The sequence below is a fragment of the Crotalus tigris genome, unplaced genomic scaffold (assembly GCF_016545835.1).
Source record: "Crotalus tigris isolate CLP2741 ecotype Arizona unplaced genomic scaffold, ASM1654583v1 scf7180000018043.2394770, whole genome shotgun sequence".
Taxonomy (NCBI): Eukaryota; Metazoa; Chordata; class Lepidosauria; order Squamata; family Viperidae; genus Crotalus; species Crotalus tigris.
This window is the reverse complement of record NW_024096792.1, coordinates 1,748,588-1,820,676: the sequence shown is the minus strand read 5'-3', so window position 1 is coordinate 1,820,676 and position 72,089 is coordinate 1,748,588. Positions and strand designations below refer to the sequence as shown.

Genomic DNA, 72,089 nt, shown 5'->3' with positions numbered 1-72,089 from the left:
CCTGAGGGGGAGCTGTGGCAGGCAAGCGGTTGGCAGGAAGAGAAATTGGAATAAGTAATGAGGACTGCTCCCCTGACCACCTGGCCAGATAATAAGTCTCTCTGAGGCTTAGGTCATGGTTGTTAAGGTAAGACCGAAGGCACAGTTGGGACCCACTATGGACTCCGCCCGGAGGCCTTAGGTGGTCAGTCAAGGTGCACCAGATGGCCCACTGAAGGGCGCAGAGGGCCTGAGAGGAAGGCCTGGCAAAGGAAATGTGAGAGGAGGTTCAAAATGGCGGCTCCGAATTGAGATGGTGGCCTGAGCAATTTCAGCCTAGTCTGTGGATACTGGAACTGTAACTGTAATGGACGCAGGCTTATGAGGCCTAGAAGGCAGTCACTGGCTTGTATGGGGCCTAAAAGGAGGGCCGCGTGGCATGTCCAAAATGGCAGCCACAGTAGGCCCATGAAGCCATTTGCAGTGGGGCCAAGAACCCTAAGCTCAAAGCGACGAGGGATTTAGTCTGAGTATCAATGGGGATTCAGACCCTTGGAAGCAAGTAGATGGTGGCAAAGAGCTCCATTTGTCTTCTCATTGCCTTCGGCAGCAACCAAAATGGGGCCGCTGCTTTGGCCATCAAGGACAGCCTCCAGAGGCTTCAAGGGCAAGTTTTTCAAAATTGAGAGGTAAGCTAGCAGCAGCGCTGGACGCTGCACGAGAGAAATAATCAGCGAACAAGTTTTGATTGAGAGAAGAAGAGGGCCCCAGTATTGCTTTTTTAAAAAAGGTTCGTTGCCTTCAACGGCAACTAAAATGGCGCACGCGGCTGTTCTGAGCTGCCAGAGACGGTCCCGGAGGTCTGGGGAGTCAGTTTATCATTCATTGTGGCAGCGCTGTAAGCTGCTCAGGGAGAACCAACGTTGGAAGGATCGTGAAATGGAGTTGGGAAGTTTCCCTCAAAGCCGTGGGGAAGGGAAAATGAGAAGGCTGCAGCTGCCCCCCCATCCCACCTCTGAAGCCTCAAATCAGCCGATTTGAGGCAGCGCTGAGCCCAGCACTGCGGGGGAACAGCAGGGAGAAATTCCCAGGCTGTGAATGCTGCTCTAAATTGCTGGGGGAAACTATTAAGAGGGGAGAATTCACAAATGGGTCTCTGACCTGCTAATATCTCTGAGAGCCAAACCTGACACGTCTTCAAGAGCTTGAGACTAAGTCAAGACTGGATCTCCTAGCACAGGGGGCATGTCAAGTTTGGCTACTTGGTCTCAAGAGCAGGCAGACAGAGAAAACCCATTGGTGGATTCTCCATCTCCTGTACTGGAGAAAGTTCACTTCATTCCATCTGTGGTGATTGCCATTAATTATTAATTTTATGGCAATTTCTCTGATTGTTACTGAGAGTCAGATGGCATATTCAATATTTTTATCATTATTAACATTATTTTCAAAATATAGATTAGGTACATGGACTGTAACAAAATTTTATATTTTCCTTCTAATACGGACATTTGTAATACACAATTGATTTTGTACTGAATCACATAAGCAAGAGTTATTATGGAAAAAATGTGATTTGGTTTCAAATTAGCTATTGAATGAACTGAACTGAATCAGTATGTTTTGCAAATCACAGGTAATGGATTAACATAGTATATGAACCAAGCCCATAAATGCTTCATAAATAAATTAGAGTCCACTAAACCATAGTTTGATTTTATAAATGAATCCAGCCAGTTATTCAGAGTGAATGTAATTAAAAACGATAATATGCAGCTAGCATAATTCGAATCCAACAAGAAATGCATTTAGATATTGATGCAGCAGTATGGAAAGTTCTTGTGCATCATTTCCTGAGTCACACTGAACACAATATTATTGCTTGTACTATATGAACTGTAGTTTATAGTTATAGTTTATAAACTGTATACTTTAGCTATAGCAGTGGTTTTCAACCTGTGGGTCGGGACCCCATTTGGGGTCGAATGACCATTTCATGGGGGTCGCCAAACAACGCAGTCCACCATTTTTTCCCCTTTTCTTTAGCTGTGCTACTCCCTTTTATTCTATTGGCTTTTGAAAGCCAATAGAATAGACTCTCTTGAATAGGAATTGTCAATTGCCAATAGGAATTGTCCAGGCTGTCTCTGCCCTGCTGAGCCTGCCAAAAGTCCCATTCTGCAAACGGTGCTGCAAGTTGTCTGCAGCGAAGGCAAGGTGTCTGGAAGTTTCCACCCCTACCTGTTGAGTAAAAGAGTGCCAGGGATGGGAGGTGGGAGGCCGGCGGGCGCAGGGAGGGTTGCTGGCACGCGTGGGGCCCAGCGGGTGCCTTACCTCCCTTGGGCTGGGCCAGCTGGTGGCCCAGCCGGTGGTCAGCCTGCACCATCTCTGCCGCTTGCCAGCTATGCCTTGGCCGGTGCAGGGGGCGGCACCACGCATCACGGCACTCCCGGGCAGGGAAAGTCCTCGACTTACGACCGGTTGGGTAGTCCTCGACTTACGACCAGTTGGGTAGTCCTCGACTTACAACCGGTTGGGGGTCATGGCATTAAAAAGGTTGAGAACCACTGAACTATAGATCAAATTCTTATATTACTAATTACTTTATGAAAATTGAGAAATTGTGGCAATCCAATTAATAAATGTTAATCCTATTATTGCCATCATTTCATTGGCCTAAAATGTTCCTATTAAGTGCTTGCAAAGGAATAAAAATGACCCCCAAATAGGATAGAATCCAGATCAGCAGTAATCTGCTGGAGTAAGAAAGGTGGACTCATTTTCCCTTTTGTTTTTCAAAAAGAAATTATCTTTGTAGCAAAATTTATAGATTACACCTCTGTATATACAATGTATTCCCCCCTTCCATTACAGCAGATATATCAAACTCGCGAAGTCATGTGATGTCGCGCAACGTATCGGCACAGTTTTGCCATTGCTGGCAAGGGGGTGGGCATGGCTTCCGGATGATGCGTCTGGCCCGCGGACCTGCAGTTGGACATCCCTGCATTACAGCATTCTTTTTTCCTTGCTACTTCCCCTGACCCCTTCTAGCTACAGAGCTCTCAATAGATATTGTAGGGCAATAATGTACTGAAAGCTTGCTTAGCCTTCTGTAATTGCTGGATTTCATGTATTTCACTCTGCAAAAAAACAGTCTTCAAAGAAAAGTCCTTCCTTTCCATTAGATTGTTACACTGATAATCCAAATTAACAAATATTCTTTCAGTGGAGCATGATGTGATCACATAGACAGTGTGCCTGTCTTGGCAGGTGGACATCAGAAAAAAAAAAGATCCTGCTATAGCTAGATTGGCATAGATACTGCAAATGTAGCGTGACTTTTACTGGACTTAGTTCTATTTATTTCTAGTGCTTGTGGAAATTGTTGATTATTAGACTAAATCAAGTATCGTATAGGCTCTTGTAACAAAAGCAGTTTCCATTAGCTCGTTTTGGGTGGTGTTCAAATTATATTTTATGGTCTCTTACCATCAAAGCATTTAGATCAGAAAATTATGTTTTGCTGCTTGGCTTAATTTCATCTATCAAGTTTCACAAATGCCTTTCACCACTCATCTGAAAATGTTAAGAATACACACCTACTAAATTGTATTTTTTTTTAAAAAAAAAAGACTCTTAATATGTGTCCAATACTGCCCAGATTTATATTCATTTTTCAAAAGTGCAACTTAGGGTCAAGTAGATAGAATAATAAATGACTTACAAGGGACTTTAAGTTTCACACTTGCTCTGTCAACTGAAATTCAATCACTCCACAAAGTGATACAATTCCATCTTCTTGATGGTTGTTAAAAATGACAGGTGAAATATCTTCAAGCAGCTTCATTTGGCTCTCCAGAGAACCTAAGTCAAATTCAAGGTACTTGTAGCAAAAAATATTGTATGTATGCAAAACTGGAATTGACAGGTTGAAACGAAGTCTCCATAGACTCAGGGAGAATCAACTGAAATCAGTCAAATCCCATTAAACCACAGTGGTTACTTTACACTCATGATATAAATGACAGAACATTAACTGTTTTTCCCTACTCATATCAATAATTCAGCTAATTTGATGAAAGCAATCACTTTGATTCAGTATTTGTTCCTCAGTGATAATTACTGCTTGGGACATGCTTAAAAGTCCTAAGGTCTAATTATAAAATGCAAAGGCAACTTGTGAAGATGGTTTTAGGCAATTAAGCAAGTAGAATATAAAAAAAAGAAAAATAGATTTCCTTATCTATGATTAATTGTATTTGCTATTAAGCATGTATGCTCTTGTGCAAGTCTACACAGAAAATGAAATCTGGAAAATAATTGTTGAGCTATGTTATTAGCAGCTGTATCTATTATTTAGGCTGTTATCCATCTGCACAATGATGGGTATAATATTCATTGAACTCAGATTTATTTCCTAATATAATTGTGAATGATGCAAAGCAGTAAAGCCGACATTTTGTACTAAAGCAAAAGCTAAAACACAATACATGACTGAATAGTTAATTCTTAATTATAGAAACCAAGTTATTGATGAAAGTAAATTGTTCAGTAATCCTTTAAATAGGACAGAAATTGTGCCTTTTCTTGGTTGATTACACTCATAGATTATAGATCTTATGGCTGTTAATGCTGGGGTCTCATACTAGATGTCTCAAAACTTTCCCCCAGTGGGGAGAGGGGGGACTAAAACCTTTCTTGTAAGTTGTTATATTTGTTATTAACTATATTTATTGTTTGTTATTGAGTACTTAACCTGCGGCACTGGTTTCATCCTTGTATTGGGACTTACCAGGCATAGATAGTCTTCGTATATGAGATTATCTATTTGTATCTCTAGACCCTGTCCTCATTTAACAACCATGTTCTGTTTCAATGACTTGATCATTATATGATATTCACTAAGTGAATACATGACAGACAGACAGAGATGCTTGAAAGATCACTGGTTACTGCTGTCCCATTCAGATAATATTATTTCATACAATGTCCTGTAAATGCCTTGTTTTATCCCTTATTTCACCCTTTGCAAGATGTAACTATTGCTTAAACTAGCTGTTTCTTCCTGAACTGCCTTTCTCTGAAATGCAGTGCTTCTCTAAATTACAAGTTAATGTACTCAGCTCTATGACCTCAATTTGTTGAGATGGCTGGCTCAGCTGCTGCCTGAAACTGACGAGTTTCACAATGAAGCCCTCTTTTAACAGGCATATGAAATTTGATCATAAATGCATATTGGTCAGAAAATGAATGTTTAAATTATTACTGGTTTGTCGCACAGTCAGCCAGATTTTTAGACTAGATTTGGCATTTTTATCAATCTGTATTATTATTATGATCAAAGTATTTTGAATAGTCACTAAAAGAAATAGCCAACAAATGAGGAGTGGCTGTATCCGTGTGAATGTGTTTGTGTATGTGCGTGTTCAGTTCTTTATTAAATTCTGTAAATAACCCTATGTTAAATTATAGTTTGACTTACATTGTAAATAATATTACCTAACACGGCAACAATTTCATATTTTTCTGTCCATATCTGCATTAATAGATCTTTGCTTGAGGCCCCATTGAAATTCGAGAGAATTTTTAAGCTTTTGGAAGAGACAATTGTAACCTAAACAAATCTTACCTGATTTCACTACATAGGTAATACTGAAAACATGAGAGAGTTATTACCAGTATGCATTGGTAAAACAACTATGACTTTGGTAAATTATATGTTCCATAACACATACAGACAGTCCTTGACTTACAACAGACATGTCAAACTTACGACGTCACGTGGCATCACGCAATGTCGGGACGGTTTTGCCATTGCTGGCAATGAGGTGGGTGTGGCTTCTGGATGATGTGTCTGGCCCGCGGGCCGGCAGTTTGACACCCCTGACTTACAACAATTTGTTTAGTGACTCTTCGAAGTTACAACAGTAGAAAAAAGTGACTTATGACCGTTTTCCACGCTTATGACCACTGCAACATCCCCACAGACATATAATCAAAATTTAGATGCTTGGCAACTGACTCATATTTATGACTGTTCTTGTGTCCTGAGGTCATCTGATCATCTTTTGTGACCTTCTGAAGAGCAAAGTCAATGGGAAAGCCAGATTCACTTAATAACCATGTTATTAACAATTGCACTGATTCACTTAATAACTAGGGGGCAAAGCTCCCTTAACAAATGTCTCACTTATCAATAGAAATTTTGGGCTTAATTGTGGTTGTAAGTCAAGGACTACCTGTAATTGTACATTATGTGTTCCATGTTTCCAAACAACTGTTCTGTGGCAATGTTTTCAAGATTATGAAAGTACTTGTTTTCTTCCAGCTACTGTATGACATCGCTTGGAAAATACATCATGCACAACACTAAGGGTCATAAATGAGTTGTAGAATATGAGGCTTCTATTATGGCAACACATTTAAAGGTAAAAAAATTCCTGTCCAACTCTTCAAAGAGCCACTGCTGCTTCCAGTAGAAAATCTTTCTGGCTAAATAGACAAAGGCTGTCATGCCCAAGAATATTATTTAGGAAGGTTTTGGATCAAAGTTCACATGAGCCATCATTCATGAACTTAGTGCTGCTCATTTAGACTTCCTATTCACTGTTTGAGAACATATATATCCAGCAGGTTTATTTCTTTGGTGAATAACATGACCCCCTTTTCTTTCCAGTATTTGAGGGGCTGCCACAAAGAAGAGGGGGTCATGTTATTCACCAAAGCACCAGAGGGAAGGACAAGAAACAATGTTGGAAACTGACCAAAGAGAGAAGCAACCTGGAATTAAGAAGAAACTTCCTGACAGTGAGGACAATTAACCAGTGGAACAGCTTGCCTCCAGAAACCGTGGGCGCTCCATCACTGGAGATTTTTAAGGAGAGACTAGACAGTCACTTGTGTGAGATAGTATAGGTTCTCCTGCTTGAGCAGGGGGCTGGACTAGAAGAGCTCCAGGGTTCTATTCTATTCTATTCTATTCTATTCTATTCTATTCTATTCTATTCTATTCTATTCTATTCTATTCTATTCTATTCTATTCCGAAAACCTAATATTTGGAATATAATTTTAGTGTTTTCCCCAAAAGGGCTGTTGGCAATTAGGTGCTTCTATTCCCTTCCTCAATGACCAGTCCGACTCCAACTTGGCTCAGGCACAACAACACACCTTGGAGGGAGTTATAGGTTTCAATTAAAATAATGGCTAAGATAAAAATCAGATTAAACACAATAATATAAAAACATTAAATCTTATGGTGAGCAGGTTGCTCAAGCTAAAAATGTTCCAAGGACTGTTCTTTTTGGCCAATGAGAAGCCTATTGAGTCCACCTCTCATAACAGCTAGGATACAGTCTCTCTATATATAATAGTCCTCTTTTCTTTGGGGTGGCAATCTCTCTCTCTCTTTTCGGAAGGAGTGCAGCCTCATTTTCCTCATAGCAGCTTCCTTCTTTTCACTCCCTCTTAGTCCTTTTTCCCCTTAATTTCTTGAATCTATTGTTCTGCTCCCAGCACTCTGACTTGACTCCCCCTGCTAGGAGTTTATGGCAACTCACTGTAGCCAATTTGCTGCAGCCAACTCGCCACGGCCAAAACGCCTTGGGACAATTCGCCATGGCCAACTCACTGCAGGATAATTCACCATGGTACAAGAGTTACATTAATATGGAAGTAATAATCTGATAGAATCATTAAAGAAAGGACACCAAAATAAGGGGACAAAATAAAATGTGAATGACAAAAATTAAAATAATTTTTAATTATTTTAAATGATTAAATTGAATTGTCCCGCAGTGAGTTGGCATGGCATGAGGTGTCCAGTTTTGCCCTGCTAGAGACTACATGTCCCAGCAAATCCCCTCCAGGGCCCCTTCCTGCTCCCAATTCCAGGGCCAAGGCCCCAAACAACCAGTCAACCAGACAATGTTGCTAATGGAGCAGGCTACACAATATATAGAAATTATTTCACAAAAAACATGTATGTATGTATGTATTAAACAAATTTATGTGGTCACCCAACTGACACTCCTGGGACTTATATTTAAAATCACAACATAAAAAACCATAAAAACTCCCAACTCTTCCCCTCCCCAGGCAGCAGCAATACAGTCAAATTAACTACTCAGTTGGCTCCATCTCCATTCAGGGTCCCCCAGCTGGCTGATAAAAACCATGTCGTTAGGGCCTTTTGGAAAAGCAATAGGGTGGAGGCCAACTATATCTCGGGGGGAATGATGTTCTACAGAGAGGCCACATAGATTTGTTTATTTGTTATATTTTTGTCCTGCCTGTATTACTTTATATGTAACTCAAGGTGGCGAACATAAACCATATTCCTTTCTCCTCTTATTTTGTCCACAAGAACAACCCTGTGAAGTGAATTGTGCTGAGAAAGAAAGATTGGCCCAAAGTCACCCAAACAGCTCTCATGCCTAAGGCAGGATTAGAACTCACAGTCTGGGGGTGTTTATGGAAGCACCTTAGCCAGTGGTGAGATTCAGCCGGTTCGCACCAGTTCAGCAGAACCGGTAGCTAAATTTTGCTGCATTCGGAGAACCGGCTGGCTTCCAGAAGTCCAGTCTAGGCTTTGGAGGCCTGGAGGAGGTCTTCCAGGCCTAGAACAGCCCGCTGGAAGTGCTTGGATGCCACTTCCGGAAGTCTGTTCTAGGACTCGGAGGCCCAGACCTGCATAGAATAAGACAGTGTTTCCCAAACTTGACAATTTTAAGGCATGTGGACTTCAACTCCCAGAATTCCAAGCCAGTGTTGCTGGCTGTGGAATTCTGGGAGTTGAAGTCCTCATGCCTTAAAATTGTCAAGTTTGGGAAACACTGGAATAAGAGAACCAATTGTTCAGGTATTTGAATTCCACCACTGACCTTAGCCACTACAGCAAGTGACTCTCTGCATGTAGAAGTTACAAAGAAAACATGTAGAGTGGGGGGCTGTTATGGAGCTATACGATCCCCCCCCAAAAAATGAATAAAAGCAGCTTCCTATGGGTAACATTCAGCAGAAAGATGACTTTCCCCGTCACTGTAAAAATTTTCCCCAGGTGGATCCACATGTTTTTCAGAGGATACAAAAGAATATAATAAAAACAACTGATGAAAAGCAGTCAGTTGTAAGTGGAGAGTCACAGTGTTCTTTAGAAAAGATTTTAAAAGGAACTGCTTTATTTCTCTTTAAACTGCTTTAAAAATAGATTACAGAATGGCAGGCACAACCATTTTCTGAGAAAGGATTATTTTGTAGGGAAGGTTACAATGCCCCCCTCCCATGGATATACACATCTTTCTTTTCAGACCATCTATGAAGCAGTTACAGTGCATCATTTATTTACTTTCCATTCCGGCAGGTACTCTGTAAAGCTTCTTATTTTAAAAGTATCTGAGGCACATCATTTTGATGTTACCATCTCCTTGAGTGACAAATTCCACTTAAACAGCTTTATTGAGTCTATACAAAACCTTTTTGGAAATCTTAGCAAAGAACTTTCAGAAGGTATCTGAAGGGCTATTAGGCCAAAGCACAGTCAAGATTATAGATTAGTGAGAAGTTATGGTAAAATATATCATGATGACCCCTTATGGTGACATTTATTTATTTTAAGAACAAGCAAAAATGTCATCTATATTTTAGCCTCATGACAATGAACCATAGGAGGGAAAATATTAAAAAAGGGAGGGAGAAAACTGTTCAGATCCAGAAAAGCAAAAGGTCTTTTACTGCCCTCACCTGGAGTAAATGAAACCAGCAAAATAAAGTTACATTTTTAAAAATGCCAACTCTCAGAACTGAATTTGGAAAAAGATTTGGCTCAGGTTTGGAAAAGATGTGAAATAAGAATATATGCCATCTGCATATCTATTTAGCTTTACATATATGTAACCTATCATAAGAATGGTAGATTGGAAGAGATCATAGTTGTAATCAAATTTGAAGGTGAAAATGCTAACAGTCTGAGATACGCAGATGCCACTTTTGTTGACTAAAAGTAAAGAACAAGGTGCTCATTATGAAAGTACAAAGTGAACATGGCAAATATTAATAGTGAACATTGTAGTGAATCTACTGTTAAAGAAATAAATGTGCTCAGGAATAGACAAAATATAAAAAGAGAAATAAAGATAACTAACCTGGAATTATGACTCCAGACTTGATTATCAGGAATGTCATGGATCACAATTGTCATGAATCAGTATCAATAAAGATTAACTGCCTCCTTTAGACAATGATCAGCAAGTAGAAATTGCCATAATTTAGCCATGTAGTATTAATTGTTGATAGATTAGGGGGAAAAAACTCCCATTCCTGGCAGTTACAAAAAAAGAAGACAATGAATAAATCAATGGATAGGATCAAAGAGATTACAAGACTGCCTTGGGAGAGTTAAACATTGTTCCTAGAGATCAGCTGAGATAGCAAGCATTTGTCCATTGTGTCATCAAGTTTCTATCTAATTTGTCAGGATATATCAGTTCACAATATATGTTAGTGTAAACTACGAAGAATTGTTAAGGACAAAATATGCATTTGCCCACACACAAGCTACTGAGTTCAATCCCAAGTAAGATGGGGGGAGGGGCGGGGGGCAATCTCCAACTCCTGACAATCATTTAGTGAAAACTCACTAGGCAGGGATGACTAGTGCTATGTTCAACACATCTAGAAGGCACTGGGCTAGCGTAGACTGGCATAAGCAATATGATAATAGAAGAAAATCAAGAGAAAAAGATTACAAATTGAAAGAAGTTCAAGATGCGGCCTTTCATTAAGCAAACAATATTAATACTGTGTTGGAAACTGACTTTAATATGGACAAAGATCTAGACATTATCTTTACATAATATGATAAAAAAAGTATTTCTACTATCCTTAATAAATTGAATTCTCAATGCATAAAGCCCAAAAGTTGCTCATCCCTGTGTTATATAGAATTATAAAAATGCAGTTCATGATAAATATACATATACTCTTTCCCATATGAGAGGATTAATTTTTAAAACTTAATGCCAAAGCTCAAAGATTCTTGACTGGTCTGTAAACCCTGGCTTTTAATTCAAGGTTTATGTAGCAATGACAACACATTTCTCAAATATCCATGAAAAGCTTTTCATTAAGATGCAGGCCAGTAGTTTTGTCTCATATTAACAGGCTGGCCATGCAAATGTTATTAGTAAACCAGATGGAATTTCATCTTATCTATCAAATGTGTCTTTAGCTACAATCTAATCCACTTCTTTGAGTAAAAGCCCCACTGCTTAAAGCCATGTTTTTCTAACTTGGCAACTTTTAAGAAGTTTGGACTTCAACACCCAGAATTCCCATCTTAAAGTTGTCAAGTTTGAAAAACAGTGGCTTAAAGAGTATTACCCATGAAAATAGATTTTCAGTTAGATTTTGTCCATCTAACCTGAGAAATTACTCTTATGAACTTTGCTTTCATTCTTAAGATTACAAAATTACATTGTGCATGTCATTTGACTTGCTCATACTATACATCCCCTTCCAACATTACTGCCCTCTCCTGTTCTGTGTTTCCTAAATTCACCAGAATGTTGTATGAGGATAAAGAATTTTTCAGCCTTGCTTCTTGTTTACTCACGGTATCACTTCTTAGACATGCACTCTCTCCTAGTTTCAAATTATTGTACACCCTCTGAAAATCATCTTGTTGAAGGTGAACATTCACTCTTTCGGAAGTTTATACAGTATAAGGCAAATGACTTTCCCAAGCTGTTGAAAGTGGGCAGGTACTCCAATTTATTTTCAGATCACGCATGTGAAAAAAAGTTAGATTGAAAGTTCTGGGCTATGGGAAGATTTGAGTTTTGACTTCTCCAAAGTTCAAGACTTCCAGTTCTTTCACTCAACTTAGGATGTCAGTCATTTTAAGAGTGAATGGAAGTTTTGGAAGAGGGGATCTGTCGGAGGGCTCGTTGTGGAATGCCCATTAATACAGAAGGGCTTCCATTGGATACCTGAAGAACTGTAAAGCTGGGCAAATTGATAACTGCATAACCGCAGACAGTTATAAGTCAGGAAGCAGAATCGTCGAAAACACATAAGCTAAAGCTGTGTATTCAAAAGCCACTTCATTCTGAGGCGCTGATGAGTTCTCTCCCCATCATAAAAACATGAGGGTGCAGCGGCGAGTGTTTTTGGTCCCCCGCTTTTTCGAATTAGATTCAGTTTGCAGGAGTCTAGCCATATAAACAGGCCCAGCAACTGCCTTTCGGGAAGAGAGCCTGTGCTTTGTGGCCGAGGCAACTGATCCGCACCAATGCATGGCTGAAGAGTGCCCGGCTGGCTTCTCCAAAGACCGCTGCTTCCTGCTCACAGACGATGGCCCGAAACCCCAAGAACCTGCGACGGGGCCCATAGAAGAAGCCTGGGTCAGCTCCTCCTAGGGAAGGTTTGTGGAAAAGGCCCTCCTGTGGCTGCTATCACCCACAACAGAAATCCTCTCCCTGCCTTTTTGCCGTTGGATGATTACTGTTTTTTGGCACGGAACTGCGGAGATGGCTGCTGCTTGTCTGACAGATGAGAAGTTGAAATCAGACACTGAAAGTGTTGCCTAGAACAGGGCTTTTCAACCAGTGGTACAGGTACCACCTGTGGTACATTGGCACCTAGCAGGTGGTACATGACCATCCTAGAAAAGTGGTAGTGGGGGAGGGGAATGAGCTGAACCGGTGGCAGCACCGCACAAGCCTGAGCCAGAGATAGCTGGAGCTGCAGGGCTGTCAGGGCTCAGCAGAAGCACCAGGATCAGTGCCGCTTTCCAGCTGATCGATGCTTCTTTGGAGCTGTCAGGGCTCAGTGGAAGCACCAGGATCAGCACCAGGCTCCAGCTGAGCCCAGAAAAAGCGCCGATCAGCTGGAATATTGCAGCATTTCCAGGGTCTTGAGATTTACATTCAGATGCTTGGCAACTGATTCATATTTATGACAGTCACAGTGTCCCAGGGTCATGTGAAGTGACCAAAACCTGCTGCAACCACCCAGCAGACAGGGGGAATAAAAACCAAACACTCTCCCACCCCACCTCCGCTGCCAATCCCCAACAGAAATGCTCACAACAATGAAAACCTCGAACAGGAGGAAGAGTATCGCTGGGTGGGCAGGCAGGTGTTTTGCTTGGCTGTGGCTTGGGGGGCACTTTTTTCAGTGCCATTGTAACTTTGAACAGTCATTAAGTAAACTGTTGTAAGTTGAGGACTACCTGTACTTTATCACTTTTTTCCTTTTTTTTTCATCAAGTTTTTGACACCTTGCTAGGCGACTGGTGGTACTCGGATATTGCCATATCCTAAAAGTGGTACAATGGGTGAAAAGTTTGAAAAGCCCTGGCCTAGAAACTCAGGCACCTAGTCTGCGTTGAGCCGGAGGAATCCTATCCCCTGAATTTGGAAGAGAAAATATTATCCTGGAAGGGTCCTTGATGCTTTCTGGTTGTGTTCCTGCAGACGTTTCATTACCCAAACTAGATAACATCATCAGTGCTGGTGACTAGCAAGCAAGCTCAGAGAAGCACCAAGGACCCTCCATTTCAACTCTGAGCTACACATATTGTCTTTTATTGGTAACAATCTTTGAAAATGGCTTTTTCTGCTTTCCCTCCACATTAAAGGGACTCATCTTTCTACAGAACACAGAAACAAATGACACGTATGTTTTATAGGTGATGGCTCAGGAAGCAACAATAACAAATATTGATTAAAGCAATGATAAAAAATACTGATTACACATGAGAAAAAAACATATGTTTCATCTTTATAGTTTTTGCATGTTAAAAATTGGCTAAAAAGAAAGCATGGTCTCTTGAACTTCAGAAGGAAGCATGGCTGCCATGCCAAAGTACTAATATCAGCTTTGTTAAAAAAGTTAGCAATGAAGCCTAAAATTCTAAGTAGCAGAAGCAGGCTGCCACATTTTCTCAGAATTCTTCCTGCTGTTGAATATTCCCATAAATGGCATCCATGTAGAATCCTTGGAGATAGTTTTCTTAGCATGGAAACATAAAGGGAACTCCTGCCTCTTAGCAATGCTTTGCTTACCTGCAGCTGCTAAAGACAAACCAAACCTTGTCTCTTGGAGCTGAGCTTCATTTTATTTTTCCCTCTATTCCCTTTGAGGACAAGAGGAAATGAGCAAAGTTGTCAAGTAGGGTTGGGCTTCAGCATTAGTGACTGATCTAGACAACAGAATTGACATTTCACTGGTTGACATCTTCAGAGGCAAGATAGCCTCCTATGCAGACCACAAACAACTTAGCAGGATTGTCTAGGTCAGTGTTTCCCAAACTTGACAATTTTAAGGCATGTGGACTTCAACTCCCAGAATTCCACAGCCAGCATTGCTGGCTGTGGAATTCTGGGAGTTGAAGTCCTCATGCCTTAAAATTGTCAAGTTTGGGAAACACTGGTCTAGGTTCCTGTCTTTATGGCCAGGAACAGAACAGAAACCTAATCAATCTCTATCAATGACAGTTGTCAGAAGGTCTGTTGTTTAGACTATTGTCTTTTAACTCAGATGTCCAACACTCCCCAACAGATACTGGCCATGAAAGCCTACAGTAGAATATTGACCAAAGCTGTAATTGCAAAAGGAACTGCAATTTATTTGGCACTATAAGAAGCTAATCTTCATATCTTGGAGCTGTACTTAGCAGCAATTATCAAGAATCTTTAAAAATAGATACTTCTGAGACAATGAAGATTGAACTTAGGCTTTCTATATATAAATCATGTGTTCCAATTTGTCCCTAACATACCTTTCATAGGAGCTGGTGGGAGATCTTTAAAGAAACCAGGAGCTGTGAGCTAGACTGGAATGCTGAAGAAAAAACAAAGCAAAGTCAACTGTTTATTTGAGGCAAAATAAAAACAAAATTGGATGTCTTACAAAGTTGTGAAAATTGAGCTCAACTGGAAGATTGTTACTTTTAGTCATATAGACAAGAAAGGATATATGAATAATAATACATTTTTTGTGGGGGGAATCCAGTATCAGGACAGGGTTGGATACAGCTTATTTTGCTATTGGGTTTTTTAAAGAAAACATGTATGGAAACTATCTAGACTAGCAATTGGACAGAAATGGAAAGAACCATTCTTGGCTATCAGCATCAGTTGGTTAAATAAATTCAGTTTGTCCAGTGGCCTATGTCATTGCTCAGTCCATGTCACTCCTCCATGGTCACCATTCTCTTTCTTGAAGTAGTTACCAATATTGCTTGCCTAAAGCACAGCAAAGCAAAAGGTAAATGCAAATTTAAATTACTGCCTTTTCCCCTTAATTGATTATATGTCATTAAGTCAGTATTGATGACCACATAGATAGATTTTCTCCAGGATGATTTGCCCCCAACATGGTTGTCCAGATCTTCCAATGTGTGCCCATCTCCTGCTAATTAAGTCCATCTGTGTGTTACCATCAGTAGTAAAGAAAATTAAAGTTACATATTTTATAAATAAAATAAAATTGCAACTTTCTCTTTTTCAAAGAGAAAGTTGCAATTTTATTTTATTTATAAAATATGTAACTTTAATTTTCTTTACCATTATTAGGCCATTATTAGTACAAAAGTTTCCTTGATTGAGATGCTATATACATGATGAATATTAAGAGAGAAATGAAAAACAAAGTTCAAGCCCCTTGTCCAAAGCAGTAGTTTTATTTTATTTTTACTTGTATACTATTTTAAAAGGTTCATTTTCAAGAGAGTCCCCAATTACTATCAAAGAATTGGTAACATGGGAAATGACAAGCAGACCCAAATACTATGTACCTGCTTGCAGGAACATGTCACTGAACATTCAGATCAGTTGTGCTTATAAGAACATTCTGGCTGTATCAAGTAATTATATCCAGCTGCTCCATTGCACCTGCACTTAAAATAAGATGATTACCAAATTGCTTTGTTTGCCAAACACTTTATAAATAGACTTGTATTTACTGTACTCCATTTCTCCATTTCTCAGAAGTCATCTGGCCAGCAGGGGACTCTATTGTATTTGTAATACACATGCATAGCCCTCATGCTTTTCTCTTTCAAGATAAACATTGCGAAAAGCACAGAAAAGAAGCAAGAAACAAGTTAAAGGTACACAATAAAGGAAGGGTTAAAATAACTTTATTCCAACACCATTCATTATACATCTTCCTACTTTTCTGTCCTAACAAACAATCACTGCTTCCACCATGTCCGTACAGCATCCATATTTTTGTTGCTTTCACTTCTCATCTTTCTGAATTTCTCTCCTCCTGTCCTGTCACTTGATCTTCCTCTTTTTCTCCGTTCATCCACTCTTCCTCATATATGTATTTTGTAATTTGATCCTCATTTATTTTCTCTATTAGCAAATTAACTCTGTACATCTTTGCTACTAGTCACTGAATCCATATTCATTTATTCATTCATTCTTAATCCTGTATCTTATCTTACCATAGACATTAAGCAACACATTACCTCTGCATTGATTTGGAAATGATCCATTTTGGCAATTATTTTCCTCTCTATTTTTGATTCCTAATGTCTTTGTTTACTAGAGTGTTTTTAATTAGCCCCATTTCATATCCCAGAAATATTGTATTATTCATTTATGTGGGCTGTCCCCGTTTGCCTCTACTGCATCAATAATTACCCACAAAAAAATTCAATTTGTTCTAATTCCTATCTTCAGATAATTGCAATATATTCTACAAATATTTGAGCTGATCATTTACTTTCCTCTTGCATCTTTGTTAACAAATAGAGTTCACTGTTCTGCTCAAGGTAAAGCATACACTGCAATCTGTTTGAAATAAAGAACTTTTTTTTAAAAAAATAACCTTTTATAAATATACCAAAGTCCCTTCAATAACTGCACAACTGCACTGTAATACAAATTCACCAAGAAATAAATCTCATTGGTCTCAAGTTAATTTTAAAGTATAAAATTATAGGAACTGAAAAAATGGCCCGCAGATTTACCCATCTCAAGTAGATGTGGTTCTAGCTCACCCACTAAAGATAAACTGCTCATCTCTGTCCTTCAGATATTTGTCATGTCTTCTGCCTCTGCACCCTCATATTTTCATTATAACTGAAATAGATTGTTTTATTCATAATGTCCAGCCTGATCTATAAAATAGCAACAACTGAACAAATACAACAAAATGAAGCAAAGCCATTAAAACAACATGGTGGGAGAACAGCTAAAATAATATAATGCTGAATCAAAGATGTTTTTAAAATTGAGAAAAACTTTTGTCTCAAACAGTTGGATTTATATATCATACCTGTCTTGCTTTAGTATGTTGTGATGTACAGATTCAGCCACGGTAATTAGTAAATTGCAACCTGTTTAGTACAGTATGAAAAGCCAGCAATTATTTGTTCACTAAAACCATAGTTAAATCAACCATGATTTAGTGATATGCAAAGCATATTATTGAAAGGCTACAAGAATATATGGGGAAAGTAGGAAGATGGAGTATTTAATTATTTAAAAAAATAATAAAGACAGGATAAACATAAATAATTTAAAAAAATGATTCTCCCTTAAAAAAAACTTTTTCCTAACACCATTTTCCATTTGATGCATTTTCTACTTGGCACTGATTTCAGCAGAAAAAAAAAGAGCTATCAAAGAGGATCTTACAGCAGTGCATATTTAGGCAAAGAGATAGGGTTTATATCTGAAATTTTAAAAAATACCCTGGAAAAAAAATGTACCAGTTTGCAAAAATATTTTTCCTTATCTTTGCGCAGGGAGAGAATTCAAGGTTCTCCCTCTCAAATTTCTATCCTATTATATCATGCTTGGAAAATATAATAATTTAAATGTAATATCTCATGACTTTGTGAGTGCTGCAACAGTCATAAATCTGCAAAGCAGTCATAAATCACTTTTTTCAATGAGATGTGTAACTTTGAACAATCACTAAATGTAAGTCAAGGACTACCTATACCATATTGATGCATTACAACATCCTAGATCAGGGTTAGGCAGCCTTGGCTCCTTTATGACTCGTGGAGGTCATGCTGGCTCAGGAATTCTGGGAGTTGACGTCCACAAGTCATAAAAGAGCCAAGGTTGCCTACCCCTAGGTTCTTGGAAAGAACTGGATGTTTATGGAGGCTTTTGCCAGCTAAGGAACTGGCCTCTGTGAGTTTACATTTTTGCATATATAAGAATATATTAAACTTGCAGTTCTTTGCATGTGGTCATATCCTCAGAACAATCTGCCTTGGTTACCAAAATCAGCCTTGGATTCCATTCTAAATCTAAATCCAATAATGGACTCTAAAATTAGTAGTAATGCATTTAAATGTTCTACCAATATCCTGAACTATTTCCCAGGTTTATTTGAAAATATGTTACAGACTGCTAACATCTCATTGTTTTTGATAACCTAAAATGTTCACCTCACTGAGAACATTTTGTATCACAGGAATTGAATTAAAGTAGAATTTGCATAACAAATATAATTTAGAAAGTTTGAACAAACCTAATACCAATTTCACCTTTCTTATCAGCTTGAAAGAGACACAGTAATCTAGACCTAATCTTCTTTGTCTCTCCACATATATAATCATTTAGAAGTTCTTGAGAAATTGGTAAGCAAACTGCAAGAAAGGTCAAAATTGCTCAATTGGGATATACTAGGATTCATTTTATCCTCTAAAAATGCATTGCACGTTATTTTATTATTGTTTTGTTTCTGGAAAAACATTTCTAAGGACACATTTGAAAGAGCAAAAAAGCAAATGGGGAAGAATATCTTATCTCTTTTATCTTTCTGATATATTGTGAGGTATTCTTTTCTTGGGCTAATTATTATTGAAAAGTAATGATTTTATTGTGTTTTTATTCTTCTAGTTAGTAATCTGTCAGACAATATTTTTTGTTCATTTATTTATATAATGAATATATTGTACTGTCAGTTACAAAAGTCCTGTGATAATTTTCTGTTCACATTATAAATAATGTAAATAAATACATAGTCGTTGTCTGGGATGAGTTTAACAATCCTTATATTACAATAATGAAAAAGTATGTTTGTTTTGTACTCCAATACGATTCGATACACGTTTATCCAAAATTTCTGTTGCTAAGTGAAACAGTTATTAGGTGAATTTTGCCTCATTTTATGACCTTTTTGCCACAGTTGTTAAGTTAATCACTGCAGTTGTTAAGTTAGTTACACATTTGTAAAGTCAATCTGACTTTCGCATTGACTTACTTTGTCAGTAGGTCGCAAAAAGTGATCACATGATCCCGGGACACTGCACATTTATAAATCTGAGTCAGTTGCCAAGTGTCTGAAGTTTGATCATGTAACCATGGAGACGTCATATGTGTAAAAAATGGTCATAAGCCACTTTTTTAATGCCACTGTGACTTTGAATGGTCACTGAATGAACTGTTGTAAGTCAAGGACTACTTGTATTGAAGCAGCAGGGCCTGGAGAAAAGCATCACTCATGAGATATTGGAGAACAGAATTGTCTGTGCCAACCCTTTGAACTGCTACATCAAATGTGATTTACAAAATTCCTGAAATAAGATTAATATTCTAGTGCATATATAATTTCTGCATATAGATTAATTGATAGCCACTATAACCTTCGTGAACTGCTTGATTTACCACAGATTAGAAGTCATTCAAGGAAGGTTTCAGGGGAAAATATTAACATATTTCTGTTGGGAGATTATACAATTATAGAAAATTGGTTAATAAATATCCATGGTTTATAAGAAGATGAGAAATTGGTATCTTATTTCTGATATAATTTTGAGTTTCATTTTTATTACAGGCCATTCTGATTTCAAGTTGCAAGTTCTAAATTACAATTGTTACAATCTTATCCTGAACCCATTTACCTGCATCTTGAGGAATTAAAAACTGGTAACTGATTATAAAGTTGCATGAGGCTAAAATCTCTGCATGAATACTTAAATTTTAACTGTTTTAAAATTTAATTTTAGTTTCTAAATTATTATGTGCTGCTGCCTTAACTGAAGGCAATGTATGTAGAAAATACCAAATTTTTGCAAATTTCACTAGGCCTTAGGACACATATGACACAAAGTTTACATTTCTACGATGTTATTTATATTCATCTCTACCCATGAGAAGCTAAGACTAATAAGAGCTATTTTTCTGCTACAGCACCTTACTTGATCAATCAATCAACCAGAATAGAGTTGGAAGGGACCTTGGAGGTCAACTAGTCCAACTCCCTGCTCAAGCAGGAGACCCTATACCATTTCGGAAAGGTGACTGTCCATTCTTTTCTTAAAAAGTTCCAGTGAAACCATCCATGGTTTCTTGACATACTTTCTGGTGCTTTGGAATATAAGTTGACCCCTTCTTCTTTGTGGTGGCCCCTTATGGAACTAATAAGAGCCGAGGTGGCGCAGCAGTTAGAGTGCAGTACTGCAGGCCACTTTAGCTGACTGTGTTCAGCAGGTCAGCGGTTCAAATCTCACCGGCTTAAGGTTGACTCAACCTTCCATCCTTCCAAGGTAGGTAAAATGAGGACCCAGATTGTTGGGGGCAATGTAAAATATATATACATTGCTTATTGGTGTACACCGCTTAGAGAGTGCTTGCACTTAAAGCGGTATATAAGTCTCATAAATAAATAAATAAATAAATAAATAAATAAATAAACTAATGGAGCTTCTTCCTTCTAGAAATTAAGCTGGCTACTTCCTGAATGCTTTTAAAGCCTGAACTTTCCCAAGGGGGAATTATTGTGATTGTTCCTAACCAGATGTCTTTTTTTATTATCAAGGGCTGTTATTATTATAATTAAATGTTGTGTTTTAATATGGGTGCTTTCCTTGGTTTTTAGTATGTTGTAACCCACTGTGAATATTTGCCAATGTACAAATACATAAAGAAATTATTAAGTAAAATACATCTGGTGCTAGCCCCAAATAATGGTAGGGTTTGTGGTTTTTTTTTTTGTAATATGAGATATCTTACTATATATGTATATCAGAATTTTTATTCACTGAAAAAACAGGATCTGCTAATCAATGGGAAACCTTAACACCTATATAATATGCAACTTAAATGCTTGTAGCTGTAGGATAAAAAGCAATAGAATCATTTCTGTATTATAGAAATTAATCCTGCTTCATACTTCCTAGATTATCTTTTGCTATAATTCTGTTGCCCTTAATGCAATAAAACAAGTTTACCATATTGAGCTCTCTTTTTACTTTGATCATCAGGGCGTATTAGAAAGATGCAGAAGTACTGTTTGTCCTATTACTTAATCCAATATGACTGATATTTTTTAAACTGATAGTCAGTGCAAAATCAGGGGAGCTAGAAGAAGTTAGAGGCAATGTAGAAGAAGAAAAGAGCTATTTTTCTTTCACTCCTAATTAACAAAACTGCTTTCTTGTGTTGCACTCAGAAACTTTTAATATTGCTATGGCTTGAAGTTGGTTTTTTTTTTTTTTCAGATGAGTCATGTTTACCAAAATTTAGCTTTTCCCCTAAGAACAGGGTGGAAATTGTGAGAGCCAGCTACTCTTGACATGTTTGTTATCTTTTGCATTCAGGTCCTTCAAACAAGCAAGTCAGCCTTATTGCAAATGATTACTGGAAGAAATTGCTTCATAGGGCAAGTTATCCTTCCATAGGTTTTTCTGGCAGAGGTAAGTGAGAAACGTCTAGTGTTAAAAATGCAATGAATGGGTGCCAGCAAATTCGGGAAACACTCCCACTAGGGCCCGGAAGAGGCTGTCCTCCTTGTGTCTCAGCCCCACCTATTTTCACCCACTAAACGCCACATGATCTCTTAAGCTGCCCCTGCACAGTTTAGAGAATAAGTTCAGTTCTCTGAAGTCTACAAACTCACACTGGTTAAGCACTACCTCTCCTGTGTTTGGCGGTTCTGGAAGCAACAGACACAATGCTGACAAAATTTAAAAAGTGGCTGCCTCTTCTATTTTTCTTCTTTTCAACTTGTACTGCAGTAAGTTTAGCTGGGCAGGGTATGGGTCTATGTAAAATATGTAGTCACCAAAATATCGTAATCACTGAAATGCCATGTTGTTGTTGTTTTTTCTTTTATTCAGCAATTTGCCACACGTGAAAACTGCTGTATCTTGGATGAACGATTCGTAAGTCAATATCTGTGTTATTTTTGCAGTCCTTTCTAATGAGGTGGTTATTATAGATTGTTAGCTGTAAACATGAAGTTCTTAATAAAATACATGATTCTTTTTAGACTAACAACTGACAATCCACTATAGGCGTATTATTCATCTTGTTTTCATTTCTCCTGTGTTTAGACTTTTATTTATTGAAAATCATTTTATTGTACCACAAAACTCTACTGTCAAGCTATAAAACATTTCTTGTTAGTTAATAAGATTTTAAAAAAATTCTCTTTCCCTTTAGGGCAACTTTTGTCCTACAACATGCGGCATTGCAGATTTCATAACTAGATATAATTCGGATGTTGATCGAGATCTGCAGATCCTTGAACAATTGTTGGGGGACATTTCTAATTCTTCAGGAGTAACTGACAATTTGATACGCCATATCCGACAAGTGCATGTCTCACAGCCAGCAGCTCAGTCAAGTGAGAATCAAAGGCTACCATAAAGAGTTTTACTATCTCAATTATTTAGTTTGGTATCCTTAATGTTTTATGCATCCTCTGCTTTTTTTTTTTTACAGATGTAATTCCAGGTTATACACAGAAGTCCAGACAAATCATTGATGAAATTATTAGATATGAAAACATCATTGTGGGCCATGAAAATACAGTACAGTAGGTTTAATTATTTTTTTCAGTGCTGAGAATGCAAAAACATTGTGTGAATATAATTAAAGGGTTTCCATCTATTATTCCAACAGAATTTCTGCTGATGTGTAAAAAGCTGATGTGTAAAAAGCAAATTCTTCACATTTTCCATGTCATATTAGTTGCCTACTTTAAATTCAGGCATCAGGGAAAGTTAAACTGTTTATATTGTAGTTTATACTACAGTATGTACTTAATTGGAGAGGTAAATATGAATAGAGCCAGACTACATCAGACAGTTCTTGTTCATCTAAAAGAAGCACAGAGTTTGCTTTGTATTTTAACTAAAGCAGAATTACTTACTTTTAAAATAACCTTTATATTTTACAAAGGATAAAGAATAGTAAAAATGCTGAGAGAATATCTGTTTGTTATCACACTATATACATGACTTACTTATCTAGCACGCCTTATCCATGTAGCAATCCTTTGGGGTAAGGAAGGAACAAACTTGGCATTCTCCAGATATGTTGAATTTTAGCTCCCAATATTTTCCTTTGTTGGCTACAATGGTTGGGACCTCTTAAAGTTATAGTTACCAATTTTTAATAATTTTCAAGCTATAAGAGAGAATAATTTATTCATTTTAGAGCCTTTCTAATTTCCTTAGTTTGAATTATATCTTTATATTTCCATTTTTTCATTATAACTACTGGGCCTGGTAGAGTGCCTCATGTAAGCATATATACAGGAGCTGATCTCCACACTGTTAGTCCCCTTCGGAATTCTCTGGTTAAACAATGAATACATAAAGAGGCAAGGATTATTTTAGAATCCCACCTCAATCTGTAAATTCAGTGGATAGATGATATAGGGCAATGCATATTCATATTTTCCCTTCTATTTCTTTCATTCCTCACTGCTTTCTTTCATAGAAGGAAAGACCATCATATGTCAGTTTCAAGTGTTCCTATGATAAATCTAAATTATACTTTTTAAACTCCAGGCAATTGACAAACATATTGATATCAAACAATAACAAGATTCAGTTACTAAAGCAGAAAACTGCTCAGCTCGAAGCACAATGTCAACAGCCATGTAGGGACACTGTTCAGATACAAGAATTAACTGGAAGAGGTAAGAGTAACAAGCTGTTTACTAACACTAAATTCTATCCGTTTTTCTCTGAAGAACTGTTTACCAAGCCAAAAGTACATTTTGATACATATTCATTATAATCTAATCTGCAATGGATTTTTAAAAGCATTTCTTTAACATATTATAAATTAACAGAAATAATTTGTTGATTTATCTGTTTTAGGTTAAATTTATTTTTTGAGAAAATATTAAATTAACAGCAATTAGACATAAAGACAAAATCTTAACAGAACAAATTTGAAAGGTGCTTTATTTATTTTTAAAGTGACAGAAGTTGATTTCCGTGGATATTAACAGATTTAAGCTGTAGATGTTACTACTATAATTATCTTTTGACCTCAATTCCAAGCATGCTTATTAATAGAACAATTCATTTGGTATTAGTTACATTCTTCATTTTAATAGTCAAATATCTTTAGAACTAGAATTTTGGATATTATGATCTGATGTATTATGTTAAATTAATGGTATTTAAAATTATTGTCAAATGGAAGTAATCCACAAATAAGCCACTAAGAAACTGTGTATGCAAAAGCATTTTAACTGTGGCTTCAAATGTTGTGAAAAGTATGTTGGTATAAGGATAATGCAAATATTCTATGTAGAAATGTAGTTTATCATGACTGCACACGTATCATATTATGTTCCACTAAATGTTTCCTCTAGGTTGTAATAAGTTGTAAACGGAAGAAATATTAATTGTATTTAGCTCATTTAATTTCAAATTAATTACATGTAAATGAAATAAAAGCACTGATTATTGCCTTTGAACTACTCACGTCCTGGTCCTGGAAGCACCAATTTCTTAATTATTAAGCATGACTTCCAACATGTCACTCAAAGGCTGATTAAGGCCAAAAGAAGTTGGCCCTTTCCCCCCCCCCCATGGATTCTCATCAATAGCAGATGAGCAGTTAACAGAAGATAATTGTTTACATAACCCTTAAGGGTAAAGATAGGAAGCATACCATTGCTACTGGTCATTGGTTGAGATGGATGGCTATAGAAACTGGATAAATAAGTAAGCAAATAAGTAAGTGAATAAGTAAGTAAGTAGGGGAAGAGTGGCAGAACCTAGAGTGGAGTTACAAGAGAAATCAGCCTAGAATCTCTACATAACCATAGGTGAACTATGTTCAACACACACACACCCAATTCTATTGACCCTATCTAACTCCTAGTACAGTGATGGAGAACCTTTTAGAGACTGAGTACCCCAAAACTGGCCCCACCCCCACTCTACCCCCTGCCCTGCCCCCGCTCCACCCCCATCCCCTGCCCCACCTGCCCGCAGGACCACTCACTGCCTCCAGGGCCCGCCGCAGATCACCTAGGCAGCCCAGCAGCGCTATGGCGGTCACGCCCTCTGCCCACACCCTGCAACATCAACTGTGCATGATGGGGTGTGAGGGCAGAGTCTTGTCTATGCTGCCTGCCTGCCATGTCCCTGGCTGCGCTGCTCTGTGTGGGCCACGCTCAGGGGTGACTCTCCTTCAGGGGGGCTGTTGGAGGGGGTCGTGGGGGGAGGCAAGGCTGGGGCAATGGCACATGTGCCCACAGAGAGGTCTCCGAATGCTGCCTCTGGCACCCATGCCATAGGTTCGCCACCACTGTCCTAGTAGATGTTAATTGTCAGTTGAGAATATTCATGTGTATAGGCATGAATAGCATTAAATCAGTTTAATTAGACCTTCACATGTGGACCTGATCTTTTGTGCCTCACAAATATTTGTTAATGCTTTTTTAAAAAAATATCTTAGACAATAGCCTAGGCTAGGACACTTTTTTCTAGCTCCAGTTTTGTAAGTTTGCTGTGAAGATCAATGAGGTGCCACTTTCAGACGAAATATTAAAGTTCAAAAACAGATCTATGTTCATATCTGTTGAAACAAAATAGAAACTAGTTTTATAATAATGAAGTATCAAACAAAAAAATATACTTTATAATTCTGCTCACGTTGCTTTACTTATTCCCATATCAGCTTTTGTGTAGGACCACCAATAATTCTTGAATGGGCTTCCTAGAGAAGTCATAGCCATGAGGACTAATGGAAACATTTGCAGACATGTTCTAAACATATTAGCCATCAGGCCTTCTTCATCTATATTGGCTAGTTTCACATAACACGCTTAATCACAAAGACAGTTGCTATTTCCATAATATACTAAGGCAGTGTTTCTCAACCTTGACAATTTTAAGGCATGTGGACTTCAACTCCCAGAATTCCACAGCCAGCAATGCTGGCTGTGGAATTCTGGGAGTTGAAGTCCACATGCCTTAAAATTGTCAAGGTTGAGAAACACTGTACTAAGGTTTGGAAATAAACCAAGTTATAGTTCCTTCCTTTATTCAGTATGCTAAGGCAAAGATTGGTTCCCATTGTTTTGAGCTAAACTATCATTTAAAATAAAGAAGGTTTTTATTAATTAACAATGAATATGGTGGATTGCAGTTTTTACTAGACACTTCTCTCTTACATGTTAATAATAGATTGTCAAGACATTGCTAATAAAGGTGCCCGGCAGAGTGGGCTGTACTTCATAAAACCCTTGAAAGCCAATCAACAGTTCCTGGTGTACTGTGAAATTGACACTCTGGGCAACGGGTGGACAGTTTTACAAAGAGTAAGTATATCACAGAAAAGAAATTACAACAAAGGAGCACCGGGTCTAATAACCTATATCAGTGTTTCCCAAACTTGACAATTTTAAGGCATGTGGACTTCAACTCCCAGAATTCCACAGCCAGCATTGCTGGCTGTGGAATTCTGCGAGTTGAAGTCCACATGCCTTAAAATTGTCAAGTTTGGGAAACACTGACCTATATAATCTCTCTCCATCTTCTGTTTTATTTATAGAGGCTTGATGGCAGTGAAGACTTTAACAAAAACTGGATTCAATATAAGGAAGGATTTGGACATCTGTCACCAAATGACAATACAGAATTCTGGTTGGGAAATGAGAAGATTCATTTAATAACTACGCAGACTACAGTTCCATATGCCTTGAGAGTAGAGATGGAAGATTGGTCTAACCAAAAAAGGTATAGATTTCGTTATCAGCTCAAGGTTCATAGCTAACGTTAACGGTGATCGGCAAAAAATGGCTAGTTTAGCTGCCTGCACTTTTACAGGTAGTGGTACGATAAGATCACTGCAACTTATAATGCTTCTTCAAGCTAAACATATTTCAAATCCATTCAAATTAGTGGAGCTTGAATTGCTTTTAGCCTTATAATATTACCTAGGGCAGGGGTCCCTAACCCCTGGTCCGTGGGCCAGTACAGGGCCACGGCATGCTAGCAACCAGTCCGCACAAACAAGAAAGCTCCATCCACAGGATGCAGGCAGCACACAAAAACACATACCCTCCGGTCCACGAAAAAAAACTCTTTCCACGTAACCCGTCCCTGGTGCCCAAAAGGTTGGAGACCTCTGACCTAGGGTTAGTTTGCTTCAGCAGTTTCAAATAAATAGTTGTTTCAGCAGTGTCTGCAGCAAGGATGATCATTTTTTTCCCATTATTTGCTTGTCTATGTATATCCTGTGTATTTGTATAACTCCTGAAATTAATTTTTCAGGAACGAGTGCAAACCCTTGAAATATTTGCATCAGGTCATGCAACTGAATGCCCAAGAAATAAAAGGCCACAAGAAGTTAATAGTGATTTTCTTTTCTTCTCCCCCCCCCCCACAGGTATGCAGATTATGCCCATTTCAAGTTGGGAAATGAAGCTGACAAATACCGTTTGACCTATGCCTTCTTTGTTGGGGGTGAAGCTGGGGATGCCTTTGATGGGTTTGATTTTGGAAATGATCCGAGTGACAAATTTTTTACTTCTCACAACGGCATGCAGTTTAGCACGCATGACAATGATAATGATAAATATGAAGGCAACTGCGCTGAACAAGATGGATCTGGATGGTGGATGAACAAATGTCACGCTGCCCATCTGAATGGCAAATATTATCAAGGTAACATTTGGAAGTTTCCCACATGCACAATGCGATCTCTGAATGAAACATTTCCCATACACCTGCTTTCTGTCTTTCCCAGTAGTTTTTTACTGAGGTGGTACAGATAACACTAACATGTAGCCTTTCTTCATAGCATTTTTGTCTTTTTCCACAAAATATCATTAAGGAGGAAAAGTGGAGTTTAGTTTAACAATGTCTTTTGATATCTTCCATATCAAGTATTTTAAGTAGGTTTTAGTTCAAGTCCTCCTTCCCCTTTTTAAAAAAGAGAGCTAAATGTCTGCAACATAAATTTCTTGCTTATTAGACCTAAATTAAACATACCCATTAAAAGATCAATCTGATTTAATCCTACGGAACTTCTAAATAAGCATAAAAACATAAGGAGCAGATTGAATATGTCTTTGCTGGTTTGGACCCTGTCTCTCAGGGACAGTCACATTGACATCAAGGTTAATAGCCATTGCTCCTTGTGACTTTCATGAACTGATGCAGTCCTTTTTTTCTTTTCTTTTTTTGGAAACCAGCCAAACTGGTAGCCAGCACATAGCAAATTCCAACTTTCGATCATAATTCATGCAGAAATGTTAAAAGAAACACAATGTCTATAGCAGTTTGATACCATTCATGTTGTACTTAATAACAGAGTAAATGAAATTACATAATGCTCACCTAGCATGGTCTTAAAATTACTACTTATCTTTGTATCTCAAAGCTATGTAAAAGTATTTCTTGGATCAATTATGTTTTACTTTTTTTCACATTGTAGGAGGTGTTTATAGTGAGAAAGATGTTGGTCCAAGTGGCAATGACAATGGCATTACCTGGGCAACTTGGCATAATCAATGGTATTCCATGAAGAAAACAATTATGAAAATAATTCCTTTCAGCAGACTTACAATTGTAACAGGGCAGCAAAGTGGAGGAGTAAAAGATGTTGAACTCTCACACCGTGGAGACATTTAGAAAGATGAAAACAATTGCCTATGTAAAGGCAACAATGAACATAAATACTTTTTGTTCTTATATCCTATGTAAAAATGTCAGAGCTGTTGAACTTTGAACATATTGTTTACAATAAACTGCAGATTCATGATAAAAGGCATTTTTTTAAGAAAAAAGATCATCTTAAATTTTCTGATAAACATATATATGACATTAATCATGTAAGTTCTGGTGGTGTCCACTACTTTAATTGGCTTTAAAAGCAGATGCTATAAATTAATGAGATTGGTTTCAAACTTTGTCATATTTAGAGGGCATCAATTTAAATCAATAGCCTTTATGTATGTCGTGACTAATTTAAATCTCACTGCTATCATTGTTTGGTTCCCACAATGAGCAAACCCACAGCATGTTTAGTCATGTCCAACAGCAATTGGCTGGATGTATGCTATAAATTATGGTTAATAAACTAGAACAGTTAAGCGCACAAGAGCCAAAGCCAAATAAACTAGTTTATGACTTAGACAAAAATTTGCACCTAGCCATTTAAACCTATAATACCTTTGTCTTGTCCAGTCAAATCATGAGGAAAATGAATTCTACTGATAATCTGGCTTCATTAAGTGTAACTTCTTATAAACACAAAGAGATTTAAATTAGGAATGTGGTTACTGTTTGCTGAGGATGTCAGATACACAGATAAAGATCTTCATGGGATCCTATTTATAGATATTAAAAACCCAATATTTTTCTCAGGAAAAAAAAATGCAAGTGTTTGTTTTCATTTTTATTGCAAGTTAGAGATGCTTTTAAAAAATAAGATGGAAATGAAGCTAAACTCAATTCAGCCTGTAATTTTCTCTGTCTCTAGAATAAAAGACATTCATTATCTATTTTTTGCACACATTGCATAAATATATGCGTGTACAGTTGTGTAGACTTTACTTTAAGTTTTGAAAAACTGAATAGCTGATTAGTGTAGTAGTTGGCAGGTCAAAAATCTGAATCCTGATGTTTTCTGCATTGTCTCACAGTATTTACAAGTATGATATTGTGATTTCCATGTGCGAGTAAATCTCCTACACAATGCAGAACTGTACTATATATCTGTTAAGTCCTCGCAATAATGGCAAATGATGATGACACATCTTTCCAGGAACACTATTTAGTTTCAGCCAAAGCTCCAACAACGAGCAAAGGCACGCAGGCCTCCTTTTATACGCCCAAATCCCCAGACACAATGGCAACAGAGAACAGGCACTTTTCCCGCCTTGTGCATGCGCGCAAAGCTGGCGCCACTCAGTCTGGTCCCGGGCAGCTTCTGCAAAGCCCGGAACCATTGCAACGTCCCAAGCCTGCATTTGCAGGCTCAGGACACAACACCCCTCCCCACTAGTTTGAATCACTCCTGTCATTTTTAACATTCTTCTTTGGGAAGAGTGTCATACTTCCTCACAGCCAAACATGGAAGGGAGTGCCTGAGGTTGCCTCCACACACAAGTGTCTTCCCATTGCTTTGGTGAATAACTATACCCGAAATCATAAATAAAACAAAATAACATTATCAGTCTATGACATTGAGGGCATTACCCCTGGAACTGGACAGCAACTTCACAAAATCTGAAAGATATTTGGGTGGGCACTTGGCCCTTTGCGACCTCCTCGGACCGGAAGAGTTTGTTCGGTCCCTTTCCTCGCCCACCGGGTTGAGAAACCAAGATGTTGCTGCCCACTTGCCTCAGGTGACCCTGGTGTTGATGCCTGACCTACTTGCTTGCCTGCCAGGCTCAGTAGGTCAGGACTTTGCTACCCCAAGTACCTGGTCGACCTGCCCATCTGCTGGCTGGCTGGGCCCTCTGAGCTCAACCCAGCATCCCTTGGAGGGGTGGTATTCCCCGGATCCACAATGGACCTTCCTTGGGAGCACTGTCCCTGGAACCCAAGGTCAGCAGATGGAGAGTCAGGGGTGTCTACAGGGCCCCAGTACCCCCGTGGACCCCAAGGTCATGCCTAAAGTGCCAGAGTCAGGAGTTGCCTCTCTGTTTGCCCCCTTTCCAGAGGACTTCCTTCTGGGAGCAGTTGCGGAATTTGGCCAGCCCCCATGCTGTGTTGCCAGTTCTCTTGTCGGATGTGAGTTGTGTGGATACCCCTGGTCTGTCTCCCTATCTGGAGCATTACTGGTTGTGTATGAATAGTGTGGATACCCCCTGTGTGACTTCCTGGCTGGAGTAAGTATGGGTGTATGGGGTGACCCACTGCCCCATGAATTCCTGTTCGGAGCACTTGTGGAAACTTGAGATGGATCACCAATGGCCCCCTCAGCGGCCTGTGAATGCCTGTGATACTGATCCTCAGAATGCATATTATCATCTTCCTCCCCCCCCCCAGAGCAGAGCCAGGAGTGGAAGGGTGAGAGTCCAGCCACCAATGCAGCTGGTCTATGTGCTGCCGAAGAATGCGGCTGTCCTCCAAAGTCACCTCATAGGACAAAGGTCCAGAGACCTTGCAGACCACAGCTGGTACCCAGAGATGACCGGGCCCATAGTTCCGAGTCCAGACCGGAGCACCCACTTGCAGACTCCTCGGTGCCCGAGGTTGCAACACCTGAGACGCCACCTGGTCAGGATGCAATCTGTCTAACTTAGTGATGAGCCGGTGATCCCAGCAAAGTTCAGCAGGGTTCTTCCCTGTGGCTGTGCAAGGTGTGGTGCGATGTGCAAGAAGAAAGTCTGCTAACCTGTGATGCCAGTCAGTTTCTTAAGGGCATCCTTGGTGGTACGCACTATATGCTCAGCCATTCCATTGGTGGATGGGTGGAAAGGAGCCGAAGTTGCATGGTGGATCAGGTTGGCCTGAAAAAAAGCCTGGAACTCAGAAGAGGTAAATTGAGGACCGTTATCTGAAACCAGAACATCTGGAAGGCCATGAGCTGCAAAAATTCCTCACAACACCTGGATAGTCATGGCAGTAGTAGTGGAGGACACCGGAACAACCTCTAGCCACTTGGAATGACTATCAACAACAACCAGGAAGAATTGCCCCTGAAAGGGCCCAGCGTAATCTATACATACCCTAGACCACGGGGTTTGAGTTTCCTCCCACCTGTGAACTGGGGCCTGAGGCATTTCAGGCCGGGACTGTTGGCACACATGGCACCCATGCACCTGGGCCTTGTGACTTTATCAAGGCCAGGCCACCACAAATGGCTGCGCGCAAGCACTTTCATCCTGACTATCCCAGGGTGTCCCTCATGCAGAGAGATTAAGATTCTAGACCTCAATGAGGCTGGGATTACCACCCTACTACCCCATAACAAGCATCCCTTGAAAGTGGACAACTCATGCCACTTTTGCCAGAAACTTTGGAACTCAGTATCCGGGCATGAGTCAGGCATCCTGACAACACCCATGTCAGCATGTGTGTAAGCGTGTGATCAGTGGCAGTTTCTGCAGCCACATCCCTAGCATTGAGGGGAGACTCAGGCAGCTCTTGAATGGACAGAACATTAATGGCTGGAGCAGGATCAGGCTCCCAGATTGGCAGGGGTAATCTACTCAGGCCATCTGCATGACCCATTTCCTTTCCAGGTTTGTGAATCAACGTGTAGTCATATGCTGACAGGAAAATAGAGCAACACAGCATACGAGGAGACAAAATATGTGGAGTTTGTTTGGAAGTGGTAAACAACCCCAACAAGGGCTTGTAGTGGTGGCCGTATATGAAATCATGAAACTTCTTAATGCCAGCCACAATAGCCAATGCTTCTCTGTCAATTTGAGTGTAATTACGCTCTGCAGAAGACAGGGTCCTGGAATAGTAGGCCACAGGGACCTGTGTCCCATCAGCCTTCAGGTAGCTAAGTACGGCTCCCACCCCATATGGAGATGCATCGCAGTCAATGCACACAGGTAGCTGCTCATTGAAGTGAGCTAGCACTGCATTGGAAGTAAGCAAGGCTTTAACCTCATTGAAACCTTTTTCATGGACTTTAGTCCACTGCCAACAGGCTTGTTTGTCTAAGAGCCTGTGCAAAGGTTCAGCTATTGCAGCTTTATGTGGCAGAAATGCATGGTAAAAGTTTAATAGCCCCCAAAAGGCTTGTAGTTCACCCTTAGACTTAGGGCTTGGGGCCTGCAGAATGGCTTTCAATTTAGCTTCAGAAGAGTGAATGCCTTGAGCATCTATCCTAAATCCCAAAAAGCCAGTAGAATTGACTCCTATCTTACACTTGTCCTTCTTTAACTTAAGGCCTGCTCTTCAAAAACGAAGCAAGACAGCCCTTAATCTCTCTGCCAAGTTTTGAGATGATTCTCCAGCAATGAGAACACCATCAAAATACGGGCAGACTCCAGGAATACCCCTCAGGGTGTTTTCCATAACACTTTGGAATATGCCAGGGGCTACATTCACCCCAAATTGCAATCTCTTGACTTTAAAGGCCCTCTATGGGTTACAATTGTTTGAGCCTCAGCAGCTGCTTCATCAACAGGCAACTGTTGATAGGCCTGTGCCAGGTCAAGCTTCACAAAAATGCCCCCCCCTTGAGGGAAGCCAGGATGTGGCTTACTACAGGTACTGGATAAGCGTGCTACTGCAGTGCCTTGTTTAGTGTGCACTTGTAGTCTGCACATATATGTATGTCCCCATTAGTCTTTAGAGGCGTTACTATGGGGGTTTCCCATGGACTAGAATCTACAGGTTCTAAGATGTCCTGCTGGAGCAATTTGTCCAGTTCAGCATCAATCTTGCTCTTGAGAGCAAATGGTACCCTCCTGGGCTTAACCCTGATGGGCGTTATGGCAGGATCTAATCATAATGAAACTGGAGGCCCCTTGTAGGTTCCAAGCTCAGAGCTAAACACATCCGCAAATTCCTTGCAGACTTATGCCAGGCTCCACATTTGCAAATTGTGCAGCCCTGTAACTTGGATTCCCAGAGACTTGAACCAATCAAATCCAATAAGACTCGTGCGTTCACCCCCAACAACCAACACATCTAAGGGACCTTCAAAATCCTTGTACTGTACCTTAAGGGTGGCCTCCCCCTTAGCACACACCTTAGAATTCTGAAAGTCTGTGAGTATTACATTGGATGGTCTGAGTTTAGCTAGAAGGCCATTGCTGCTGCAAATTTTCCTGAATGTGTTGAGGGAAATAATGGAGAGAGCGGACCCAGTGTCTAATTCCTTGGATAAAGGAACCCCTTGCAACCTTAATTTAAGGGATAGTTTCTTCTTAAGGGGTTTATGTGTGCCTATCCTTAAAATATTTCTGCGCGTTGCGCAGAAACCCACCCTATTTTGGCTGGGGACCCTGGTACCTTTCAGATGGAATTCTTCTCTAGATTGTACCTTCTGACAACCCAAACAGATGGATGCGATGTGGCCTTGCTTGCCGCATGCTCTGCAAATGGCGGAACGGAACCGGCAGTCAGCTCATTTGTGGCGCCCTCCACATCTGAAGCATTGAAGAGCTGTTGAGGCCTTTTCTGTGCATTCCTTCCAGCTGCCTGGTGAAGCTTATCCACCTCCTCTTCAGGATCTTCCTCCGAATCCTCTCGCACGATCTCCTGGTGAAAAGTGACTGTCTCTAGAGAGCTTCTGGTGGGCCGCAGATTCTTTACCGCCCCACCTGCTGCTTCCTCTGCTGTAACCTCTCGCAGAACATCTTGGAAAGAAACATCTTCCTTAGCGAAGATCTTCTGCTGTAAGTCTCTGTTCCTTAAACCGCATACAAAACAATCACGCAGCCTTTCTTCCAAGTCTTTAAACTCGCATGGTCTGGCTGCTCACCTCAAGGCTGCAATAAAGTTCTTAGCAGATTCACCTGCCCTCTGGTCCCTTTGTTCAAATGACGTACAACTTGGGCTGGAAATGTTCTTTCAGAAGTTTTTTTAAATCAGTGTACGTTACTGATTCCAGAGAGGCAGGGGCCACCAGATTTTCTGCAATCTCAAAGGCTTCCTGCCCATAGACACATAAGAGGGTTGCAGCCTTCAAGCCATTTTCTCTGATCTGGTTTACCTGAAATAATTCTCTACCCTCGCAATGTAGGATTCCCATCTCTCCGGGTGTGAGACATCGAACTCTGATAAACGACCAATCTTCACCATTCTGACTTGCATTTCACCACTCACTTCTCTTAGGGAAGGGGTCTTTCAGCCGAACTCACCCTCCAGCGACGCTGTACTGGCAGGCTGGACGCTGACTTTAACGCCGTCTTCCCTCTTCAGGACTTCTTTAAGTGAACCTTTACAGCTTTCTTCTGTTAAGCTTGTAAAGCTATCCCACCTTCGTTGCCAGTGTTAAGTCCTCGCAATAATGGCGAATGATGATGACACATCTTTCCAGGAACACTCTTTATTTAGTTTCAGCCAAAACTCCAACAACGAGCAAAGGCACGCAGGCCTCCTTTTATACGCCCAAATCCCCGGACACAATGGCAACAGAGAACATGCACTTTTCCTGCCTTGTGCATGCGCGGAAAGCCGGCACCACTCAGTCTGGTCCCAGGCAGCTTCTGCAAAGCTCAGGACCATTGCAATGTCCCGAGCCTGCATTTGCAGGCTCAGGACACAACAATATCCACCATCATTTCTAGTTATTTTGCAATGTGTCTTATATGAATCGATTTAGAACTGGTAGCTAATTTTTGGTTGCCTAGACCCAGAATGGACTTCTGGAAGCAGCATCCACACAGAGAATCAGTTGTTCACATATTTGAATCCCACCACTGACCTATTGTTGGAGGCATCTCTCTGGCTGTGGCTGAGCTGACAGCTTCTTCATGCCTGATCATGCTTGCTCTTGTAGAAGACACTTCTACTAGGATTGTCATTAAAGACAAATACTAGTGTCCCTTATATTCACTATTTTACTATATTATCAGGCGTATATGTCTTAAAACATGTATAATTGAATGACTATGAGAAGGAGGGAAGGAGAGATATGCAACGCCCTCCCTCCAGCTAACTCATTGTTTCAGAAGCATTGGTATCAATTCAGGTCATCAACCTGTTGCCAAGTGAGGTAAAATTCAATGGCGATCCTCAGCTGTGGTTCCCTTTTTTAAGGGCTTTTAACAGTGATACAATTAACAGGAATAAAACAAAGTTTTCAAAACTTCATTTGCAAATATATTTATTTCAAAACTATATGCAAAAACATAGAATGGGTTGACATATTTGTACTAAACAGGTCTACATTTGGTCTTCTGCCCTTCTGCATTTCTCAGGAATTCCTCCAAGAAAGACTTCACCAATGGATAGAGATATTTATTTATTTATTTATTTATGAGACTTATATACCGCTTTAAGTGCAAGCACTCTCTAAGCGGTGTACACCAGTAAGCAATGTATATATATATATATTTACATTGCCCCCAACAATCTGGGTCCTCATTTTACCTACCCTGGAAGGATGGAAGGCTGAGTCAACCTTGAGCCGGTGAGATTTGAACCGCTGACCTGCTGAACAGTCAGCTAAAGTGGCCTGCAGTACTGCACTCTAACTGCTGCGCCACCACTGTTTCATTATGAAACAGTCCCAAAGGGAAAATGGAGCCATACCAAGTAGGATTTTATAATTACCAACAGTATTTTGAAGTGAATTCTGAAAACTACTGGCAACCAATGTAACCTCAACACAGGTATTTTAGTATGAATGCAGTTTCCATCAGCCAGCAATAGTTGGTTGAAATCTGTCTGAGTTGCAGTTTCCAGGTAGTTTTCAAAGACAGCTCCGAGTAGCACAAATTGCAATAGTCTAATTTCAAGGGGCTAGTTAACTTCAAGTCAATGTCAAAAAGATTTTCTGATCTAAAAAGGGCTGTAACTGTTTTTTCTGTTTGTGATCAAGTTTTCAAATGGCTCCAAATATTCAAGATAGTGAAAACAAATATATACCATAAAAATTAAGGGGAATGGAAAATGAAATGGCAAATTAAATCCATGTATGAAATAATGTGCATTAGATCAAAAGGAAGTAAACACCACTTAAACTTCACAACCGAGTGAACCCGGGACCTCTTGCACCCCAAGTGAGAATCATACCCCTAGCTCCTCGAACTTTTCCACCAATTTCTCCACTGACTGACTACGAGCTACGGACAGGTATTTCCACTCATCCAAGTCCTCAGTGGCAGACAATTTGGTAGTTCTCTACCAATCTGGGGAACGGAATATGCAGGCATCCCTTCGTGGTAGCTCAACCTTATCTGCCTTTGGAGCAATGGGGGTGGAAAGGCCGCCTCGAGGCATCTGGAGTCTCCACTGGGCTGGGTCCATTCGGACGACCAGATCAGCTGTCCTAGTGGCGTGGGTTTTGCCCCCAGCTGGGAGGCCTGAAAAAGCTCCTTCTCCACTGGCACCCTGGCTGTTGCTCCTCCCCAGGGTAGCAGCTACTGCTGGGGTGCTGGCTTCAGGCGTTTTCTCTTTCTCCATGCTGAAATCTTCCCCAAATCTTTGTCAGCTTATCCCTCAATTCTAGGGACAGCAACTGGGGCTCAGGACCCCTAGATAGTTAAGAAAGTTGGAGATTTTGGCTTAATATCATGGTTCCGACAAATGAAACTCTTCAAAGAACTTTGAGGCATTATTTACCTTAAAAAAATCTTTATTTGAGTAGCATAGCATTGGCATGTACATAGCAAAGCCAAAATCTGAATTCCCCTCCCCTGAGCACATAGCATCAAGCACAATTCTCTCCCCTAATAAACAGTCATAAATCACATTCTCCAATTAGTTTGAAATGCAGGCTTTCCCTCCTGTTCTCCAGCCCACCATTTCTTATCATCTCTTATTTCAAAAAATCTTGGTTCTCACACTGTTACAATACTGTTATGTCTAACTAACTCCCATAAACATTCCTCCCCCCCCCCCAGCATCATCTAATTCCAACTCTAATTCTAAGAATAAAACATGGCTGCATCTCCATATGTTGTCAAAGCAAGAACATCCGATGTTAGCAGCATTGACAGTCAGCATATTTGCCCCCAACAATCTGGGTCCTCATTTTACCAATATCGGGAAGATGGAAGGCTGAGTCAACCTTGTGCTGGTGAGCATCAAACTGCTGTCAGAATTCTGCTATTGCAGAATTAACCTGAAATAGTGCATTCTAACCACTGCACCACGATGGCTCTTTTGCACCACGACGGCTCTTATGCTTACATACGATACAGAAATGCCATCCACATAGTTAGGCTTAAGCAAAAATATCCTAGAACTACAGTGAATAGTTAACATATAAGTAGAAGTATTAGCTCACTAACACTGAAGTGAAGAAGCTTCTTGTGTAACAAGCAAAACATCTTCAAGGAAAAACAAAGTCTAGTTATCTTTTGAAAAAGCATCTTTGGGACAACCATAATCTCAGTCCTTCTCTATGACTGAGAATCTCCATAGACAATCAGCTCATTAAGCAACTTCATGTGAAGCTACAGATCATTAGGAAAGAGTATGAACATAAAAATACTACTAATCGTGGGTTTTGTGGTAGAAAAGTACAATACATTTTGAAAGCTAATTTTCTGATTGCCTCAATTCAGACAGTAATCAAAGATCTGGACACCTATTCTAAAAGGAAAAAACTGCAGTATTGGAAGTCTTTGTTCACAGGAACAACTAAGCTAAGGAACATGAGGGCTGTATAGTTAGTTGTACATGGTAAGGTAAGAGTAGACTGTCCAAAGGCTTTTATAGTGGAGAGGCAAAGAGGACAAATGTAAAAATATTCATTGAGATGCATGCGCCATGCATTATATATTTTCATGGAATATTGCAGCGGAAATGTGAAAGAAAGTTACTTGTGCTATCAAAGCACATTTCATCATTTTAGCATCGTCATGAGGAGGAACAATATATACCTCTTCTCCATGTTAATAGAATATGAAATTGATTAAATATAGGGCAAAAGAAATAATTCTGCAAACAATGCAGAAACCATCCAAGTGATGATGTGGAAAGAAGCATGCTGGACTTGACAGATTTAAATTTACTTTTATCAGGTCAAAATTGTTTTGAACAGAGCATTAAGCTACTAAAATTATAAATATTAATAGTACCATATTAATAGGCCACTTTAAACCCAACATATGTTAAATGGTTGTTCTATAGTGTCCTTGATATGAAATGAAATTAACATATCATATACCTTTAAAAAAAAAAAACAGGGCTAGGACTAATCTATCTTATCCCAAATATTGGCTTTCAGCTTCCTCTTAGATTTTTTTGCTGGGTCTGTAAGGAACAAATTTAGAGAGCTGCTGTCTTCCTAATCCTGCTTTTAATGAGTCATTTTTCAACAGTATGTTATGCCTATCATTAATGGCAGCAGATAATAGTATCTTGTTTATTAAATCCCAAACAATGGCAGTCTGAAATCCCTTAAAAATCAAGTTTCTGATATAGAATAACCTTTACCATCAAAGAAATGAACAAAAGCTTGGAGCAGAAGAAGTCATCAAAGCATAGATTATACCTGACTCTAACCAGCTGGACATCTATTATCAGTATTAGCATTGATACTACAAGGCTAGGTAGACTAAATTCATGACGTTCAAACAGTCCTTTCAGAAATATTAAAAGATAAAGGTTTCCCCTATCAGTCATTCCTGACTATAGGGGGCGGTGCTCAAACACAGACAAGTTAGAAATATGGTTAGCAAAGAATGCATCCAAATAGTGAGAAAAATGCTAAAGATAAAATTGAACTGTGGAAACACCATTAAAGTCATCAAAATCTAGGTCATACCTGTGACATGATACACTGCTGGAATTATTAACTGGACATATGTTAAAGGTTGGCAGTTCAAGACCTAAGTAACATGTGACAGGGTGAGCTTCCATTACTTTCCTTAGCTCCTGCCAACTTCTCAGTTTGAAAGCATGCAAATGCAAGTAGATAAATAGGCATCACTTTGGTAGGAAGGTAAGAGTGATCTGTGTGCCCTGCATATAGTCATGTTAGCCACATACTGGTAGCCACAGAAGTGTCTTTGGACAATACTTGAGCACCACGCCCTAGAGTCAGGAATGACTGATAAGGGAAACCTTTACTTTTTAATATTTCTGAAACTGACTCACTGCAAAGTACTGCATATGTCACATTGCTCAGTTTGGATGTTTTATCCTTGGAGTGGACAATCTTTGCTTTAGTATATTCTTGGGTTTGAAGTGTGTACATATGTTGCCTTGGTTGAAAATCCTACTGAGAATCTTATGGTTTTGCACCATAGCGCACGGCTGCGGGATAGCAGAGCTCTGCTCCCCAAGGCCAGTTTCGCCCTGCCAGGGGGACCCTAAATGGGTCTGAAGTTGCCCCAAAGAGGTGACCATGAAGGAGGGCACCCCACTGATCATGAAATGATGGCAGTCATTCCGTTTGATCCAAGGGAAGCCCTCCGACCCAACAGGAGAAAAGCTAGCTGTACATAAGCCCAAGCTATTTTGCAGCCAAAGTCCAAGAGCACAAACCAGGACATCAGTGAACAACGTGCTTGGAACTGGTGAGAGCATTGATTTCTTTCTTCTATCTTTTAACTGAATCCTTGGGAAAGACCCCTAAAGCAAAAAAAAAAAAAAAAAAAAACCTCCAAAAGTGAAGGGAGGGGACTACATCCTCACTCCCTCATAGATGGAAGCGGCAAATTAATACTAAGGGGGAAAGAAATATATTGAAATTAAATTTAAAATACTACAGTCTGGACAAATCTAGAAACTAAAAAAAACTATTAAGACTATACCAGGGGTAGGCAACCTCGGCCTTTTTATGACTCATGGATATGAGCTGATATGGTAATCAGCTATGCTGACTCAGAAATTCTGGGAGTTGAAGTCCATGAGTCATAAAAGAGCCGAGGTTGCCTACCCCTGGACTATACCCTAAAGGGTTTTGATGAAATTATTAAAAAATATATAACAATAATAACTTTTTGTCTGAAAAAACTGGAAAAATAAACAATACTGATACCTAGTGGAGAATCAGAGCACAGAACACTAATAATAATGACTCAGAAATTGGCAGGACACATAGAAACAAAGAATAATCTATTCCCTTGAACTTTAAATAATCTTCAAGAAGACAGTTAGGAACAAAGAAAGAGCTGGACCAGCCATAAGATTAAAAAGTGTCTGAAAGAAGAATACCTGGATTGTTATATGAAATGTAAAAATATTGGGATGATGTAACTTTTATAAATATAAGTGAGTTATAAGCTGATCAGAAAGGATGTTATACGCAGATGCTATAAGATAGATAAGTACAGTATTTTTATAGTGCATGAAATATGAAAATAGTGGGATGGTGTACTTAAATGGAAAAAATTGGATACTTAGATGACTAGCATTGAGAGAATCATGATTGATAAGAATGGATTGAATATAAAGGGGAAATTAAGCTTAAACAAAAATCACAAAAATAGGATGCATGGTGAGATGATTTTTATAAGAATAATATAAGCTGATTAAAAATGTTATACGTAGATGTTATCATTATCTGTACAAATATGAAAAATGTCTATTATTTAATGTATACATTGAAAATATTAAGAATTATATTTGTTTAAAGTTGAAGAAGGAGAAGGGAAGATCAAAGAAATATATCATTAATTGATATACTAATTATGGAATTATCAAAATCAATCATTGACTGTTAATTAATTATTATTGCTTTTTTTTTCAAATATATAAACCAAAATATCACGCTGTACACCAGGCACTGGAGATTGTTATTGTAAAAAAACATTTTTTAAAAAAAAAGAAAATCCTCCTGAGCTTTTCAGATATTTCACCAATGTGGCTTCAACAACTCTCAAACAGCTTAACTACTGACCTTCAGATCGTGAAATGCTGACCTTCAGATGACTGCAATGATTATAAATGCTTCCATTCCCCACCATTCAGTCAGAACTAAAGCAGCTTCTTGAATGAGAAGTGAAATGTTTTCAAAGAACAAAACAAAGAAAGTCCTATTGCCTTTTGAAAAGCACCTTTGGGGTAGGTAGGAAAGTATGTCAATATGAATAGAAATGGAAACAATCCTATTTATGTGCCAAACGTAATTGGGCTGCATGGGAAATATAAAAACATGTTTCTGGTTCTTGCAAATAATTTACTTAGCTAGCTCAGGTGTAGTTAGATTTGACTCCATTTTACCAGTCTCAGGGGGGGGGGTGGTAAATTAACTCCCGCCCCAGATATCTAACTTTTTTTAATTTCATGTTAAATTGATCCTTGTTATTCTGAAATAGCATTGAAAAGATCCCCCTCAAAAAAGGTTCTATTTAGAAACTTGTGTGTTTTCACCTCCTTCATCATAGTATCATATGATGGGGTAAGGAGAGGGGGGGGGAGACAGACAGACAAAAGGTATGGTGTAGGTAAATCCTCCAAAATTTGTACAAATATTTTTCCCTTCCGGAGATCTCTTAAATTTAGACATTACAATGAGATATAAAAGGTTGAGAACATATCTTTTGCAATATATTCCTGTAATTCAGGAAACAGCATCTGTTTGTCATTACATTTGCTTTGTGCTTAATGTTGGATTCCTCTCTAAAAATTTATCTTGAAATGACCCATTTCAACCTTTAGACAATCTCAGTTCCAGGAATGTGGTTGGCTTGTCTTCCATGTTTGTTAGCATTGAGCAACTAGAGTGTCAAAAAACAAATTGGAGAGCTTGTGCAAGAGCTGCTCAGTCACTGAACTCAGAGATTGCAATATGCCTCTGTAAACAGAAGGAAAGTAATCATTAATGAAGGAAGAGGAGGGGGATTGACAAAACAAAGGTTGAAATACAACTCAAAATGCCTAAGTGAAGGGGATTCCTTTGTGCCACCTTCATACCTCTCTGAAGATGTTTCAGCTCAGAATTCTTTGTGCACTGCTGTCCTTCAGCATCGCCTTGGTATGAATCTATTTTATATAGTTCTTTCTTTACTGGTTGTGCTCCTTTTATTACTTGCCTATTTAAGGAGCAACATATTTTATCCCTTACTATCAAATACATGGTAATATGATCAAGAACAAGCTTTTCCACTTCAAATATTCTCTTAAGGGTGGTGTAATTCTTGGACCAACTTGCAAGTTTGTTGATAAAATTTGTATTTACTTTTGTTTGCACATGGGCAAAACTCTCAGTGCCACATTTAGCTCCTACTTATGTTCAATGACTTGCATGTAGTAAGTAAGTCAATCTCTGGAGAGTTGAAGGGTACCCAGAAGAATTTTGTGATGCAGCATATACCCCGATGTGTCTTTGTGTTTTTAAATGCTCACAAAGTCTGTTTATCATCTTGCTTGATTAGAAACAGTGGGTGCTTATTCATATGCCTTTCCCTTATATTTTTTATACAAAATCCAGATGACATGTTTGAATGTGTTATGGTATCTATAATATTAGTAAAGAAAAATCTTTTAATGTGCTTACATTTGTTCATATAATTATCAGAGGTCAGGCTCACACAGGGGTACTTAACTATAAATGCATTACTGTAAAAGTAATATTGTAAAACTATACAGGATTAACTTAGAAGTCCCATTGATTTCAAAGATTTCTGCTATATTCTAAACAAAAAAGCTGGGACAATAAAACTCAGGTAGACAGCATATTACAGTCATTTCAACAGCCACTGTTTAAGTCCAGGTCTCATGAGATATAGCATTGTTAGCATTCACTGATTCATTGATTACTTTGTAATCTCTGATAACGTTTGAACAAGACTGATAAGAGTATTGCTGATTTTAATCTTTTATTTTAGTTTTAATCATTTGTTATCAATAATCCAATAATTGTATTCATATATTTACATCAAAAATAACACAGGTCTAGGAATTGTCCCAGTGAAGAGTAGTTTGTGATGCCATGGTTTGTATTATAAGCCATTTTTATAATAGTATTTTGAAATTCTTTGGATTGAAGTTAGAGATCATTTTGTATTTGAAATAAACTATATTCTAGCAATACTGTAACAATTCTGATGTTCATATGCATTTTGATGTAGTCACCATCAAAACATAGAAAGCTGTTCTTCATTTAATGTTCTGTTTTTCTATTTTTACTGTAATAGTTAATATTAAGGAAGAATTCTCTGTACTGTATAGCAATCCATTCTCTTCACAATTTAAAGTCCCATGACAGCAATTAAAATATGTCTTCTAATTAAATGAAGAGTCGAGTTAAACTGACATACTTGTACTGCAATCTGTATTGCAATTGCTAATTTCAATATCTAACTCATAAGGTTTAATATATTTTGTAACATGCTAATTTACCACTTAAGCATTATGGCCTGAACCCAAAGAAGAGAACTACATTGAAATGCTATAGAAATCAGTGGGATTTAAATTAATCCTGATTAGATGTTAATGTGTACTTCCATGGGTCCTAATCAAGCAATCTAATGTAATGTCATCTATTTGTAGGAAAAGGGGATTTTTTTTTATTTTATTTTTTTAGGATTCGAGTTGTTCTGTTTTCTGCTTGGTTCAGCATTGAAGAGGCAGCAATAGAAACAAGTACTTCTTTATTGAAGGTCAAAACAGAAAACTAACAAGCATTGCTCCACCCCTATTTATACATTCAGCTTTGGGCAGCGTCAGCCAATGAAAACACAGTATTCTCCCGCTCAAATGCATACTAATTGGTCTTGTAGACAGCAAGTCTGGCTGGCAGGCCACATGGTCTGCTAACGATTCCTGCACAGCTCTTCGGTAACCTGTTTCATAAATTCAACTCAATACATTACACGAGTAGTGAAAATAATTACTCAATCCATATTGAGTATGGAAGTAGGTACTTATTGTCAGAGATGGGCTCTCTCTTTGAGACTTCATGGGCTTTGTTTCTTTGAACGATTGTGACCTATTTGTTAAAAAAAAATAGTCCAGTAATTTGAAGCAAGTGTCTAAATGTAGTTGATGATTATTTTTTAGCAAATACTAGGGATATGGATTATTTATGAAAGGAATTATTACTGTTCAATCTTAAATTTCAGCCTTAACTGGGTCTTTTTTATCCTTCTTTACTTATTTCATGACAGGGGACAAGTAATGTGTCTTCCTTTCAAGAACATGGAGCAACAGGGCGTGGTTCCAGAATAGTAGAGCATAAAACTCAATCTGACTGCAAATCTGATAAGGATTGGCCAATATGTATTGATGACGATTGGGTAAGCCAACAGAGAACAAAACGCCAATGGCAGACTAATCATGGTGTTTTTCATGCAAAACAGCTATTTCCCTCATTGTAATATATTAGATATAATAGGCTAGATACAGCGGAGAAGCACATTTATAATTCAGTAGTTTCCACAAAAAAACTACTTTGAATATCCAGTTCATTGATATAATATATATATATTATATTTGGGGGGAGTAATTATCCGCTCCTATAGAAAGCTCCTGGTTGGAAAATGTTATTCTAAGTTAATCAAATGTTATTATAAGTTAAACAAAGTATTAAAGAAACATTTTTAAGAAATGGCTTGATCAGGAACAGTTCAGGCCACAGTTCTGCTCACTTTCCTAAGAGCCAGTTGCAACACGGTTAACCTGGGCACCGGCTGATAAGTGTTTTGTGAGAACTAGCAAAGAAGCAAATGAGTTAATTTAATTACTCCAGAACAAAAACTGGAGTATAATACATTCTTTGCCACATAAGTGAAGAAATAAATGGAATTTAATAAGTCTATTTATTCTGGATTGTCCCATCATGGATATTATAACCATTTTCATTTCCAGAATACAAAATAAATAACTAACCAGAAAGTAGATTTTTAGATTTTTTGCAGAACTTTAAAAAATACTCACCACATGACAAAGTCATATTGACTTGTACTTTTCCACACAAATATGAATTTATGAATTAGCGAAAGGATAATGAAGTCACAAAAGGTTGCACAAAAAGGAATTGCTTTTGAGTAAATGTGCATAGATAATTATACAAATCTGTACAAGAGGTTTTAACCACAGCTTGTATCACACAAAATATAGTAAGCCATAGTAAACCACAATGACTGAGTGCACATGTCAGTCTAAAGCTGGATTCACATGAGTGACTTAACCATACTGCTTAGCATCCAAAGTTCTGGTTCCACTTGTGTTTGTAACTTGAGGACTATCTATACTGTGATTTGTAACATCTGAAAAGTTATCAATTATTTGTCAATTATTTTATGTATCCTTTTACTTTGTTTCTGTTACTTAGGGAACTAAATGTCCCTCAGGTTGCAGGATTCAAGGACTGGTAGATGAAACAAATTATGATTTTCAAAACAGGATAGAAAAGATTAAGAAGGCGATTTTGGATAACCAAAGTAGTTACAAGTCATCCAATATTTTGAAACAAGAAATTTTTAACTATCTGGAAAGATATCTGCCCAGTGAACAAGGTAAGCTTAATTCCAGTTAGATGAAGATTTATAAAATGCTCATGAAATGTAAAGGTATCTAAAATTCCTTGAATTCTCTAACCTCAATGGGTCTGAAAAGCAAACTGGGAAGGCTGGCACATAAAATAAATTGAATTTAAATACTGTTAGCTGTTTCTTTAAAAAAACATACTTGTTTTACCACAGGATTAAAGCTATTTGACATAAATTGGTAAAAAGCATTATTATCTCATTCTGGGCTATTTTAGGTTCTTGCAAATCATAACAAACGTTTTCACCAATTATTTAACAAAATCTTCCAGTACATTATTTTTTCACTTTCCCTTTTGAAAATTATTTGTCATGCTTTCAGACCAATATATTTATTTTCCGCTGCCATCTCTGGAATACCTGGGTTAGTATTGGGTTTAATGAGAAAGGCAGGAAATCCCATTCCAAATTATGCATGCTTAATATGCTCTATTTCTAACCTACCTACTCATTATTTGATAAGCTGCACCTTAAACAGAAATAAATGTGCAATTCCAACATTAATTGGGACCACAGTGAGTGGGATACAATTTTTTGAGGTGATAGACTAAGAAAAAAGGTAGAAGAGAATGGAATGAACTCATTCCTTCCTAACAGAGAAATTTTTGTAAAAGAAAATGTAGAAGGGAGAGGAAAGTACATTAAGGAGGAATTGAAGCTATAGTATTCTATCTCTAAATCTCTATCCAATCTTATAAAGACATATAGAGTACTACTGACTATTATACAGATGATTCCTTCTAATTTTAAAGACATAAAACTAGGAAGGTTGTGTAGTTTTGGTTAATGCATATTTTTAGATCACTTACACTGTATAAAGGGCTATGGCTATGCTAATCTCTTTTATTTCAGAATTAGATAAGAGCTATGGGCAAATATCTGATGATCTAAGAAGGAGATTGGTGACACTGAAACAGAGAGTTGCTGATAAAGTTGAGAGGATTAAAACCTTGCAGAATTCAATCCAGAATCAGGTTGGAGAGTTGAAACGTTTAGAGGTGAGTTGTGTTATTTTTTTTTTTTTAAAAAGACGTATCTTTTTAAAAACACTGGAGCAAATATCTGCCTATGCTCCTTTTTATCAATTATATGTTTTAATGAATAAGGCAGTTTCAGCAACCATTGTGTGATTAGAAAACAATTGTTTGTATGATGGACGGTCTCCCTCCCTCCCTCCCTTCCTTCCTCCCTTCCTTCCTTCCTTCCTTCCTTCCTGTTTTACAGCAGTAACATTTGACTATGTTATTTTGCTATGTTAAATAATCCGTTGGTAGGTAAGACCAAAAATTTGAATCACCACAAACATGGATGGGCTATAGTCTCTTCTCCTTTTAAAACTTTATAACCGACTACCAGGGAAAAGATATTAAAAATTTGCAATCTGTTTGCAGAGGACTTTTCAAATTATATCAAGGGTATATGAAGTGAAGCCAAAGGCCACATATAATTCAATGGCTGCAGACGGCCCATCTAAATTTACGGTAGAATTTGGCCTCACTTCAAGTAGCAGTGGAGTTACAATCAGCAATGGCTTGACAAGAGTTCCTTATTTTTAATGTTATGTGGCAGTAACTAGCGTTACAACTCTGAGATATTTAGGAATCAAAGTCTACTTACAAATGTCTATATTTTTTCTCCAAATCCTCATGGCTTAGGTGGACATTGATATTAAAATACGTGCCTGCAAAGGATCTTGTGCTCGTATTTTCAATTACAATCTGGACACTGAGAGTTATGGAAACATACAGAAGCAGCTCGTACAAGTTAATACCATCAAATTTGAATCAGAAAAGGAAGCTGTTCCCCTCAAGTCACTGAAAATAACACAAGTGAAGGATTCTACTGCTCCCAGTCACTATAAATCTGGTCCTCTTACTGATCAGGAAGCAAGTATACTTGACAGTATAAAGGTGTTTAAAGTAGTATTGGAAGATTCTAAAGGATCCTTACCAGACAAAACATATGGTATTCCTGGAACAGAGGTAGCTGGAAAACCATCTACAAACAAAGCAATAATAAGACCATCTACTGATGTTCATACCAGCCATACATGTATCAGAACCATCACTAAACAAGTCATTCGTGGTCCTGATGGCTTAAGAGAAGAGACAGTTGAAGAATTTAAAACTCCTGATGGTTCAGATTGTTCTAATTTGCAACCTTTCATCAGTAGTGGAAGTGGGGGAAGTGGCTCTCATGACTTTGTTCCCCAACATCCAGATGCAGATTCCGGAACCCTATCATTCAGCCACACAAAAAAAGTACAGGAAGGGGAAACTTTCTCAGAAATAGGGGAGGAAGACTTTGATGACTTCTCAAGATTAGACCGTTTGTCTCACGAAAGCAATACCAAGACAATTGTAGAGACCAAGTCAAGAAGAACCTATGAATCAAGTCATATTGTAGAATTACAACATGATGAAAATGCAGAGCGTAATACAGATTTAGAAGAACAAAGCTTGAATGCAGAGGAGAAGCTTGGGAAAGGCAACATCGGGAAAGGTATCCATCCAGTTCATGGAAAATAATTGTGGAGGGAGCAAAAATGAAGTTTGCAACCAAACTGACACAAATACTGCAATCCATGACATTGTTTAGTTAATAAAAGCCATGTGTCTGTTTGTTGCCATTTAAGAAAGGTGGGGTATATTGAGTTTTTATCATGAAACATTGGTTAGCAAGGCAGTTCCATACAGAATGCCAGTGGTAATAAATTTAAACATAAGTGTTCCTTTCAGGTGGGGGTATAATGCAAAATGTCTTTTCATGTAGCACAACATTGAGTGTAGACAGTTGACTTCAGCAATATTACTATTGGATACCTGAGAGCTTGTAATAAAACTTAACTGAAAACTTCTGTCAACTTGATCAACTTTGTTTTTTTAGACTGTGAGGATATCCACCAAAAACACACTTCTGATGCCCAAAGTGGCATTTTCAGAATCACGCCAGCAGGATCCGCTAAGGTTTTTTCAGTTTATTGCGACCAAGAGACTACTTTGGGAGGATGGCTTCTGATCCAACAGAGATTGGATGGGTCATTGAATTTTAACCGGACCTGGGAAGACTACAAGAAAGGTTTTGGCAGTTTGGATGTCAAAGGGAGGGGAGAATTCTGGTTGGGCAATGAAAACCTCCATATCCTGACCCAGAAAGATACTGTCCTTCGAATTGAACTAGAAGATTGGGAGGGTGATAAAGTTTATGCAGAATATAATATACACATAGATTCTGAATCAGAAGGTTATAGACTCAGAGTCTCGAATTATAAAGGGACGGCAGGGGATGCCCTGATCAAAGGATCAGAGGAAGATGGCATTGAATATACAGCTCACACTAACATGAAATTTAGTACTTATGATCGAGACAATGATCGGTGGGAGGAGAATTGTGCTGAGGTGTATGGAGGTGGCTGGTGGTATAACAACTGTCAAGCTGCTAATCTCAATGGTATTTACTACTCAGGTGGTCAGTATGATCCAAGGAACAATGTTCCTTACGAGATTGAAAATGGAGTGATTTGGTTGCCCTTTAGGCCAACAGATTATTCTCTCAAAGTTGTACAAATGAAAATTCGGCCAGTAGAAACAGACTAGTGATAAGAGTCCTAAAATTTAATCCAACTTCCAAAACAATATATACCTCAAACTTATTATATGTGTGTATGTGTGTGTGTTTGTTTCTTTACTATCTGAATGCAACTGAGTGATACCTATCTATTAAATAAAATAAACAGATTCACTCTAATAAATTTTTCTGGTCTATTTAACTTATTTTACAAAATAAAAAGGAAGGCTCTCTATATTTTGTAATTGTGTGAAGAATACAATGAAACCACATAAACCATTTCAGTGGAAAAATATTGACACGGCAAAGAATTGACCCTTATATTTAAATATGACAGAAAACTAGGGGAAAAGTGGAAAGAAACAGAACTGTACTTTTACTATTACATAAATGGGATAAGATCCTGATTTGTAAAATAAAGAAGCAAAATCTTAGAAAGGAATGATTGTTAATACCACATTTTGAAATGTGGCACAGGAGCACTTATGATGAAACAATATTACGGGGTAACCTACAATTACATAGTAAATCTGCCCCCAACCCTATCTCAAACTGTAATAATCCTGTACAGTGATGAAACTGTAGTCATTCAAGAAGCAAAATGTCTTCAAAGAAAAAACAAGAAAGTCTAATTGTCTCATGAAAAAGCACCTTTTGGATTAACTATGATCTGGATGACTGAGAATTTCCATAGATATTCAATCAGGAAATGTAATAATCTTCAACACTGAAAAATTATCTTGATGACTTCCATTAAATTCTCAAATAGCTGCTCAAGCAGCCTCTAGGATGTTCAAGCACTGTTCAAAAAACATTTTTGGAGTTCTCAAAGACCCACTGAGAAACATGCATGCCCTTTTTTGTCTGACTTCATACCGACCTGAATACTGCATTTAATGCAGTTGTACTGTGGTGGGAAATCATCCACCATCTGCTCTAATTGTATGGGAACATTTTCAGCTTTGAGGCTATAACTACTTATCGCTGCTGCATCATCACATACTTACTTGACCCTTATCTGTCTTGGTTTATTTGAGCTAGCTAAGAAAGGCTGACTGGACAAATCCAGGAAAAGGTGGTGGAATGGTCTTGCAATTCCACGGTCCTCACCTGAAAACTCATGTCCTGGATCTAAAGGTTTTCACCAGCTATGCTGCCCACCCCAAGGTGGGCAATACTGTAAGATTTTGTGCAGATGTGGATGTTCATGACTGTTTATCTCAATCACTTTAGCCTGGATTTGGGACAAATCACCCATAGCCTCCCACACTTCCTAGGAAAACAGACTGAGAATATGCCTGTTGTTAATTCTAATTCATCTCTCTGTGCCTTTGGAATAACAATGGCACTGAAAAAAGTAACTTATGACCATTTTTCACGCTTACAACCAGTGCTTTTTTTCTAAAAAAAAAAAAAAGGTGCCGGAACTCACACGTCATACAACCTGCCTTGCCTACCCTACAAGGTTCCATCCAAAAAAGGTGTCGGAACTCCGTTCTGGGTGTTACAACCATGGTCAAATCAGCATCCCCATGGTCACTTGATCAGAATTCAGGTGCTTGGCAACTGACTCACATTTATGATGGTTTCAGTGTACCAAGATTACATGAACACCTTTTGTAACCTTCTGACAAGCAAAGTCAATGGGGAAGGCACATTCACTTAACAACCATGTTATAAGTAGCCCTCAGCTTACGATTACAATTTTCCAAAATGTATATTGTTAAAAGAAACATTTGTTAAGTGAGTTTTACCACATTTTATGATTTTTCTTGCCACAGTTGTTAAGTGAATCATGGCAGTTGTTAAGTTAGTTATATGTTTGTTGAGAGAATCTGGTTTACCCGTTGACTTTGCTTGTTAGAAGATCACAAAAGGTGATCACGTGATCCCAGGACACTGCAACCATCATAAATGTGAGTCAGTTGTCAACTGTCTGAATTTTGTTCATGTGACCATGGGGATGCTACAACATCTCACTTTTTCCAGTGATGTTGTAACTTTGAATGGTCACTAAATGAACTGTTGTAAGTCGAGGACTATCTGTACTAACAACAACTAAGTGATTCACTTAGCAGGAAAGGTCATAGAATGGGACAAAACTCACTTAACAAATGTCTCACTTAGCAACAGAAATAATGGGGTCAATTGTGGTGATAAGTCAAAGACTACCTGTAATATCAGATCACTATGGCCATGACCTTGGAGTTCCCTGGCTCTTCCTTTCTTTCATTTTCCTGCTCCAGAGTACGAACTGAATCCAGAGTCACAAGGAGTAGTAGTATAGAGGGGATGAAATGATTTAGCTCTTTTCCCCCCAAGTAGAAATCCTAGATTAACTGAAAATATATTGTGCTGTCTTGGGCCTTTTGAAAAGATGCCATTTATCTCTCATGGTCAAGGACATCCATCTTTAGGAATTGTTCCATTCACTCCTCTACAAGTCAAGGATTAACTATGTTCACACAGATCCTTAAGGTATAACATGCTTTGTTTTGGCTAAGGGTATTGTGTGATCCCCATCAACTGTGGCTTTCTCAGCAAATCATGTTTACATAAACCATGGCTTTCTGCAAGTTAATACTAAGGCCCATTTCAAATATTAGAGCAGACATGTAATGTACACATGAAAAAGACAAGCCAGAAACTCAAAGTTTAGTTTACAAAACCCTGTGGTTAATATTTGCAGAGAAGTAAAGTCCAAAAAATTTTCTAATCAGTTCAGTTAATCAATTAAAACAGTTACAAGTGTAGTTAAGACATTTTCTGCATGGCAGCAACTGTGGGCAAACCTTAATTTATATATAAGCACATCCTCTCAAATAACAACTGCACAATTATAAACTGGGTTATCATGACAACTGTACCATTTCTCTTGGTTTAAGGCCAAATACAGATTTTGCATAGCATTTCAAGGGCTTTCCAAAATGAGCAATGGACAAAGCAACTTTCAGAAGTCTGAAAGACTGAAAAGTGTCCCTTGAACACCCACAAGCCTTGTGGTTCCCATTTTGCCCATTAAACCTTCTGCTCAAAACTATCAGAAAACAAAATGTTTGGCCTATCTAAACTGGGAATCACAAAACAGATCCTGACATAATAGATACCCAATAGTTTCTGATTGAGCACAACATTCATTTAGAACAGGGGTAGTCAACCTTGGCTCTTTTATGACTCATGGACTTCAACTCCCAGAATTCTTGAGTCAGCCATGCTGGCTCAGGAATTCTGGGAGTTGAAGTCCACGAGTCATAAAAGAGCCAAGGTTGACTACCCCTGATTTAGAGCCTATACATAGCTAGCTTTCAAACACTCAAAGGGCACTTTAATGTCCTTTTTAATGTCTAGCCCATTAATGAGATTCTTGTTCACACATCTGCATTCCTGCTTTTTTGTGTTTCTAAGGTGACCAACTTTTTTACAATGAAAAGGAGGACACAAATAAATTGAAGAAAAAAATATTGTAAATAAAAGAAACATTTTATTCATTGCAACAATAATACAGAATACACTATAATATGATAAATGCATAATAAAAACATTTGTAACAATAACATTTTATATTGTAATTATGCTTACATGCCACGCCCCCATCCGCAGCCGCCCTGCCAGCACTGCTGCCCCGCCATGTAGAGCGGGCCCTGCAGCTCCCAAAGCACCAGCTGTTCTGGCTCTGGACCTGGAGGGCAGCCAGCCGTCAACACACCCTGCCTCCAGCCGCCCCGCCAGCACCACCGCCTGCTCTGCACAGCCCCATGTAGAGCAGGCCCCGCGGCTCCCACAGCACGGGGAGCAGCCGGCCACTGCCGCTCCTCACACCCCCGCCCACAGCAGCCCCGCTGCCCCTGCTTCTTGCGCCTGCAGCCATTATTGCCCTAGCAGGGCCAAAGATCAAGAGAAAGTTACCGTGGCATTGCCGCTCCAGTCTCCTCCAGGTAGAAGAGGATGTCAAGCTATTTTCCAAGGCGCCTGAAGGCAGGACAAGAAGCAATGGGTGGAAACTAAGCAAGGAAAGAAGCAGCGTAGAACTAAGGAGAAATGTCCTGACAGTTAGAACAATTAACCAGTGGAACAATCTGCCTCCAGAAGCGGTGAATGCTCCAACACTGGAAGTTTTTAAGAAGAGACTGGACAGCCATTTGTCTGAAATGGTATAGGGTTTTCTGCCTGAGCAGGGGGTTGGACTAGATGACCTCCAAGTTCCCTTCCAACTTTACTATTATTATTATTATTATTATCAATCATCGCACAGTCAGCCAGATGTTCAGACTGGATTTGGCATTTTGTCTACCTATCGAGTCCTTATCCAGGACCTGGGATAGGCAGAAGTAGATGTTTGATGGTATTACAGGTATCGTCGCAGGATGGAAGCAGTTCCTAATAAGGCCGCCTTTTGCAATTGACTAATAGCAAATTTGTCAATGCCAATGGTGTTCAAGTGGTGCTCCAGTTGTTTTGGGATTGCGCCCAAGGAGCCTATGACTATTGGTACTACCCTTGCTTGCTTTTGCCACAGTCTTTCTATTTCTATTTGTAGGTCTTTGTATTTTGTTATCTTCTCCAGTTCTTTCTCTTCTATTCTGCTGTCTCCAGGCACTGCCACATCCACTATCCAGACTTTTTTGTCTTTCTTATCGACAATTGTTAAGTCTGGGTGTTATGTTGCAGGTGCTTGTCTGTTTGAATTCTGAAGTCCCAGAGCAGTTTAATTTTATCATTTTCTATGACTTTCTCTATTTTATGATCCCACCAGTTTTTGCTTACAGGCAAATGATATTTTTTGCAGATCTTCCAATGCACCATTGTTGCTACTTTGTCATGCCGCTGCTTGTAATCAGTTTGTGCAATCTTCTTGCAACAGCTTACCAAGTGGTCCACTGTTTCTTCAGCTTCTTTGCATAGGCGGCACTTACTGTCTGTTGCTGTCTTCTCAATTTTGACTTTGTATGCATTTGTCCTTAAAGCTTGGTCTTGTGCAGCCAGAATTAATCCCTCGGTCTCTTTCTTCAATTTTCCTGCTCTTAGCCATTGCCAGGTTTTATTATTATCTGCTTTCCCAGCTATTTTTTTAATGTATTGGCCATGTAGTGCTTTGTCTTCCCATGCCTCTATTCTGTTCTTCATTTGGTCTTTCTTGTAGGCCAGTTTGGTCTCTCCAGTAGTCAGTAAGCCTTCCTGATATACTAATTTCAGTGCATCTTCATCATTGTTCTTCAGATATTCTTCCAAAGCCATTTTTTCTTCTTCAACCATCTGATGTACTTGTAGCATTCCACGCCCACCTATTTGCCTTGGTAGATAAAGTCTATCAATGTCACTGCGTGGATGAAGGGCGTGATTCATTGTCATTATTTTTCTGGTCTGCCTATCCATTGCTTTTAGTTCTGCTTGAGTCCAGTCCACTATTCCAGCTGTGTACCTAATTACTGGAATTGCCCAGGTGTTGATTGCCTTTATGGTATTTGCTCCATTGAGTTTGGACTTTAAGATCTTCTTCACTCTCTTGATGTATTCACCTCTAATCTTTTTCTTGACTTCAGTGTGCTTGATGTTGTCAGCTTGAAGGATACCCAAGTATTTGTAGTACTCTTCCTCATCCAGACTCTTAATGTTATTTTCGTGGAGCATCTTGATTCCTTCAGTTTTCACTATTTTTCCTTGTTTGATAGTAAGTGTGGCACATTTGTCCAAGCCAAACTCCATTACAATATCTTGGCTATATATACGGACAGTGTTGAGCAGCGATTCTATTTCAGATGATGTTTTTCCATACAGCTTCAGATCATCCATGTAAAGGAGGTGGGATAGTCTAGCAGATGTTTTTGATGTTTGATAACCATGTCCTGAGTTATTCAGTATTGTTGACAGAGGAAACAGTGCAATAACAAATAGTAATGGTGATAATGAATCTCCTTGAAATATTCCTCTCTTGATATTAACCTCTCCCAGCTTTTCACCATTGATCTGCAACTGTGTCTTCCATTGTGCCATCGATCTTTGCACAAATTTTCTGATGTTTCTACTGACTCCTGTTATTTCTAGGCACTTGATTATCCAATCATGTGGCAGAGAGTCAAATGCCTTTTTGTAGTCAATCCATGCCACATTCAGGTTGGTCTTCCTTCTCTTGCAGTTTTCCAAGATCATTTTGTCTATTAGGAGTTGATCTTTTGTTCCTCTGCTATTGGGGCGGTTTCCTTTCTGCTCAGGTGGAAAGAGATTGTTTTCAACTAGATGCTGTTGTACTGCATCAGCTACCACACCAGTTAGTAATTTGAAAGTTGTTGGTAAGCAGGTAATTGGCCTGTAGTTACCTGGTGTTGCCCCTTTTGCTGGATTTTTCATTATTAGGTAGGTTTTCCCAGTTGTTAGCCACTTTTCAATTTCTCCTCCTTGTAGTATATTGTTGAACTGCTTGGCAATGAGTGGGTGTATAACAGTTAGATGTTTCAACCAAAACCCATGCAGTTCATCTTCACCTGGTGCTGACCAATTTTTGATTTTCTTTGCTCTTTTTTCTACCATTTTTGTTGTTATTACTAGTTCTTTCATTTCAACTTCTGTTTTATTTGCATCCACCTCTTTTAACCAAGCCGCATCCTTGTTGTATTTCTTTGGGTTATCCCATATCTGCTTCCAGAACTGCACTGTTTCTTCCTTGTCAGGTACTGACTGATTCCTTGCAGTTTCTCCATTGATGGATTGGTAGAAATGTTTCTGATTGGATTGAAATTGGAGGTTCTGCCTATAGTTTGCAATTCGAGCTTCATATCTACTGATTTTCCTGGCTATAGCTGTTATTTGTTGCTTTATTATTTCCAGTGCTTCCTTGATCTTCCTTGTTTCTAAGTGGTATTTCTTGATTAGGTATTCTTTGGTCTTCTTGTTCTTCAGCTTCTTTTCTTTCATCTGTTCTAGCTTGCTTGCATGTGATCTTAACTTGCTGATCTTATTTTCTAGTCTAACCTTCCATTTTTGTGGTGCACTGTTTGTTTGTTTTTCTTCTTTGTTGATTTTGCATCCCAGGTATTCAGTTATAACTGCAGCTGTGCTGTACATTAGTTGGTTTGTTTCTTGCAGTGAATTGGTGCTTATACTTGCTATTGCAGTATTTGCATCTTTTAATGCTTGTGCTAGCTGTTTCTTTGGAACAAGCTTCAATGCAGGTAGCCTTATTTTGTTGTTTTTGTGCTGTTCTAGATGCTCAATTATTCTTTGTTTCAATTCTTTTATTTCTTTAGTTAGAGGGTTTTGTTCTTCCTGAGGAGGAGGTGCCTGGTTTCCAAATGAGAACAGTTGTATATCTCTACTGGATTCTTTCACTGCCAACTCCCCCTGGTTTGCCTCTACATTCTGAATTACTTCTTGTAAGACTTTGATTTCTTTGCCCTGGGTAAACCTTTGCAGTTCGTCCAAGTCTGTTTCTGTAAATACTTTATTTCGTATTATAAATCGGCGTTGATCTGCTAGTCTCTGTTCTGTTATTTCTGATTCTGGATGTTGTTCTTTCCAGAACTGGTGCATTCGTTTTAGATATCCTCTTCTTGTTGGACTTGATCTGTAGTAACAAATCATTATTTCTTTGTTTTCAATCACTGTGTATCTGCGACGGGTAAACACCTTTTCTTCCAGTAGTTCTGCAGCTGCTGGCCCTGGGTGCTCAGCCAACAGTCCTGAGTCCTGTAACCCATTTTTCACCAGATATCCAGGAACTCCAATATCTAGCGCGGACCTTGTTAACCCGGGCGACGTCCGAGACGGTATGGCATTCTGAAATTTACGTCTCACCATATTTTTTATGGGAGAGACACTCTTTGTCTGACTCCTCTGATGAGATCTGTCCAGTATGGTTGAACCTCTGGCATAGCTCTCATCTTCCTCAGAGTACACAAGCCCCACAACCACGTCAAGGTAGTGCCTCACTGGGGGTTGTTTATTATTATTATTATTATTATTATTATTATTATTATTATTATTATTATTATTGTGTAGTTGGGTAGCAGGGAGGGGTGCAAAGTTCCTGCCAATTCGCCTTTGCGGCAGACAACTTACATGTGCAAAGTTTGCCAGCTAGGTGTTTTGGCACACTCAGCAGCAATTCCTATTGGCTTTTGAAAGCCAATAGGAGTAGCACAGCTCATGCAAAAGTTGAAAAAAAAACATTAAAAAAGGGTGCCGGAATGCCATTCTGAGCGTTCTATATATAAAAAGAAGCCCTGCAGATTAGTCTTCAAATATCAAAAAGGAGGACATGAAGGAGGACACTTTTTGAGGGAGGACAGAACTTAAAAAAGGAGGACTGTCCTCCCTAAAGGAGGACGGTTGGTCACCTTAGTGTTTCTAAACAGAACACAGAAGCATATTTTGTTCCTAAACTAGCTTATTTAGGCACAAAATTGGATGAATTGATACAAATAAAGGTAAGGGGTGAAGTTATAAATTACAAGGGATGACAAACTAAGCAACAAATTGGTCTACAGGTCCACAATATCCAATGATATTCTTTCAAAAATGTTTCAAGAATTTAAATATAAATACCTGATCTTTTAAAAAAAATACCTTTTGCACTTGCTGTAAAAGACTGGAAAATATCCAATATGGCTCTGATTTTTGAAAGGATTGCTAAAGAAATAATAAGCAAGCTAGCTCAACATCTGTTATAGGAAAAATGGTTGTTAATATACAATAAAAATTAGCAAAGAAAACTACATGGTTTTTCCAAAGATAAACCTTCTAGATTTTTTTTTTTGAGGACATCATCAAATATGTACACAAGAGCATTTCAACACATACTGTATGTGTGGACTTTTTAAGAGCTTTTGACAAAATCTTTTACTAAAGACCTCCAAACAAACTCAGATGTGGAATAGTATATTGGTTAAATGACTGAATTTTGACAAAACCCAGTTTCAGATCCATTTAAGCCATGGAAACTCATTGAATAGGAATCCATAGGTGGTGATAGCTGTATGTTACACTCCAGCTGTATGTTACCATTGACTATGAACCAGTGGAACAATTATTCTTGAATGGGTGAAAACAAGATGAATAAGGACCAAAAATAGGAAAAAAAGGTTGCTGTTCTAAAAAATGTGAAGGGAGATAAATAAACATTCAGAAAACTGAATAGATTTTTTTTAAAAAATGAAAAGATTTGGGATGAATCTGAAATGAACAAATAGTTCAAGGATTTACATGAAAATGAGAGTGATGTACTGAAAAGTGGAATTGAAAATAATTCAATTAGTTTCTATCTTAAAAAGGATGAATAGGAACTAATAAATGCTATGAGAATGGCAAGACATCAGGTGGTATATCCAAAGAAATAATAACTGGAAAAATGTTAAAATATGGATGTGCTTTATTTGAGGAGGGTAGCCATAGTTTATTCAACATACAAGACTGCATCTATAACTAATGACTGGAAAAATGTTAATTATTGTTCTTCTATATAAAAGGAATAGTAGCAAGAAGGAATACAAAAAAAAAACTACAAAAAGTACAAGAGATTTAAACTGTTATATGTGCTTGGGAAAAAGTTTGGTAGAATTGCAACTGAAAGGGCACTATATGTAACAATGAACAATACTTTGTGAATGTAGCTATGGCTTTATAAATTTTTACCTTTTAAAATTTTTATCTCAAGCTTTTAATGACTTTGTCTTATTGTTTCTTGTCTTTGCATGAATTCAATGGAAATAGTGTAAAGGGTATGTATATATGATAGATGCAGATGAATAGTGGAAAGGGTATGCCCTTTACGCCAGATCTGTGCATTCTCCAAATGCAACCAGTTGGCTACCATGTAACACAGACTTCTAGACTTGATGGAACAATGGCCTGATCCAGCAAGGCACTTCCTATTTTCTTACTGTTGGAACCAAGAGGCTACTCATTATTTCAATTTACCTCCTCTGATGAAATGCTATGGTAGCATTTTTGGAGCATTGGGGAAAATGACAGAAAACTTCCAAGCTGTCAAGGAATCAAAGAGGCAACCAAGTTAACAGTATCCTGAAAATACTAAACTCTATTATCTGGTAAGAATCAACCTATCAACTAGAGTAGACATGTCAAACTGCCAGCCTGCGGGCCGGATGCGTCACGCCGAAACCACACCCACCCCATTGCCGGCAATGGGGAAAAAGTCCCGATATCTTGTGCAACGTCATGTGACATCGCGAGTTTGACATGCCCAAACTAGAGAATGAGGCTATACTTCTACAGAATAATCTCACTGATAACAGTAGGACTTATTTAGAAGATATGTTTTGTTTGTAAAACCATTACAATCTGCTGACAAGGATGACATGAATCTATTAATTTATCTCATACCCTGTCTAAACATAGCTCCATGTCTTTATATGGCTACCTCGGGGAGACTTCAGCTCTCTAATAATCCTATCAGAGATCTGTCTTAATTCTGTCTGCTTTAACTTGGGATGCCAGAAGCTAACCCGAGATCAAGCTTGTTGCTTTCTCTTGACTTTCTGAAAGACCCTAAAGTTTTGGCTCTTTCAGTTGGGGACCCTTTGGGGGAATATCACACTGGAGGTGGTTGATCGACTAATAGCACTTCCCACCTCCCATTGTGTGTGTGTGTGTGTGTGTGTGTGTGTGTGTGTGTGTGTAAAATGTTGTAAGCTGCCCAGAGTTTCCTGGTAGCAAGATGGGAAGCAAATAAATTTCATAAAACTTTCCTGTGTGTTACAAATATATTGAAAATAAAACTCCCAATCTTAATAGTTGTCTAACATGCCTTTGCAGGACTTGAGAAGTTGCGGTTTAAAATCCAGAAGAGTTTTAGTCTCCAATGATTAAAAATAAATCAGAAACATACTAAGAGCTTTGAAAACAATGTAAAACAAAAGATATGAAGACATTGTTTTAAACAGATGGTATAATCATTTTTGCATACTAAGAAGGAAGCTAGAAGGACAAAGCATCCTGTCCATATAACTTGGCTTCTTTTATTCAAAAAAATGTGAAGCAAAAACTCACTCCCTATGAATATTCTTTTCAATAAGTGAGCTAATGGGCAGACATTAGGGTAAAATATTTATTTAGCAAAACATAGGTTTCGGTACTGCCCTTCTGTACATCACATATAACATTGTTTTGATGGGTTGGTAGATTCATTTCCAGCATAGTCTTTTCATTTTTATCAAAATGCATTTAAACAGATCCATCAAGGAAGAATTGCTTTATTGTTCTTTTGCTGCTTTTATGCAAAGTAAAAGTTGAGTATCATGAAACAGATGTAAACACAGAAACTTGCAATTATTTATTTAAATAATCATTGTTACTAAGAATGGGAAATTGGTCTCAGCTTCAGGCTCACTTCTTTGAGTGAATACCAGGATCCTTTCCAATTCATCCATGCAACTCCATCATCTGTTCCATGTTTTGCCATTTCTGGGGTGTAGTGTCCACCCCAGTAGTATCTGCCATTTGGATTGGCTGAATGACAACGATTATACCACCATCCACCGCCATCTTCTTTAGCGCATTGCTTTTTGGGATCTGGGTGTATCCTGTGAATTAATTACACAAAACATTTAAAAGAATAGATCCCATAACTGAAATGTAAATACATACTGTGAATCTTGCCTTATCTTACTATGTGTATATACCCACTGCTGTGACACACATAACAAAAATAATAGAAACATGCTAGTTTTGGCTTCTTTGATTTGAGATGTTGCACTTTTAAATATCTGTATTTCCCAATAAATTGGATTCATTTAATATTTACTGTGCCTGAAACTTTCTTAAACCCCAAATAAAGCAATGTGATGTATTGCTTTAACATAATTTTTATATATGGAATAGCAAATTCAGAAACAGTTATATTTTACCCAGATAAGGTTACTTTTACGATTTAGCTGCTCTAGGAGATCAGCTGTCCCCAAAATGAATACTGGATACTCATAATTTTACTTTTTGGCTACCCTTTATAATCTTTTCCAGATAGAAAAGCAACACTATACACCTCTAATGGAGACTTAGAATGGTAATGGTATTGGATTAAAATCAAACAGACTGAGATTCAAGTCCATCTCAACCATGGGAACTCACTAGATAAATTTCAATTAGTCACTTTTTCACAACCTAATTTGTTCCATACATGGAACGGAGGAAAGAATACTTTTCATCCCATCATGAATTCCCACAGGAAAAATGGGATAAAAATTGGACAAATCATATGAATTTCAGTAATGAATTTCACTGAGTTCAACAGGGCTTATTCATAAGGAACTATCGGAAAAAAAAATTACCCCCAAATCCTCTGTAGGAGGATGATTTGCAAATATATTTCAAAAACGTTTTGCAGGTGCTATATAAAACTATAAAGAAACCAAGTGAAAAAGCATATACTTACCATCCATCATTGTCTCTGTCAAAAGTGCTAAAAAACATGCCGTTATGGATTGTCATTGTCCTGTTTTCACCAAATAGTTGTGAAGCTCCTTCTAAAAGTGCATTTCCGGCTGTGCCCCTGTAGTTACTAACAGAGAGCTGGTATTTGCTGTTTTCATTCTGAATACTGAAACCTCTATAGTGGGCCATAACTTTAGCGCCTTCCCAATCTTCCAGTTCAATTAAAAGTTCAGTAGGCCCCAATTTGGAAATCTGGTTGATTTTGTCGTTTCCAAGCCAATATTCACCTGTGACACAAAATAAATCCCCTGAGACTCTTTTCATCAAATTTTAAGCAGTCTCTTCAACTTGTCATAAACCTATACCATAATAACTGAGTCAAAGTCATTATGAATGTATGAAAAAAAACCCTGATTTATATGTACTTATTTACCTTTTGCAGTATTCCGAGTCCATACTTAAAAGAATGGCATGGAAACTTGCTAGGGACTGGTGGCTTGAATGTTCTTTTTATTGAGGTCAATAAACACTAAACACTCAGTAAACCAAACTGCAGCTGATAGAAATTGACAACTGTCATAGTGAAAATCCTTCTCTCTATCCTTTCCACAAATTTGGCTCATTTTGAAGTGAGACGACAATGCATGGAAAACTAGTAGCAGGGGATATTTCTAAACTGATATATGGAAAGAGTGAAGAAGTAAACCTTTCTTTTTCTGAACACGGCAGTCTATATCAAAACAAAGACTCTCTCTGCATTCATTACATTAACATATAATTTTACACTAGATTGCACTTTACACTAGATTGCAGGTAATATATTTAACTTCAGATGTAGCTTGGAAGTCTCTAAGGAACCTCTAAGGAAGGAAAGCTCCACAACTGTTAGGCAATTAAAGAAAACTGTTTCTTGACATTCCTTTGGTATAGATAATTTATGCATTAATAGAATATTCAAGCAAACACTGACAAATTTAAAAGATTAAAGGCCAAAACTGACACTTTGGTTTGTATTCCCACCTGAAAGAAGAGTACAAATGTAGATAATAGAACAGTTTAAAATAAACATCAAAGTAATGAAGACTACAAAAGGAAATACAGACTCCTCCCCAAAATAGCTGCTGAAGAGTAAGGTTTTTTTTCTCCTGCTGATGATCTGCTAATTTTGCTGCCAAGCTTTGAATGGCAGCACTTAGGAATGACCCAAGATGGTTATCAGACAACCATGGACCCACCCAGGATGAGAAATTTTAAAGATTACACTTTCTAGTGAGAACTGCGGAAAACCAAAGTTCAGGCTTGCCTTCTTTTACAACAGCAAAAAACTGACCAAATTGGTTTTCTCTAAGAAGATTAAAAGAGATTGGAGAATGGATTTATTATACTTAACTCAAAAACAACCAGAGTTGGACTTTTTCGGGAAGATAGATCAACTTTGGAGAATGGATCTATTATATTTAATCAAACAACAATTGATAAGAGATGGTGTTAAGAAACAATCGTGAATATTTGATCCAGGATGAATTAGAGTTAACTCTTGGGATGACTTCGGATAGATTAAAGTATGAAGAGGTAGTATACTTTCTATGAGTTGAATACAATAATAGTTTGTTAACAAAGGGTTTTGAAATTTTAATCTTGTTTTTGGTTTGTTTGTTTATTTGTTGTTTCTCCTGTTAACTATTTGACCATTAATATAGTAATGAGCCTGTTTTGCAAGGGGTGGGAAAGTAATATTGTTGTAATATATTTATCAGTATTCACTGTGGGGGGTAATATATGTATATGTGTTTGTGTTTTTTTAATGCACTTTTAACTGCTTTGCTTTTTATTTGCTTCCGTGAATTATTTTTTTGAGTTTTGCATTTTAACTTTTGAATTAAAAAAATTATTTAAAAAGAAAATACTATGTTTCATTTTGCTTAGCAGAGACAATTGTTAATTATGTATTGATAAACACTGCTGAAAAACAGATTCTTACCTGGGGTGTCACAGTAGTTTTTACCACCACTGTAAGCAATATTTCCAAACCCTTTTTTATATGCATCCCATTTTCTTCCAAAGCCAACGCTCCCATCTTGGCGGTTTTGAATTAGAAGCCAACCTGTTCAAAATTATAAATTATAGTTTTAAGTTTTATAATTATAAAACTATTATATAGTTCACTTTCCTGAAATATTTCCATAAAGCTCCAGAACTAGAGGATGGGGAAGGGACAAGATGACCTTTGTAGATTTCCCACTCTGAATGGACTCCACCTTGTTAACACTGTTATGCTTAGCCAATCATTCGCCCTCCTCTTCTATGCTCAGTCTATTGCCTAGAACAGGGCTTTTCAACCAGTGGTACAGGTACCACCTGTGGTACATTGGCCCCTGGCAGGTGGTATGCGACCATCCTAGAAAAGTGGTAGCGGGGGAGGGGAATGAGTTGAACCGGTGACAGCACTGTACAAGCCTGAGCGAGAGATGGCTGGAGCTGCAGAGCTGTCAGGGCTCAGTGGAAGTGCCAGGGGCTGTCAGGGCTCAGCGGAAGCGGCAGGATCACTGACAGGCTCCAGCTGGAGCTCAGCGCTGATCCTGGCACTTCTGCTGAGCCCTGAAGAAGCACCAATCAGCTGGAATGTTGCAGCATCTCCAGGGTCTTCTGATTTACATTCAGATGCTTGGCAACTGATTCATATTTATGACAGTCACAGTGTCCCAGGTTTATGTGAGGTGACCAAACCTGCTGCAGCCACCCAGCAGACGGGGGGAATAAAAACCAAACACCCCCCACCTCACCCCTTCTGTCAATCCTCAACCGAAATGCTCACAATGGAAATCTCGGACAGGAGGAAGAGCACCGCCGGGTGGGCAGGCAGGTGTCTTGCTTCGCTGTGGCTTGGGGGGGCACTTTTTTCAGTGCCATTGTAAGTTCGAACAGTCACTAAGCGCACTGTTGTAAGTCGAGGACTACCTGTACTTTATCACTTTTTTTCTTTTTGGGGGGGTCATCAAGTTTTTGACACCTTGCTAGGCGACTGGTGGTACTCGGATATTGCCATATCTTAAAAGTGGTACAATGGGTGAAAAGGTTGAAAAGCCCTGGCCTAGAAAATAAGATCTCAGCATTTAGAAGTGGGTGTTCTTGTTTTTTGCTCTTATCATGGCATACATACAATACTTGAAGAGGTAAGTGACTATTATAAAGGCAGTGGATCCATCATGTGAAACAATTTTGATTAAGAATACTAGCTTAACAATTACCTCCATTTTCTGTAGTCATATCACAATACACTCTGAATGGCTTAAAGAAAGGATCAGGCTGAACAAGATACAACTCAGACGTTTCACCTCCTTTTCTATATATGTCTTCACACTCTGCAAACAGAAAACCATTATCTAGTTTAGTGAGCAACAAAAATGTTCTAAACAGAGGAATAAGTAATTGTCTGAATTACATAAATGTATAACATAATTTAAACGCACGGGAAGACTTGAAGATTTTATCTGCAATAAACATCTACCAGAGAATTTTCAAGTGTCTACTTGCTTTTGGGATCTCTGCCTTACCTAGGACTAAATGCATTTTTAGAAATGCTGATTTGGAAATTCTTTTGTCCATCCCACTGTAAGGCTTGAATTTGGCCATATAGAAGCCATCAGTGCTGAGGTAAAAAATAACTATTATATAAACATGGAACTTATGTATCCAACTCTCAAGGCTAAGGGAGGAATAACCAAGCAAGGGGGGAGGAAAATGTCTAGGATGTAAAATTTGAGACTATCTTTATTTATTTCTTCTGCATTAGACAAATCTTCTCTATATACACGACTTCTTTCTTATCCGAACGAAGGGAATTTATCAAGCCATGTCACACCTATGATGCTCTTGCTATTTTTGAATATGGTAATGAGTTTATGGAGTCAAGATTTCTGTTGTGTTTGTTGTGACTTCAAACAATGTCTGAAGCTTTCCTGACAAATGAGCCCTTGAGATATAGTACAAGGAATAAAGATATACTTTAAAAATATCTACTATTAACTTAAAGTCCAAGAATTAGTTCTCACATATTCCTTTACATGGTTGAGAAATAAGAGCAAGGAAAACAACAAACAATCAACTTGCTGCAGGCTAGAAAGGATAACTTGTGGAGCTATAAATGCAGCATTTCTTGACCTAATTTCAAAGGTTCTCCATAGTCACAAATAACTTCTTTTCCAGGAAGGAAGGAAGGAAGGAAGGAAGGAAGGAAGGAAGGAAGGAAGGAAGGAAGGAAGGAAGGAAGGAAGGAAGGAAGGAAGGAAGGAAAGAAGAAGGTTATCGAAGTATAAAGGTAGCCCATACACACATAACTCTAGTTTCATACATCACAGGCCTCACATCTAACCATATTGGCACGTAGTCCTTGAAGATTCTCATTTCCACCCCAGAACTGTCAATAGCCAATGACACCGGCCGTAAGGGACAACATGAGAATCTAGGGATGTTGGTTTCAAAAGGTGCATCAGTATTATGTAATGCAATTATCTAGGACAAATGTCGGTAATCCAAAGATACAAAGCAATGGGCAATGTTGACTTTGCAGGAAGTCTCTCGGAGGAGACTGAAATGTAAGGATCTCTCCATAGTGGTATCCAAAATTGTCTAAGAACCTGTCCCATTTCTAGAGCAAAACAAGTGGGAGAATTGAAACATTACCTTTGCCACTCACTACTGGGATATTGCAAGAAACTGTACAAGAGGTTTGGCATTCAGACAACTGTGTTGTAATGGCGTTTTCTAGTTTTTGTAATTTTTTGTTCAAAGTATCCACAACTGAACGAAGAAGTCGTAAACTGGATGGAATACTGTTATCTAATTTCTCTTTGATGTAAATGTAGTGTTCCTCAAGCTCTCTGTTATATTGGGAAATTAAATTCTGATTATCTGGAGAGAGAAAAGAAATTAATGTAAAGAGATGGTAGGCTTTTTAAAAAGAACAACAACAAAATACATTTAACAAGATATTAAGACTTTCCATTTTCTTCTAATTCCTCTACTATGCTCCAGGATATAAGAAGATAGGTTTCCCAATCTTTGTAAATTTCTATGAACAGGTGGCACTATGTGCAAAATAAATAACTGCAAATTAGTTTTATAAATCAAGTCCAAAACTTCCTTCCCCTTTTGTTCTTAGACAAAGATCACCAATGATTGAGGCAAATATATGCTTACTGGATCCAGTACACAAGACAGATACTATTATTAATTTACGTAAGTAGTTTTCACTCTTGGGTTCCTAGATTATTATAGGTCTCATCATTCCCAGGAAAAATGGTTAATGGTCACAAATGAAAGAAAATGTGCATCAAAAGCATTTAATAACCCAGGGTTGGAATCATTAGTTACTCGGATTGAGAACCAATTGATGTACTGATATGCATGACAAAATTCACAAACAGATTTTGCAACCAAAGATATGCAAGTCTATTTAAAAGATTGCAAGTAAAGTGTGGACTTTAGTTTAGTAGGACTCACTTTTAAATAAGGTGAGGATTATAATAGTAAACTGTTATTTACAGGATTATACTAGTAAACTGTTATTTACATTACCAAATGTATAACTATAAAGAAAAGGCAACAGTGATTACAATTATTTTTATAGATATTATAGCAAACACACAGAAAATAGAAAATGGTTGTGTCTCTACCATTCAAGCTTTATTTATTAAGTTTGCATCACTTGTCAACCTTTTGGCTTAAATTGCGTGTCTATGGAGATTTTCTGTCATCCAGGTCATAGTAGTTCCAAAACTGCTTTTTCAAAAGGCAACTGGACTTTGTTTTTACTTGAAGACATTTTGCTTCTCATCCAAAAAGCTTCTTCAGTTCTGTACGAGCAAAACGTCTTCAAGGAAAAAGAAAGTCCAGTTCCTTCTGAAAAAGAACCGTTGGGACTTAAATCACGGGATTTAAGTGTACTTGATTCAAGTGTACTTATTTTGTAGAATGTGTTTGCACGTTCATATTGTTTGCTACCCTTCATTTTTTTTAAAAAAACAAAACTTTCATGATGAAAACAAGGTAGTTTTGCCTACATATTAATTTACTGTTTGACACATTACTCTATTAGGCGTTACCCGTATATTGTTTCTGCCTTTTGGCTAAACGTTCGTCCAATAAATGGGCATAATTATTAACAGTTGTAGAGGATTGGTGTAGGTTCTGTGCTTTGTCTGTTAGCTCCTTAATAGTTGGCTTCACTGTCTTTTCTTGCTTCAACAGTTCAGTTCTCAGCTCACAGCCAGTTGGACATAATACACCCTTAAAAAGAACAACAAATTCAATGGGTTAATTCAAAATTATAAATGATTAAAAAAAAAACCTTTAAAAAGGTTCTGTTGGGATAGCTCTCTTTAGTATCAAAACTACACTAAACATCATGATTGAGATTAATCCTTTTCTGTTTTTGCTGTGAGCTTTATAAAAAATCTCTCCTCTTAAATAACACCTCGCATCAATTCAAGTAATGTTTCCCATGTAATAATTCTTTATGATATATAGGGTATCCAATGGATCTAGTGCAGTGTTTCCCAAACTTGACAATTTTAAGGCATGAGGACTTCAACTCCCAGAATTCCACAGCCAGCAATGCTGGCTGTGGAATTCTGGGAGTTGAAGTCCACATGCCTTAAAATTGTCAAGTTTGGGAAACACTGATCTAGTGAGATGAAGGGAGCTATGCATGGAGGTTTGCAGAAATATGGAAGCCTATTTCCCCAGAGTGCTACCACAGGTACCTGGGAGGAGCCCTAAAGGGTTAAAAAAAATAAATGAATCAGACTCAGCTATCTGGTCCCGTCCTTTCTTTCTTCAAGCAGAGTTACGTGGTAAGGAAACAAGCCTAACAGCATTCTGAACTTGTTGCCTTATGGCAGTGGTTCTCAACCTGTGGGTCGGGACCCCATTTGGGGTCGAACGACCATTTCACGGGGGTCGCCAAACAACGCAGTCCGTCATTTTTTTCCCCTTTTCCTTAGCTATGCTACTCCCTTTTATTCTATTGGCTTTTGAAAGCCAGTAGAATAGACTCTCTCGAATAGAGTCTAATTCTATTGGCTTTCAAAAGCCAATAGGAATTCTCCAGGCTGTCTCTGCCCTGCTGAGCCCACCAAAAGTCCCATTCTGCAAACGGTGCTGCACCAGTTGAGTAGTCCTCAACTTACGACCGGTTGAGTAGTCCTCAACTTACAACCGGTTGGGGGTCGCGGCATTAAAAAGGTTGAAAACCACTGCCTTATGGCATCCTACGAGAAAGGACATCTCTGCCGCAAATATCAGGCAAATAGTGAAAGAGATGATATATTTACTCAAACAATTATCGAAAGCATCTAATTTGAGTACAAAAAAGTTCTAAAACAATCTTCCTAGGAATCAATGTTTGTGTATGTGTGAATTCTATTTGAAATGGTTTATTATTATAGCAAATGGTCACATAATAAATGGACATGCATATAAAAATTCAATTTAATAAAATGCACAATAAATCTGCAAAGGAAACTGTAATGAAAGCAATGTATTATTTATTCTTAAACATTCAAGCCCAGGGGTAGGCAACCTTGGCTCTTTTATGACTTGTGGACTTCAACTCCCAGAATTCCTCAGTCAACATGGCTGGTTCAGGAATTCTGGGTATTGAAGTCCACAAGTCACAAAAGAGCCAAGGTTGCCTACCCCTGTTCTAGCCCAACTCTACCTCAGTACAATGAACACCTACCAGTTCCTCTGCCAAGTGTTTGCAGCCTCCGCTATCAGGGTAAACGATTGGCTCTGGCTTTGCACCAGTAACAGGTTTTTTGGTTGGACGAGCTCGATACCTTATACCACCAACCGGAGGAAGAGGAGCTGGTCTGAGAGTCGGAAGTGGCTCCCATTTCTTGTTCAATGGCCTGTGTCCTCGTGCAATCTCACCTTTATTTTCAATCTATTTAACAGCAAGGAAAAATACTATTACAAACTGCAAACAGTCAGAATTTTCAAGATGAAAAAATCTCTAGCAGAAACACGGACAATCAAATTCTCAAAAAAAAAGTGATGCAAACTCATGTGAAAACAAGCTGTGCCATATTTCTGTGAATTGTATTTTTCTTGGTTTCTTATTTTGTTCAATTTATATCCTGAGTTTCCTTGGGACATCAAGTTGACACCAAAATAAGTATGCATTCTTTCCATTAGGCTTAGCTCATTCCATCCACAGAAAAATATTAAGGCACAAACAAGTAATTATTCATCATTCCACAGAATAATACACCTTTTCTTTCAAAGGGCTGTTGTCTTCCATTATTACAGTATGCACAGGTGCAGAGTCCTAATTCACACTATATACCAGTGGTGGCGAACCTATGGCACGCGTGCCAGAGGCGGCACTCAGAGCCCTCTCTGTGGGCACGCATGCCATGCCCTGGAGATGGCAAGAGACTGGCTCCTGCTGCCCTGGCCCTGCCCACCCAGTCTGCCATAACCACTGCGGCCATGCCCACCCAGCACCTGGTGATAAATAGGTGGGTTTGGGGTTGCAGTTTGGGCACTTGGTCTCTAAAAGTTTTGCCATCACTGCTATATACCTACTCAGAAAAAAGCTCTATTACTCTCAGAAAAATGGATTTATGATTGCAAGCATGATGTGGTTGAGCCATGGTTTTACAAAATTAACATTAACAAATTAATTCTCGTTATATATCTTTACTCAAATGTAAAACCCATTAGTTCAATGGGATTTATTCCCAAAAATGGAGAAATAGGATTCCAGCCTCTTTGTTTACTTAATTCAATTTAGATATCGTCCAACTCCAACTGTCTCTGGGTAGGTCACAAATAACTAACATAGAAACCAATACAAACCTAAACCCAAATGAGATTTGGGAACAATATACAGACCAGAAAAAAAGTAACCATCAACAAGCCCAATTAATGAGCCCCATCCATTTCACCTCATGTCTTGATGGCTTTATGGAACACCATGAGGGTTGGAACCACACAGAATGCAGGGGAAACTCATTTCAAGTGTTAGTTTGTTCACAGAAGGAGCAAGCAACACACATCTCCAAAATATGTCTGTATGCAGGATTTATATTGGGAGCATCTGAATTGTTCAATATAATGCACAATAAAAGTTGATCTGAAACCACATGGAGGAGAAGAAGCCTCTAAATATATTATTAGAAGAGGGAAACAGCATGGCGAAAAACTTGACCTCCTTCTGCTTAATGCTGTCAAATATTATCCCTTCCACATATATAGCTTTTGTTGGGAAAAAGAGAGTGCTGGATAGTTTAATCATAAAATATCGTTGCTGGGCTTAAAAAGAAAAAAATGGAAGAGTAATAATAGTCATCCAAATTTTTGCACTCCAGTTACAGAAGCCCACCTTAGCTGAACATATGGCCTAAGAATAAATCACCAAGATTAACCAAATGAAATTAAAGGAAAAAGGAAAAAGAAACAAAGCCAAAGGATATCAGTTTAAAATAACTAGGAAAAAGTTTCATGACACGAAGGTCTTATGGCTTATATATATCCACTTTATGAATAACACAGTTCCGTGGATGTGGGCTATGGATCTGGATATAAGAAACCAGAGTTCAAAAATCATGGAAGAGCTTGGTTTTATATTTCCAAAATTTCTCACACGACATTTTATAGAACAAAAGATAAATTTAAAATAAGTTGAAAAATAGTTAAAATATTTTGTACTTAAAAAGATAGCAACAGAAGAACTTGAGGCCCTATGGCTACAAATATGAAGAGAAACAAGCTTTACTTTCTTAGATTACACACATATATGTATTATGTTATGTACATATGTATATATTAACTATATGGCTTGTCACTAATTAGCATGTTAATCATACATTTTGTATAATATTTT

At 38.4% G+C, this 72,089-nt stretch overlaps 4 protein-coding genes across 4 annotated transcripts in view; 3 read left to right on the top strand and 1 right to left on the bottom strand.

The window, feature by feature from the left end:
- The first annotated feature begins 21,795 nt into the window (after window positions 1-21,795).
- On the top strand, window positions 21,796-29,595 carry FGG (fibrinogen gamma chain). Its single transcript, XM_039347002.1, has 9 exons — window positions 21,796-21,973; window positions 22,077-22,121; window positions 22,402-22,585; window positions 22,684-22,777; window positions 23,757-23,887; window positions 26,400-26,533; window positions 26,767-26,951; window positions 27,604-27,881; window positions 28,654-29,595. Exons 1-9 carry the CDS (start codon window positions 21,911-21,913, stop codon window positions 28,848-28,850), a joined length of 1,311 nt encoding a protein of 436 aa, XP_039202936.1. The 5' UTR covers window positions 21,796-21,910; the 3' UTR covers window positions 28,851-29,595.
- A 13,001-nt stretch (window positions 29,596-42,596) lies between these two features.
- LOC120309603 (fibrinogen alpha chain-like) lies at window positions 42,597-49,107 on the top strand. Its single transcript, XM_039347001.1, has 5 exons — window positions 42,597-42,735; window positions 44,870-44,998; window positions 46,036-46,219; window positions 47,102-47,247; window positions 47,905-49,107. Exons 1-5 carry the CDS (start codon window positions 42,685-42,687, stop codon window positions 48,775-48,777), a joined length of 1,383 nt encoding a protein of 460 aa, XP_039202935.1. The 5' UTR covers window positions 42,597-42,684; the 3' UTR covers window positions 48,778-49,107.
- LOC120309594 (fibrinogen alpha chain-like) lies at window positions 49,096-50,000 on the top strand (the record flags this gene model as incomplete). The annotated part of the gene is made up of 1 exon (XM_039346989.1): window positions 49,096-50,000. A coding segment is annotated over one exon (750 nt), but the record flags the coding sequence as incomplete, so codon positions are not given.
- A 10,861-nt stretch (window positions 50,001-60,861) lies between these two features.
- FGB (fibrinogen beta chain) overlaps window positions 60,862-72,089 on the bottom strand; it is a 12,169-nt gene continuing 941 nt past the window's right edge. The window contains exons 3-9 of the mRNA XM_039347000.1: window positions 69,939-70,145; window positions 68,302-68,485; window positions 66,881-67,108; window positions 65,446-65,559; window positions 64,179-64,301; window positions 62,199-62,484; window positions 60,862-61,350 (exon numbers count right to left, since the gene is read on the bottom strand). Of these exons, the coding sequence (XP_039202934.1) occupies window positions 61,122-61,350; window positions 62,199-62,484; window positions 64,179-64,301; window positions 65,446-65,559; window positions 66,881-67,108; window positions 68,302-68,485; window positions 69,939-70,145 (1,371 nt within the window). The 3' untranslated portion in view covers window positions 60,862-61,121. The remainder of the gene's footprint in view (window positions 61,351-62,198; window positions 62,485-64,178; window positions 64,302-65,445; window positions 65,560-66,880; window positions 67,109-68,301; window positions 68,486-69,938; window positions 70,146-72,089) is intronic.

Coding starts and splice junctions, on each gene's coding strand:
- FGG (XM_039347002.1), top strand. CDS start 21,911: ATGCTGACAAAATTTAAAAAGTGGCTGCCTCTTCTATTTTTCTTCTTT. Junction 22,586..22,683: donor ACAGCCAGCAGCTCAGTCAA/GTGAGAATCAAA, acceptor TTTTTTTTACAG/ATGTAATTCCAGGTTATACA. Junction 27,882..28,653: donor GAATGGCAAATATTATCAAG/GTAACATTTGGA, acceptor TTCACATTGTAG/GAGGTGTTTATAGTGAGAAA.
- LOC120309603 (XM_039347001.1), top strand. CDS start 42,685: ATGTTTCAGCTCAGAATTCTTTGTGCACTGCTGTCCTTCAGCATCGCC. Junction 44,999..46,035: donor TATGTATTGATGACGATTGG/GTAAGCCAACAG, acceptor TCTGTTACTTAG/GGAACTAAATGTCCCTCAGG. Junction 47,248..47,904: donor GAGAGTTGAAACGTTTAGAG/GTGAGTTGTGTT, acceptor CTCATGGCTTAG/GTGGACATTGATATTAAAAT.